The following is a 72,089-nucleotide window of genomic DNA, read 5'->3' as shown; positions in this document are numbered from 1 at the left end:
TTTGGTAAGAAAAAGTAAAGAGAGATAATTTTGTATAAGAAATAATCTTGAGGAGGCCTGCCAGTCTCTGTAGACTCCACCTCTGGGGACAGGGCACAGCTAAACAACAACAACAACAACAAAGCAGCAGAAACCTCTGCAGTCGCAAGGGACTCTGTCTGACAGCTTTGAAGAGAGCAGTGGATCTCCCAACACGGAGGTTGAGATCTGAGAACGGACAGACGGCCTGCTCAAGTGGGTCCCTGACCCCTGAGTAGCCTAACTGGGAGACATCCTCCACTGGGGGCAGACCGACACCCCACACCTCACACGGTGGAGTACCCCCCTGAGAGGAAGCTTCCAAAGCAAGAATCAGACAGGTACACTCGCTGTTCAGCAGTATTCTATCTTCTGCAGCCTCTGCTGCTGACACCCAGGCAAACAGGGTCTGGAGTGGACCTCAAGCAATCTCCAACAGACCGACAGCTGAGGCTCCTAACTGTTAGAAGGAAAACTAACAAACAGGAAGGACACCCACACCAAAACCCCATCAGTACGTCACCATCATCAAAGACCAGAGGCAGATAAAACCACAAAGATGGGGAAAAAGCAGGGCAGAAAAGCTGGAAACTCAAAAAATAAGAGCACATCTCCCCCTCCAAAGGAACACAGCTCATCGCCAGCAACGGATCAAAGCTGGACGGAGAATGATTTTGACGAGATGAGAGAAGAAGGCTTCAGTCCATCAAACTTCTCAGAGCTAAAGGAGGAATTACATACCCAGCGCAAAGAAACTAAAAATCTTGAAAAAAGAGTGGAAGAATTGATAACCAGAATAATTAATGCAGAGAAGGCCATAAACGAATGGACAGAGATGAAAACCATGACACGAGAAATACGTGGCAAATGCACAAGCTTCAGTAACCGACTCGATCAACTGGAAGAAAGAGTATCAGCGATTGAGGATCAAATGAATGAAATGAAGTGAGAAGAGAAATCTAAAGAAAAAAGAAGAAAAAGAAATGAACAAAGCCTGCAAGAAGTATGGGATTATGTAAAAAGACCAAATCTACGTCTGATTGGGGTGCCTGAAAGTGAGAGGGAAAATGGAACCAAGTTGGAAAACACTCTTCAGGATATCATCCAGGAGAACTTCCCCAACCTAGTAGGGCAGGCCAACATTCAAATTCAGGAAATACAGAGAACGCCACAAAGATACTCCTCGAGAAGAGCAACTCCAAGACACATAATTGCCAGATTCACCAAAGTTGAAATGAAGGAAAAAATCTTAAGGGCAGCCAGAGAGCAAGGTCAGGTTACCCACAAAGGGAAGCCCATAAAGACTAACAGCAGATCTCTCGGCAGAAACTCTACAAGCAGGAAGAGAGTGGGGGCCAATATTCAACATTCTTAAAGAAAAGAATTTTAAACCCAGAATTTCATATCCAGCCAAATTAAGTTTCATAAGTGAAGGAGAAATAAAATCCTTTACAGATAAGCAAATGCTTAGAGATTTTGTTACCACCAGGCCTGCCTTACAAGAGACCCTGAAGGAAGCACTAAACATGGAAAGGAACAACCGGTACCAGCCATTGCAAAAACATGCCAAAATGTAAAGACCATCGAGGCTAGGAAGAAACAGCATCAACTAACGAGCAAAATAACCAGTTAATATCATAATGGCAGGATCAAGTTCACACATAACAATCTTAACCTTAAATGTAAATGGACTAAATGCTCCAATTAAAAGACACAGACTGGCAAACTGGATAAAGAGTCAAGACCCATCAGTCTGCTGTATTCAGGAGACCCATCTCACATGCAGAGACATACATAGGCTCAAAATAAAGGGATGGAGGAAGATCTACCAAGCAAATGGAGAACAAAAAAAGCAGGGATTGCAATACTAGTCTCTGATAAAACAGACTTTAAACCATCAAAGATCAAAAGAGACAAAGAAGGCCATTACATAATGGTAAAGGGATCAATTCAGCAGGAAGAGCTAACTATCCTGAATATATATACACCCAATACAGGAACACCCAGATTCATAAAGCAAGTCCTTAGAGACTTACAAAGAGACTTAGACTCCCATACAATAATAATGGGAGACTTCAACACCCCACTGTCAACATTAGACAGATCAACAAGACAGAAAGTTAACAAGGATATCTAGGAATTGAACTCATCTCTGCAGCAAGCAGACCTAATAGACATCTACAGAACTCTCCACCCCAAATCAACAGAATAGACATTCTTCTCAGCACCACATCACACTTATTCCAAAATTGACCACATAATTGGAAGTAAAGCACTCCTCAGCAAATGTAAAAGAACAGAAATTATAACAAACTGTCTCTCAGACCACAGTGCAATCAAACTAGAACTCAGGACTAAGAAACTCAATCAAAACCACTCAACTACATGGAAACTCAATAACTGGCTCCTGAATGACTACTGGGTACATAACAAAATGAAGGCAGAAATAAAGATGGTTCTTTGAAACCAATGAGAACAAAGATACAACATACCAGAATCTCTGGAACACATTTAAAGCAGTGTGTACAAGGAAATTTATAGCACTAAATGCCCACAAGAGAAAGCTGCAAAGATCTAAAATTGACACTCTAACATCACAATTAAAAGAACTAGAGAAGCAAGAACAAACACATTCAAAAGCTAGCAGAAGCAAGAAATAACTAAGATCAGAGCAGAACTGAAGGAGATAGAGACACAAAAAACCCTCCAAAAAATCAATGAATCCAGGAGTTGGTTTTTTGAAAAGATCAACAAAATTGATAGACCGCTAGCAAGACTAATAAAGAAGAAAAGAGAGAAGAATCAAATAGACGCAATAAAAAATGATAAAGGGGATATCACCACCGACCCCACAGAAATACAAACTACCATCAGAGAATACCATAAACACCTCTATGCAAATAAACTAGAAAATCTAGAAGAAATGGATAATTTCCTGGACACTTACACTCTCCCAAGACTAAACCAGGAAGAAGGTGAATCCCTGAATAGACCAATAGCAGGCTCTGAAATTGAGGCAATAATTAATAGCCTACCAACCAAAAAAAGTCCAGGACCAGATGGATTCACAGCTGAATTCTACCAGAGGTACAAGGAGGAGTTGGTACCATTCCTTCTGAAACTATTCCAATCAATAGAAAAAGAGGGAATCCTCCCTAACTCATTTTATGAGGCCAACATCATCCTGATACCAAAGCCTGGCAGAGACACAACAAAAAAAGAGAATTTTAGACCAATATCCCTGATGAACATCGATGCAAAAATCCTCAATAAAATACTGGCAAACCGGATTCAGCAACACATCAAAAAGCTTATCCACCATGATCAAGTGGGCTTCATCCCTGGGATGCAAGGCTGGTTCAACATTCGCAAATCAATAAACATAATCCAGCATATAAACAGAACCAAAGACAAGAACCACATGATTATCTCAATAGATGCAGAAAAGGCTTTTGACAAAATTCAACAGCCCTTCATGCTAAAAACGCTCAATAAATTCGGTATTGATGGAACGTACCTCAAAATAATAAGAGCTATTTATGACAAACCCACAGCCAATATCATACTGAATGGGCAAAAACTGGAAAAATTCCCTTTGAAAACTGGCACAAGACAGGGATGCCCTCTCTCACCACTCCTATTCAACATAGTGTTGGAAGTTCTGGCTAGGGCAATCAGGCAAGAGAAAGAAATCAAGGGTATTCAGTTAGGAAAAGAAGAAGTCAAATTGTCCCTCTTTGCAGATGACATGATTGTATATTTAGAAAACCCCATTGTCTCAGCCCAAAATCTCCTTAAGCTGATAAGCAACTTCAGCGAAGTCTCAGGATACAAAATTAATGTGCAAAAATCACAAGCATTCTTATACACCAGTAACAGACAAACAGAAAGCCAAATCATGAATGAACTTCCATTCACAATTGCTTCAACGAGAATAAAATACCTAGGAATCCAACTTACAATGGATGTAAAGGACCTCTTCAAGGAGAACTACAAACCACTGCTCAGTGAAATAAAAGAGGACACAAACAAATGGAAGAACATACCATGCTCATGGATAGGAAGAATCAATATCGTGAAAATGGCCATACTGCCCAAGGTAATTTATAGATTCAATGCCATCCCCATCAAGCTACCAATGAGTTTCTTCACAGAATTGGAAAAAACTGCTTTAAAGTTCATATGGAACCAAAAAAGAGCCCGCATCTCCAAGACAATCCTAAGTCAAAAGAACAAAGCTGGAGGCATCACGCTACCTGACTTCAAACTATACTACAAGGCTACAGTAACCAAAACAGCATGGTACTGGTACCAAAACAGAGATATAGACCAATGGAACAGAACAGAGTCCTCAGAAATAATACCACACATCTACAGCCATCTGATCTTTGACAAACCTGAGAGAAACAAGAAATGGGGAAAGGATTCCCTATTTAATAAATGGTGCTGGGAAAATTGGCTAGCCATAAGTAGAAAGCTGAAACTGGATCCTTTCCTTACTCCTTATACGAAAATTAATTCAAGATGGATTAGAGACTTAAATGTTAGACCTAAAACCATAAAAACCCTAGAAGAAAACCTAGGTAATACCATTCAGGACATAGGCATGGGCAAGGACTTCATGTCTAAAACACCAAAAGCAACGGCAACAAAAGCCAAAATTGACAAATGGGATCTCATTAAACTAAAGAGCTTCTGCACCGCAAAAAAAAACTACCATCAGAGTGAATAGGCAACCTATAGAATGGGAGAAAATTTTTGCAATCTACTCATCAGATGTTTACTTTCTTGAAAGCTCTCCAGTAGGATTGTAAAGGGGGCTTAAGATCCTGTGGAGCAGATTTTTACTGAACCGAAGAATGATTGCTTTTAGAGCCCATTATCATAGCCCTCTGTTGGTCCAGGGTTGCAACCACATGGAATACTTGGCTTAAAAGATCTGTCTATCTATGTATTCAGTCATGAAGACTAATATGCAAATAGTTTAGCTGGAAAATGTTTGTGAAGAAAATGAATATTGAGTAGACTCTGCAGGTAGGAATGAAGCATGGCTTGATAAAGAGGAAAAACATTTCAAGCAGGGTGTATATCATGTACCATAGCTAAACAATGAAGTAAAAATAAATGTATTATGTATAGGAAATTTTATATTAATAATGTTTAAACATTGCCCCTGAGGCTAAGAGAAGGAAAGAAGTTTATCTGTATGGAAAACCAAAATATGCCACCCAAAATATGCTTCTTTGGCCTATTCAGAGAAGCTGCAGACATACAAATAGCTCCAAACAGCTGTGCTTTCATAGGGAAGATTTGCATCTGTAGAGAAAAGCTACATTAGTGAAGCAAACAACAGATGCAAACGAGCTTTCTCTGAGACTCCCTTATCTGCCTTATCCTGATCTAGAAAAGATTAGCTCATAGGAAAAGGAGACTGAGATCTGATACTTTAAAAGTCTGACAGAGAAACTTTCACCACAGGTTACCAGCTAATCTTTCTGAGAGCAGTTACCTGTGAGGCTTCATCTGCATAAGAAGACAGCCTTTGCTCACCATGCATTTCCTCCCCTGGCCCTCATATAGCCTGTCACCACCACCCGCCAGAAGCTTCAAACCTCTATTCCTTTCTATATGGTGTAAAAACTTCTGACATCTAGCCCATTTTTGAGTCTCATGTTTTGTGTGGCTCCAATGCATACCTGCTTTTTCTCTTGTCGATCTGCCTATTTGTTTTATAGACTCAACTTATCAAAACTTCAGAGGGAAAGTTTGAACTTCCCTACCCCTGCTTACATCTTGATTCTCTAGGAAGCAAGAGCCAAATCCCAGTTTACTTACATATCTAATAAAATATTACATCAAAAATAGTGTATCTTGGAGTAGATCCTCAAAAATTTCCCCCCATTTTTAAAACGATTTGAAGTTTATGTTCCTATCACTTTTGGGTCCCTTTTTTACGTTCCTGGTTTTCTCTCCACTGTCATCAATTCCACTTGCCTATTTTTCTTAGCAAACAGATAATATCCTCATTAATATGTTTGATCAGAACAACTTTGTTTCCCTACCCACTTGGATGTTTGCATTTCAAAGGTGAACTACGGAAGACTCAGAATAATCTAAGGCCAAACATAATCACTTTAGAATGATGCATTTTCAAGTACATAACACAGGTGGAAGTGGGATAATTTTGGTCAAGAGATGGTATGGTTTGGCTGTGTCCACACCCAAATCTCATCTTGAATTCCCCTGTGTTGTGGGTTGGACCCAGTGGGAGGTAACTAAAGCACGGGAGCAGGTCTTTCCTGTGCTGTTCTTGTGATAGTGAAAAAGTCTCATGAGATCTGATGGTTATTATAAAGGGGATTTTTCCTGCACAAACTTTCTTTGCCTGCTGCCATTCATATAAGATGTGACATGCTCCTCCTTGCCTTCCACCATGATTGTGAGGCTTTCCCAGCCACAGGGAACTGTTAAGTTCAGTTAAGCCTCTTTTTTTTTTTTTTTCATAAATTGACCAGTCTTGGTATGTCTTTATCAGCAGCATGAAAACAGACTAATACAAGTGATTACTTTGCTATTGCTAAATTCCTACCACATATACATTTCATCATCTGACTTCATGTAAGGCATTCCCTGGATATAATTTTGTAATAAGAAACAATGGTTCCCTTGGCCATGATAGCCTTGGATTCAGCCTCCTACCATTTACCCTGAGACTGACCAAGACTACTCTGCTTGTACCTGACTTACAGCACAAGCAAACTCAAAACAATAGAAAGTGATAATTCAGTACAAAAATATGAAGAGATTACTATGTCTAACATTTACATATTATAGAATTAGAGTAGATTTTGTTGGGACTCAGAAAATAATATTCCAGGCTGCACATGGTGGCTCATGTCTGTAATCCTAGCACCTTGGGAGGCCATGGCAGGAGGATCATTTGAGCTCAGGAGTTCAAGACCAGCCTAAGAAATAGAGTGGGACTTCATCTATTAAAAAAGAAAGAAAAGAAAAGAAAAAGAAAATGACACACCAAAATGAAGGCCTCAGAAGCAAAAGTTTTTTCTCTGAACCTCCTATTGTGTAGTACCATTCTTTCCCAAGGCCAGCCACAGAAACTAGAATTGCTCTTCCCTAAGGCAGGTCATAGAAACCAGAACCCCTTCTCCCCAAAGCCAGATATAACACCTAAAAATATTATTCCAATTTTCTTTCCAACTTTCTGTGTAAAAACTGGCCATAAAAAAATTATCCAGGCCAGACGCAGTGGCTCACTCCTGTAATCCCAGCACTTTGGGAGGCCAAGGAGGGTGGACCACTGGAGGCCAGGAATTTGAGACCAGCCTGGCCAACATGGCAGAACTCCGTTTCTATTAAAAATATAAAAATTCACCAGGATGGTGGCACATGCCTGTAATCCTAGCTACTTGGGAGACTGAAGCATAAGAATCTCTTGAACCTGGCAGTTGGAGGTTGCAGTGAGCTGAGATCACACCACTGCACTCTAGCCTGGGTGACAGAATGAGACTGTCTCAAAAAAAAAAAAAAAAAATTATCTGACCTGCTTTGTTTGACTAAGGTCATAAGACACCATTCCAGAGAGTGTCCTGCCCATCCCAGAAAGAAGAAATGCTGCTCAGAGGGACCAAGAAGAATGTAGATGGACAGGCCTTGCTGGGTTTCCCCACTCAGTCTATTAGCATTAGATCAGACCATTTTTGTCCAGTCATTTCTACACAGTTCTGCATACTTGGTTGAACCTAAGCATAAAAATGGGTGATTTTGGTCTGGAAAAAATTTTGGTGATTTTGGGTAGCTTATGCCTATAAGTTTAGGACTTTGGGAGGCTGAAGCAGGAGGATTGCTTGAGCCCAGGAGATTGAGGCTGCAGTGAGCTGTGATTATGCCACTGAACTTCAGCAAGGGTGGCAGAATGAGACCCTATCTCAATAAATAAATAAATAATAAATTCTGAAAGCTCTTGTGTATACGTTAACAAATGAGTATGCCTTTTCTCCCATTAATTTGCCTCTTGACAGTGACCTTCAGTAAAAGGCAAAGAGAAAGTTTGCCCTTGACCCCTACAATTTCTACCTTACAAAAATATTCACTTAGGACCTTGTTTACCTCACAAAGTGGTGAAATTAACCAGAGTTACATAAGTTGGCAAATGAAGAATCAAAAGCACTGTACAAATGTGGGAACATATTTTCTAACTGGTGTGGATTTATGTGACTTCCCCTTTTTAATATATGTGTGATTGCTCATATTTACCTTATTTACATTCTCTGCCAGGCCCAAGGATATAGAGGTGGTTTGTGGTTATTTACAGGAGAAAGGCTAAGAGAAACTTCAATTTGACAATAAACATAGCTGCAATGGAATAAATGTCTATGTCCAGTCAAAATTCATGTTGAAATCTTAACCTCCAAAATGATGGTATTAGGAGGTGGAGTTTTGGGGAGGTGATTAGGCCATCAGGAATCCACCCTCAAGATCCCAATCGGTGTCCTTATAAAAGACCTCAAAATATAGCGGACAATAATGTATTATATCGTTTCAAACAACTAGGAGGAGGATACTGTATGTTCCCAACACAAAGAAATGATAAAAATGCTTGAGATGCTGGATGTGCTAATTATTCTGATCTGATCACTATATATTATATGTAGTGGAACATCACTATGTACCCCATGAATATGTACAATTATTATTTGTCAATAAAAAAAGTATTTTTTACAAAGAGAGAACTCAGCTAACTAGCCCCTCCCATCATGTAAGGACACAGTGAAATGACAGTGATCTATGAATCAGGAAGCCGGCCCTCACCAGACACTGCATCTGCCAGCTCTTTGATCTTGGAATTTCCAGATTGCAGAAATATGAAAAATGTACTGTGTAGTTTATAAGCTATCCAGTTTATGGTATTCTGTTACAGCGGCCCAAACTGACTAAGACAATACCTTTTGACAGAATGACAGATGGAACAACAGAAAACTTCAACCAATGAGAACAGGCCATAATATAGAATCCAAGGTAGGTGACACACAGGACTACGGAAATCAGCAATCAACATCCAGCAGATAATCAACCAGAAGGAAAGATTTCAGCTACCAGGGTGTTGTTGGATCAAACTCCAACTCTGGGAGGGGATCTAGGAGAAGCCCAGTAATTACATCTATAAATTTTGGTTGGTGAAAGTTTGACAAGTGAAGAAAAAAACTGGGCCTCAGGATCCAAGCAAGAAAACAATGTTAGAACTGACTGAGGCTAGAAATTGGACCACTTGAATTTAGGGACTGTGTATCTTCTGCTGCAGGGCAGTTTCAGTCATGGGAATGAGGAGAAATGTGTCTGAACAGGATAATCTATCTATTCAAAGAGGCATGTGATATGTTTTGGCTCTGTGTTCCCACCCAAACCTCATTTTGAATTATAATCCCCACATGTAGAGGAGGGACCTGATGGGAGGTGATTGGATCACAGGGGCAGTTTCCCCCATGCTGTTCTCATGATAATAAGAGAGTTCTCATGAGACCTGATAGTTTAAAAGTGGCAGTTTCCCTTATGCGCTCTCTCCCTCCTGCCAACTTGTGAAGAAGGTGCCTGCTTCCCCTTCGCCTTCTGCCATGATTGTAAGTTTCCTGAGGCTTCCCCAGCCATGTGGAACTGTGAGTCAATTAAACCTCTTTTCTTTATAAATTGCCCAGTCTCAGGTATTTCTTTATAGCAGTGTGAGAATGGACTAATATAGCATGCAAAAGCCGGGAATACATTTGGGCCTGACATTTCCTTTGATGTCATAGTATCATTTTGTGCTTTCTTTTGTACTTTCTCCTATTCTATAAATGCTATTTGCTTAAATCCAAACTCTGCTTTCTGGGTTTAAATATGTCATTTACTAGTTTTATGACCTTGGTCAAGTTAATTTACTATTCTATATCTCAGTTTTCTCATCTATAAAAGTATAATAACAATAGTAACAGCTTCACAGTGCAGTCATAAAAATTACAAAGACTTAATATTTGTTACAGCACTTAGAATAGCACCTGGCACACAGCAAGCACTATGCAAATATTTGTGTTGATTGCTTTCTTTATTATTATTATTACTACTTTGAGAAAATCATACTTCCTCCTGATTTGGGTCAACAACAAATTTTACACCTGATTTTATAATCTCAGCTGAAACATTGCACTGCAGAAAATTAACACATTGGAATAATGCTCTAAATCTGTAAATGTAGTGATAATCTGACCAGACTTTTCAAAGGATACTGGGAAATTTCCCGACTGAGTTCTGATTCTATATATCATTTCTCTTTTCTGTACTTAATAAGTTTTTTCAGAATTCAGAAAATTAACCAGTTAGTATGAAGCACCTGAGTTCTAAAATAAAAGATGGCATTTCACATTTGGAGTGTCAGGAAGAGCATATTTTTACTCACCGATGGCTGCCCACTCTGAGAAAATCTAATACGAATTATTTTTCTGGTAGTCTATGGTTTAATCTTTTTGGTTTGTATGTGGATCCAGACATGTGGTGGCTAAAGCATACATATTTGGGGAGATCATCTTTAGAGAAAATAAAAATAAATTCCAATACATGTTAGGTACAAAAATAAATATGTATTTTAAATGAGGGGGGAAATGACAACAAAATGCAATTTAAAAAGCTAAAATAAGCTACAAACATTGCTGAATAAAGATCATCCTCACTAATGCAGGTGAGCATTGTCATCTAATTTGTTGAGAGCCTGAATAGAACAAAAAGGCAGAAGAAGAGTTAGTTTGTTGCTGCTTGAGCTGGCATACCCATCCACCTTCTCCCGCCCTTGGACATCGATGCTCCTGCTTCTTGGCCCTCTGGACTCAGACTGGCACCTACACCAGGCTTCTTTGTTTCTCAAGCCTTCAGGATGGAAATGAATTACAAAGCCAGCTTTTCTGATTCTCCAGCTTATAGACAGCAGATACTGGGACTTCTAGATCTGCATAATCATCATGTAAGCCACTTCATTCATATATATATTTATATATATGAACAGAACCAATATATATACATATTTGGTTCTGTTTCCCTGAGAACTCTGACTAATACGTCTTCCATTACCCACTGTTGAGGAAATACAATTTAAAATAAAATATCCCAGCCCACAAAACCTTTCCACAATGGTAGTAGAGAAATAAAACAATTTTATTATTGAATAAGCAATAAACCAAACTGTGATGCACATCACAAGCAATCTGCTAAAAGAGTTCAGAGACAGGAAAAAAATTTACTCTTTTATATAGTCACGCAGACATAACTCATTACTTACAGGTTTTCCAGATAAAGAATAAGAGGACTTGACAGCACCATCTGTCACACATAGTTCATCCTAGACTCACCTGGTAATTGGGGTGATCATCCATGTTACCTAATTGGCTTTATACAAAGGAAAAATAGACTTATCTTTATGACAGGAAGTAGTTCTACAACCTGAAGCAAGGTACCTCTGAAGTTAGGCTTCTACCTTCCCATAGAAACTAGGAGATAAGGAAACTATCTCCCTTGATGTTTACATTTCCAAGAGACAACTCCTAGGTCCTTGAGAAAGACATTTCTGGGTCATAAAGCTGGCAAAAAACAAAAACAAAAACAAAAACAAAAACAAAACATCTCACTTCTAAAAAGATTTATACACATTTCAAAGAAAGAAAAAAGTTGTAATTATGAATTTCCTAAAGTTAATGTTTTAAGAAGAGAGACAAGGGAGAAGTCTCTATCTTAATTTTTAACAATTAAGCATTTTACTTTTTATTTTTATTTGTCTATAGACCACATACTCCAGCATTTACGAGGACATATTGATATTGCTATATACTTGCTAGTCCTGCTTCTGATCATGATGTCCAGATGAGTCAGCCTGATGAGCTATAAAGGTAGTCCTAAAATCATTCCTAGGGCTGTTTGATTCCCTAATGATGAAGTTCTTCCAGTGGTTACCATGGTTTTCTTTTAGTCCCAGAACATACAAGCACTTCACAGGAGAATAGAAGGAAGATCCGTGGGTCAGGAGAGTGGACAAGCGCAGCCTCACATTGGACCTGGAACATCTCTGTCTCCTCTGAAGTTAAGCCCAGGCTGCTAAACCACACATACTGTATTAGTCTGTTCTTGCACTACTACAAAGAACTATCTGAGACTGTGTAATTTATAAACAAAAGAAGTCTAGTTGGCTCACGGTTCTGCAGGCAGTACAGGGAAGGCCTCAGGAAACTTACAATCATGGCGTAAGGAGAAGAGGAAGGAGGCACATCTTACGTGACCAGAGCAGGAGGAAGAGAGAGATGGGGGAGGTACTACACACACACACACCTTTTTTTTTTTTTTTTTTGGAGATAGAGTCTCGCTCTGTTGCCCAGACTGGAGTGCAGTGGCATGATCTCGGCTCACTGCAACCTCTGCCGCCTGAGTTCAAGTGATTCTCCTGCCTCAGCCTCCCGAGTAGCTGGGACTACAGGTATGCACCACCACGCCCAGCTAATTTTTGTATTTTTAGTAGAGATGGGGCTTCACCACATTTGTCAGGCTGGTCTCAAACTCCTGAGCTCAAGTGATCCATCTGTCTTGGCCTCCCAAAGTGCTGGGATTACAGTCATGAGCCGCCATGCCTGGCCAGTACTACCCACTTTTAAACAACCATATCTCATGAGAACTCACTCACTATCACAAGAACAGCACCAGGGAAGTCCACCCCCATGATTCAGTCACCTCCCACCAGGCCCCTCCTTCAACACTAAGAATTACAATTCAACATGAGATTTGAGTGGGGACACAGATCCAAACCATATCACCTACCTTACCAGATTTCTCACATATGATTTTTCTCTCAGCTTCCAGAGTGCTTCCCTATAAGTCACCTCATTCAGGGACTACCTCAATTTCCAAATATGTTTATAAATGCTCTAATTATGAATGGGCTTTAAGTTATTTTCTGTTGAAACTCCTGGGCCTGAACTACATCAAAATATATGATCTAGCAATTGTATTTAAATATTCAAATATTACAAAATAGGTGAAAGTTAGCTCAATATTATGACAAAAGGATTATCTAATCAAAACGTATAAATGAGTTCAGTAGGATGCTATAATTTTATTCTACACATTAAATAGGATTCTCATTTAAACATGATACCTAATTGAGTATATTTTGGTCATTATTGGGGCTGGCTAGCCCAACAATAGCCCTTATACAAAAGAAAGAATAAGTTAACAAAAACTGAGATCCCCACCTCCAGGAATATAAAATAAAGAGAATAAGATGAAGACAAAGGTAATAGAGTGAAATGTTATAAAAGAAAGAGAAAAGAGACCTCCTCCAAAAAGGAGGTAGTCAGCAGTGTGGACTATTATAGGTTGATAGAAATGAACACAAAAATCCGTTTGATTTTGAAAAACGAGAAGAAAATTTAAGTATGTTCTTAGGCATGTAGATTCAGTAAAATTATGAAATAAGAACCAAATCTCAGGGAACTAAAGATGGTCAAAGAAATAATATAAGAAATACGTAAATTACATACTACCTAAGAAATTTTGCTTTAAAATAAATCCAAGACAGCTTGGATCAGAGTTTTGTTTTATTTGGTTTTTAAGATAGAGAACCATACCTTCTTCAATAGGAAGAGAAAGGGGACAATTTGGTCAGAAGAAGAAAGGTGCAGTTTACAAAAAAAAAAAAAAAAGACAGAATATTTGATTGAGAGTGTTCCAAGAGATGACAACAAAATAATATCAATAACACTAGCAACAAAACTCACACTAATAACTACACACATAACTAGAATATGTGATTCATCTTTAACTTCTGCTATAGGAAACTTCTCTAAGATCACCATCTTCTTCACTTCTCATGTTGCCTTCTTGGTTTTGAACTATCTCGAGTCTCTCCAATTCTGAATAAAACATCTTTTGGGGTCTACACTTTCAAATTTTTATTCTAATATTTTGGAAGAATTCACTAACCAGGTATAACAAAGTAATTCTAATGGACTAACCCTCACACTATAAACACTTTTAAAAACTAGACAAAACATATGAAACAGCTGTTTTCATATATTGAACAACAAGAAGCCAAGGACAGTAATCCCTGAGAGAAGAAAAACAAGTTAGTTGAGCTTAAAGATAACCCAACCTCTCTACCTGGAAGTGTCTATTAGACACTTGTTTGGAAGGAGGGCAAACCCAAGCAGGGCACAGCATTTTCACTATTTGGAAGAGACAGGGTTGAGAATTCAAGGAAGCTGAAGCAGCTGAAATAAAGATAAAAAAGGGGACACCACTACAGATATTAATAGGATAGTAAGGGGACTATTATTAATGATCTAATGCCAATGAATTTGACAATGTAGATAAAGTGAACAAATTCTTTGAAAAGCAAAAATTATGAAAACCGATTCAGGAAGTAAAATAAAATCTTCAGAAAACTTTGTCTATAAAGTTTTGTCTATTAAAAATAGAATTCTCAATTTGAAACTCTCCTACAAAGGATACTCCAGACCCTTAAGTTGTTTTATTCTGATTAATTTGTTCCAAATATTTAAGGAAGGAATAATATAATTCTTACACAAATTCCTGTGGAAAGAAAAGAAGAGGGGTCTGAGAAGAAACACTTCTCAATTCAAGAGAAAGATGATTTCTCAACCAGATAAAGAGCACCTATAGAAACTTTACAGCTAACATGTTTAATAGGCAAAGACTTAACCTATTTCCTAATATTAGAAACAAGGCAAGCATTTCTGCACTCACTACTTCTATTCAACATGGTGTCTTTATTCACTGACATGACCGTATTAATAGAAAATCCTATGAGTAAATTTAACGAGATAGCAGGATAAAAGTCTTATGAAAAATGCTGTGGTTCTATGCTAGCACTAAATATTGACAACATATAGTAGCAACAAAATATTGGAGAATTAAATTTTTTGAAAATGTGATTTACATTAGCATAAAAAATAAAATACTGAAGGATAATTGATAAGGTTTGGCTCTGGGTCCCCACCCAAATCTCATCTCCAACTGTAATCCCCATAATCCCCATATGGCAAGGGGATTGGATCATGAGGGATCCAATGGACCTGGGAAGAGGTAACTGGATCATGGGGGTGGTTTCCCCCATGCTGTTCTGGTGATAGTGAGGGAGGTCTCAAGAGATCTGATGATTTTATAAGTGTTTGGCAGGTCCTCCTGTGCTCTTTCTCTCCTGCCACCTTGTGAAGAAGTTGCCTGCTTCCCCTTTGCCTTCTGCCATGGTTGTAAATTTCCTGAGGCCCCTCCAGCCATTCAGAACTTTGATTCAATTAAACCTCTTTTGTTTATACATTACCCAGTCTTAGGTATTTCTTTATAGCAGTGTGAAAACAGATTAATACAATAATTAACAAAATATTCAAAACTAGGAAACTGTAAAGCATTATTGGGAGAAATTAAAGAAATTAACATCGCAATGTCCCCATGATTGATTCAATAAAAATCCCATTCAAAATTTCAGCAGGTTTCTTTGTAGAAAATGACAAGCCATTTTCAATTTATATGGAAATGCATAGGAACAAAAATGACCAATACAATCCTGAAAAAGAACAAGTTAGAGAATTTACACTATTAATTTCAAGACTTACCAAGACATTGTGGTATTGAAACAAGAATAGATGATCAATGGAAGAAGGGTCTGAAAATATACGCATATACATATAATCAATTTATATTTTATAGAAGCATAAAGTCAATTCAAGAAGAAAAGGGATAATCTTTTACTAAATGGTACTACAACGATTAGTCAATAGAAAAAGTGAACTTCAATCACTACCTCATATCATATAAAAATTTACTCAAAATGGATCATACACTTAAATATCTAAAAGAAAACAGAAGAAAATCTTTGCAATTTTGGAGTATGCAAAGATTTCTTACATGGGATGCAAAAACATAAACCATAAAAACAAAAAATGATAACTTAGATTTAAAAATTAAAAACCTCTGTACATCAAAATATATTACAAAGAAAATCAATAGTAAGCCACTGACTGGGAGAAAATAATTTCCATTTTCATCTTTTATCTGATAAAGGACTTGTATCTACAATAAAGAACTTTCTCTTTTCTCTTTTTTTTTTTTTTTTTTTTAGACGGAGCCTTGCTCTGTCGCCCAGGCTGGAGTGCAGTGGTGTGATCTCAGCTCACTGGAACCTCTGCCTCCCGGGTTCACGCCATTCTCCCGCATCAGCCTCCCGAGTAGCTGGGACTACAGGTACTTGCCACCACACCTGGCTAATTTTTTTATATTTTTAGTAGAGACAGGGTTTCATCATGTTAGCCAGGGTGGTCTCAATCTCCTGACCTCGTGATACACCCGCCTCGGCCTGCCAAAGTGCTGGGATTACAGGCGTGAGCCATGGCGCTTGGCCAAGAACTTTTTTTAAAGAGACAGTCTCGCTCTGTTGCACAGGCTGAAGTGCAGTGGTACAACCACGGCTCACTGCAGCCTCAAACTTCTGGGCTCAAGCAATCCTCCTGCCTCAGCCTCCCAAGTTGCTAGGATGACAGGTGTGCACCACCATACCCAGCTACCTTTTAATATTTTGTAGTGACAATGTCTCACTATGTTGCCCAGGATGGTCTTGAACTCCTGGTCTCAAGCAATCCTCCACCTAAGCCTCCCAAAATGCTAGGATTACAGGTGCAAGCCCTGCCTTAGAATAAAGAAATTGTATGACTAAATAATAAAAAACAAAAATTATCTGATTTTAAATGGGTAAAATATTTAAATTAACTTCACAAAAATGATACAGAAGCTGTTAATAAACATATGAAAATGTGTTCAACATCACTGGTCATCAGGGAAATGCAAATTAAATTAAGAATGAGAAAATCCAACCCCTACTATCATATCTAATTTTTTTAAACTGACAACAGCAAATGTTGGTGAAAATGTGGAACAACTAGAACTCTCACATAGTTGATGCACCTGTGAAATGGTACAACCTCATTGGAAAACAGGTGGGCTGTTTCTCAGGAATTTCACTTTTAGTCATGTACCTAAAGTAAATAAAAATAGACACCCACGAAATATTCCTACATGAGTGTTCACCACAACTTTACGCATAGCAGTAAAATCTAAAACAACCCAAATGCTCATTGACTAGCATATGAATGAATAAGATGTATATATTCATACAATGGAAACTCAGCACTTTTTTTTTTTTTTTTTTGAGACAGAGTCTCACTCTGTTTCCTAGGCTGGAGAGCACTGGCATGATCATGACTCACTGCAGCTTCAACCTCTTGGGCTCAAGCAATCCTCCCACCTTGGCCTCCCAAGTAGCTGAGACTACAGGTACATGCCACCATGCCCAGCTAATTTTTTATTCTTTGTCAAAACTCGGTTTCACCATGTTGCCCAGGCTGGTCTTGAACTTCTGGGCTCAAGTAATCCAACCCCCTAGGCCTCACAAAGAACTGGGATTATAGGCATGAGCCATGGCACCCTGAAACTCAGCACTTTAAAGGAATTAGCTTTTTATACTTAACAATGTGGATGAATCTCAAAAACATTTTGCTAAGTGAAAGCACCCTGACACAAAAGAATACACATACCTTATGATTCCATTTATATAAAAATCACACAATAGGTGACACTAATCTACAGACATAGAAATCAGACAGCAGTTGTTGGGGTGGGAGAGAGAGTACTGAGATAGAACTGCAAATGAGCACGAAATAACTTTCAGAGTGCTAAGAAAATTCTGTATCTTAATTGAAGGGATTACATGTGTGCATACATCTATCAAAACTCTTCAAACTATATACTTAAAAATGAGTGTATTTTATTTCTACTTAAATTATCCTCATTAGAGTTGATTTTCAAGTTACAATTCCAACTCTTACGTTCCTGTTTTGCAGACAGCCTTCTCCAATAATTAGTTATACATGCAATATCCATGAACTCTCTATATGACCCTCAATACTTTAGGCCCCTGTCTTTTCATTTATCCCCATAAGATAGTTCACAAGAAAATTGAATGCAATATCTATTCTGTTCACTCTCACATTTCTGAATACATGGCCATTTTTATATTATTAACGAAACTGACTACCTTTGGTTCAATTCAGTTCATTAAAGCACCCCATTTATTTATTATTTATTAAGATGTCAATAATTTTCCCTCTTGGAGAACTGAGAAATCCAATATCTAAAAACTTATAAAATTAAAAGATTCTCAGACTTTGGTTAATTACCTCAGGAGTGCAGGAATGATTGGTACCAATTAGAATTTAGAAAACTACAAATTCTTCAGCTTGACTTATGAATAAACTTTTAGTGAGAACTTCCCTGTCTCCTGGGACTCTCTGGAGCAAATCCATGGAGATTGATGTCTCACAGGAACCTGTGAAAATGTTCCACGTTAACAAATTGTTATTTTCAGAGAAGGTATCCTGACCTAGCATGAACAGATGAATTAATCACTCTCAATACCATTCTCCTAAATGCTGAAGAAACCTTGCCATGTCATGAAAGCTTTATGAATAGAATTCAGTAATGCATAAGGACACTTGCATTAAAGTCTAGAAAAAGAGATTCATTTTCTATGCAGAAAAAAAGAGAAAACTTTTCTCTTCCAATTGTGCTGCCTTTATAACCCAACTCTCCTTTTCTGTCAGTCTACTGTGGACAAGGACATACCTTGAGGCTGGAAGTGTTTTCCTGGAAATCAGTAGTGCTGTAAGTATTGCTTTGTCACCGAGAAAGAGTACTATTTTGGAAAAAGCTTTGCTTTTCTCTAAAATGAATTGATATGGCTGGACTTGACCCCTTGAAGTCTTAAAGTAAATCCTAATAAATCAATTTTGGTATCATGCAGAAAAGTCATCACAATGACCTGGACTTGGATCTTCCTCAATGAAAAGTAGTCTTTATTCACCACATCTTACCTAGAACCATCAGTCCTTGAAATGAATTTCAAATTGGTTCTTAGCACAAGTCCCCTGAGTGATTAATCTTGGTTTATTTCTCTCTGTGAATCTTATTCTATATGTGCTTAATGTTTCTGTTTTAGAGTTCTAACCACTGGGCATATTCAAATTTATTCCATAATCAAAGTCTTGAAAATTGAAATTGGTCTTCATCAACAATTTTAAAACAAACAAATAAATAAACAAACAAGACTTGGAACATTTTGCTCTTATCCAGGGAAGAAAGTATGTTAATACTTTTCTTCTTTTTGTCTTCTTCTAAAACTATAAAAAGTTTTAGAAAATGTGGGATTCTTTATTGCACCACAAAACTCAGAAGAAAATGACTCAATACAATTTCAAGCTATTGAGCATTAAATGAGTTAAGAAAGTTATCCGTACTCAGGCAGCCTGAAGAAGCTGGGAAAAGAACTAGAACACAGTAAAAACGAAACAAAATACCAGCATATCCCTGATTAGGGAAAGATGGAGCAGAAAGGTTTTCACGCAGCAAAACTCACATCAGAAAAAGCTGGAAGCAGCAGCAAACTTGGAGACAAATTATTTAGCAAACAGTTCCTGTCATGATATGACTTGAGCATCTGAAATACAGGAAACGGTAACATCTATAAACATGGGCATGTGTCAGTTTCCATAAACTTCTAGGTAACTGGGGATAGAGTGTCAACAAGCTATCCATTTATATAATCATTTAGAAAATATATTTTGAGAGCTTATTTTGTGTCAAGCCCTATGCTTTAGCCCTGCAGATACTATTGCTGCCTGTAAATGGCTTAGAGTCTATAGCAGAAGCTAAGCAAACAATGAACACCATTCTACAAAGTATTCAGGTATAGATATGCACAGGGCATTAGGAAAGTGTGTAGGAGGAGCACCTTAACTGGACTAGAGATGGTAAGTTAAGGAAGGCTTCCCATGGAGGTGGCTCCTGAACTTAAATTTAGAATTCAGACAAGACTTAGCCAAATAATGGAGGAAGTCAGGAAGAGTACTTCTGGTGAAGAGAACAGCGTGGGCAATGACTGGGAGGCAAGAAAGAAGAAGGCATAATTGGGGAACTAGAGCTGGAGTCAGCCAGCTGCTTCTGTAAAGGGCCAGAGAGTAAACATTTTAGACTTTGGGGGTCATATGGTCACTGTCACAATTATTAAACTTCACCATTATAGCACAAAAGCAGCCACAGGCAATAGGTAAACAGATGAGTGTGGCTATGTATTAGTGAAACTTTACAAAAATAGGGCTGTAGTTTGCTAACCTCTAAACCTGAGTAATTCAGTAAGTGTGGAGCATAGAAGAAGGAAGGCAGAAGGAAAAATGGTAAATGGCAGAAAATCATGCTGGAAAGGTAGGTAAGACAAGATCATCAGTGGTCTTAAATGTCATGCTGAGGAGTCTGGGATGTTAACTTCAAGGTTCTGAGGAGTGGCATAGTCAGAATTAGAATGGTCCCCCTTGCTACAGTTTGAACCATGGGTAGGAAAGAGCACAGCAAGTCAGGAGACAGGGAGTCCTGTTAGGAGGCTGTGTTCGAATCCTGACAGGAGATGACAGCATGATTTACCGAAGCCAAGGAGAGACGGAAAGAAGGACACACGCTAGAGAGTGAGTAAGAAGTAAAGTTAACAGGAGCTGGTGACTTGGACCCTGGTGGATATGCACAAATCCATTTGACCCTATACATTGTGGCTTTTTTAAAGGAAAAAAAAAAAAAAAGTCTAGAGTGTAGGATTGAAATGTAATAGGCATATAAACGGCAGTGTTTAATCCAGTATCTTAGCTCTATAACTTTACGTTCCTGGCGCTGCTTTCCCGTGTTTCTCTGAATATTGCTTTTACCTGCTAACTTGAGACATCCCCACTTCCCTCCACATCTCACAAAACTTCACATGTGCTCAAAACCCAGTCTATGCAGCTGTCAGGACAGCTACTGCCTGATTCCTCATTCCTGCCACTTCTACCTTCTCAGCATTCCTTCTGCTGAGGACCACTCCCCTTGCCAGGCACTGCCACTTCTGGTATCATTTCTGCTGCCACTGCTGCTGCTATTCCCGGACCCTCATGCTACCAAACCAAGCCATGTTCCTGAGAAAAGCAGAGAGAGTACGTCTGTCCCCTGTATGTGCCCCACGTGGTCACCTGGATGCCACAGCAGTGCTGTCTGTGACCAGAATCTCAAAAGAGGTCATGCAGATACCACCTGCAGCCCCTTCCTCCATAAAGCTTAGATCCACATGTACATGTGTTACAGAGAATAGCTGACACCATACTTCACACACACACACACACACACACACTTGCAAACTCCCTGACTCAAGATTTTTTGCTCCAAAAGCTTCATGAATCTCTCATGTAAACTGTCCTAACTGTTAATTTATCATAAGTACCAGGACAAGTCTGACTCCCAGCTCCAGCTCAAGTGAAATTCTCTGCTCTGGTTCTGTTTCACAAAAACTGAATCCTTGTTTGGAATGCATTCCCCCTCTCTCCTTACTTTCTTTTCCTATTGAACTCTAGGACTCAGCTTAGTCCTCTCCTTGTTTAGAAAAACTTCCTTAACCCCTGCTAAAGATGGGTGAAAAGTCCCTTCTAAGTGTTTTTAAAACAATCTGTGCACAACTCTATACTTTCCCTCACTGAGTCATGTTGTAATTATTATACTATATGTAGTATCTAACTATCTATCTCTATCTAATCTATCTTATCTATCTATCTATCTATCTATCTATCTATCTATCTATCTATCTATCTATCTATCTATTTGCCTATCTATCTATCTGATAAGCTCTTTAATTGCCTAGCAGGACTTGAAGCATAGTAAGCTCTCAACAAATGCTTGTGGAATTCATAAGTCTAATTCTCCAAATGGTAGAATGTGTAGCCCTTGGAAATATGATATTGAGCTATAGAGATTGCCACTCTTCTCTGCATGGGGAATGAAGATAATTCCATACCTATCCTATAGAAAGAGACCAGGTTCGCAGCCAGTTATATTGGCCATTAGTGCAAATTCAAATACTTCTCTGTCTCTCATCGTTTTGTGGAAAGGCACTAGAGCTTGCGACATTGTAGACAAAGAATCTTTTCCTTGTCTAGAAAAGAGGTGGGAGAAAATGGAAGTGTTTTTCTTCCCTAAGCAAGCCCTCAGAGAATTACAGTTATCTCACATGAGGGAAGAATGAAACAACCTACCAATGACCTGTAAGTTGCCTCTTTCATGCTAAGTTTCTCACGCACTTTGAAAATTGTGAAATTCATTTCACGGTAATTTATCTTACCCATTTCAAAGGAAACCCATATGGAAGACTAGCCTCAATAAGAAAGGAAGTAGTTTTACTATTTTCTGCTGAATTTTAGTAGAACAGAAAGGATGTTCTCAGCCTATGAATTTACATATACAAATAGAAATACTTTACTTTGTATAAAAAGATATTTAGTCACAAAAAAAGTTTTGACAAAAATGTACTTTTCAGAGTTCCCATGTTGTTATCCTTAGCATTTGCTAACCTTTCACTTTTGAAGATTAGAGTCTGCAGATCTTTATCCCATATACATTTATTAGGTGCTTCCATATAACAGGCTTTGACTCAGCTCGTTCTGAGATTTTGAATTTGAGTTGAATATATCTCTCTACTTCCTAAACAGTTTTATTCATTTAGTTTTAAATGTTATTTTTGATTCCTTTAACAAAGGAGTCTGAACTAGAATATGGAAGTGGATTTTTAGAAAAACACCTGTTCTGTTATCTAACTTGTATCTCACCACTAATATAACAGCAATGATTTGAGGCTATTTCAATAAACACACTCACACCCACACACAATAATGGCTTCCTTAAATGTATCTGTAATATAATCAGTAACTCTTTTTCAGACTCTGAGAGCAGGGATTAATTTCTTATGAACTCACAGCCATGTGTATGTACATATGTTGTTATACACACTATGCATTTAAAATAGTCATATGAATAATTGACAACAAGCAACCACATTTAACATGATTATTCTCATAGTTGTATAAGGGTGAAAAAATACTTTGCATTCATCAATACATTCAAAATCTATTAGAAGCTGGTTTTGCTGACAAAAGAACCAGCCAAGTCATCAGTAAAGAAGGATTGGCCAGTGTGTATTTATATGTGGATGAGGGAGGACTTGACATAGTCAGAATCCTCCTTATTTTTTGTCCCAACTATAATCAACTGTGCTCTAAGATTCTCAGGAGCTTTCTTGCTTGTCTTTCTAGGATATCAAGGGACATGAGAAATGGGACGGTAATCACAGAATTCATCCTCCTAGGCTTTCCTGTTATCCAAGGCCTACAAACACCTCTCTTTATAGCAATACTTTTCATCTACATATTAACCCTTACAGGCAATGGGCTTATTATTGCCATTGTGCGGGCTGTGCCCAGGCTACAAATTCCAATGTACTTCTTCCTTTGTAATTTGTCTTTCCTAGAGATCTGGTACACCACCACAGTCATCCCCAAACTGCTAGAAACCTTTGTAGTGGCAAGAACGGTAATCTGCATTTCCTGCTGCCTGCTGCAGGCCTTCTTCCACTTCTTCCTGGGCACCACCGAGTTCTTGATCCTCACTATCATGTCTTTTGACCGCTACCTGGCCATCTGCAAGCCCCTTCGCTACCCCACCATCATGACCAGCAAACTCTGCCTGCAGCTGGCCCTGAGCTCCTGGGTGATGGGCTTCACCACTGTCTTTTGTCAGATGATGCTGCTCATCCAGTTGCCGTTCTGTGGCAATAATGTTATCAATCATTTCTACTGTGATGTTGGACCCATTTTGAAAGCCGCCTGCATAGACACCAGCATTTTGGAACTCCTGGGTGTCCTGGCAACTGTCCTTGTGATCCCAGGGTCACTCCTCTTTAATATGATTTCTTATATCTACATTCTGTTCACAATCCTACGGATTCCTTCAGCCACGGGCCGCCAGAAGGCCTTCTCTACCTGTGCCTCGCACCTGACTGTTGTCTCCCTGCTCTATGGGGCTGTTCTGTTCATGTACCTAAGACCCACAGCACACTCCTCCTTTAAGATTAATAAGGTGGTGTCTGTGTTAAATACTATCCTCACCCCGCTTCTGAATCCCTTTATTTATACCATTAGAAACAAGGAGGTGAAGGGAGCCTTAAGAAAGGCAATGACTTGCCCAAAGACTGGTCATGCAAAGTAAAACATGCAACACATCAAAATGAGATTAATGCAGATAAAAACAATTAAAGTTGAGAGAGGATTTTGGAGAAGTTTGGTAAAACAGGCTCCCCCTAAATCCCAGAAGTTCTGATTAAATGTTATTTGTAAGATAAAGATGCAAAAGCAAACCATCATGGTTAGGGTCTCCTATGAGAACTTGTTACATGTAAATGAACTAGGAGTTTTTCTTGAGAAGAAACAATGTAATTCTTCAACAAGGAAATCTCAGGATATCCTCAGATGCATGAAGTAGAACTCTGGACTTGTCAGTGGTAAACTGAAAGTAGAAACCACTAAGGTCAGAGACAAATGTCAACAACTTTAAAAATGTACCAGGAATCCTGTCTCCCTCTTTGTTTATGACCACCATCTTTTTTATGACCACCCTCTTTGCCTCATCTTCTTGTCAAAAATATAAAACATTCCACATCTCATTTTCTTAGTTCCTATCATCTTCATCATAAGAGAAGCACGCCTCAGACTTCTAATAATTCTAAAGGTCCTTCCAACATGTTTGAAATGAATCAGCTTTGTGTTTGATAATATCTCAATAAGGGGACTTCCATCTTGAAATAATACAAATTTTTAGATAAACTTAGAGGTGTTCATCCTCAGATAACACCAAAACTTGAGAACATCTTATAAAAAGTTTCCATTTACAGTTCATGGATTACAGCAGTTCCTGGGCTCCAATATAAGTAGACCAAGTGCCTAGGAAGCTAGGAAAAGTCTCAGAGCCAATATATCTAGAAACGCTTTCCTACTGGAAAATGCAGCCCCAAGGTTACATGAAGCTCAGGGTTCACATGTAGGTTGTCACTGAAACCCCCAGGGTTTAGTCAGGTCCTGGTGCTTGCTGCACAGAACATCGATCACCGAGTCACTGAGCATTGCCAGGGAAGAAGGCTTTAACTGAATGCTGCAGCCAAGAAAAATGGGAGGTAAAGTCTCAAATCCATCTCCCCAAACGCCTAAAATTGGGAGGTTTTATATATAGTGGAAGGGAGGGAGAATAGGAATTAGAGAGGGGTAAGGAAGAAGAGTTGGTAAGGTGAGAAAACAGGAATTATGGAGGGTAAGAAAGCCATCATGATGAATGAGGGGCCAGGCATCTTGTTGTCTGGATTGGTAATCTAGTGGGCTTCATTCAGTCTTTTGCCCAAGAGTCAGTTTCCTGAGGAACTCAGTTAAGACAAATGTAAGTTTCAGGTTTTAAGACAGGGTGTCAATTTCTGTGTTCATTTAAAAATCCATAAATATCTTTTGTGTGGGACAATTGGGCTGGTTTCAGGGTTAGTGAGCAAAGTCCCTCAAAGTAGGCTACAAACCTACTGATCAGACCTTGTCTTTAGGTAAGATATCTTTTTAGGCAATGATAATGCAGGTGATTCAGTTTGTGATAATGAGTATTAGATATGTCCCTTCCCAACAGTAAAGAAAAACTAGCATTAAAAGACCATTAAACTATGGCCAAAAAAAAAAAAGATAACTGCTGTAAACAAAAAATAAAATTCTAAGGGTCCCTCAATCATCTGAATGTACTCCTCCTCTTGGCCAGGGCACTCCAAAGTTAACCTGAAAGACTGGTTCAGATCATGACAGGAAGAAGGGGTCAGACACGCCTCATTATGCCCTCCTCCCTTTTGGAATTCAGGAAAAGCTGACCAGCATTTAACATCAACACAGACCTTAAGTCTGATAAGAAACATTTACAAATGTACAATCTATTCTCTCTGAAGCTTACTACCTGGAAGCTGCATTTGCATGATAAAACTGGTCTCCACAACCCCTTATCATAACCCAGACATTCCTTTCTATTGATAATAACTCTTTCAACCAATTGCCAATCAGAAAATTTTTAAATCTACCTATAACCTGGAAGCCCCCCGCCCCCTACTTCAAGTTATCCTGCTTTTCTGGATAGAAACAATGTATATCTTAAATGTATCTGACTGATGTCTCATGTCTCTCTAAAGTGTATAAATCCAAGCTGTGGCCCAACCACCTTGGGCACATGTTCTCAGGATCTCCTGAGGGCTGTGCCACAGGCCATGTTCACTTGTATTGGGGTCAGAATAAATCTCTTCCAATATTTTACAGTTTGACTCCTTTCATCAACACTGCACATTCCTTCTAATATTGAATTGAAAATTCAAAACAAAATGTAATGAGAAAAAATATTATTATCTCAACTGCTGTACCTGATTTTCTCTTAGAGAGGGAACTGTCTTGGAGCTGTGCAGGAGAAATAGATCATTTGGAAGTAAAGGAAGGGAGAGAACCTAAGGACATCAATATTATCATGAGCTCTATCATCAAAGAATGGTTTAGAGTGCCCTGAATGAGAAAAAAAAAAGATAAGATTTAATATTTTCCAAAAAAGAAATGACAGAGAAAGGAAGAAAAAAGGAACCCAAAATGGAGCAAAGCAGAGGAGTCTGTGGGAAGAAGTCAGTGGAAATTCCTCAGAGTCAGAGCACCTAAAAAGCAATTTAAGAATGGAGATGCCTAATGCTCGGTTTGAAGTCACATTTCTACAATGTTGATCTGTCTTGCCCTCAAACCTTCAGTAAAGTCTCCTATATTACCAAATGCATGTATGAACAGAACATGCATGTCACATGCATTCATGTATGTGTGTGTGTTGTATGTGAGTCAAGGAGGAATAAAGTTTCATGTCTGGAATTATATAGTTTGGATTAGAAACAGCCCACAGAGAATATCACAGAGATGGCCACAGAATATGCAGAAATTTTAGGAAGCACTTCACATTTGCAGGGGCTTGGGCAAGTACTCAAGGTAACCTAAATCTAGAGGTATTGGAACATCTGGGCTATATTATTGCTTTTAAAAAGTTTTTAAAAATTTGCCTTCGAATCTCATAAATATTAGTTTTTCTGGGCCTAGCTTATGACCCTAAGGGTTTCATGTCTAATGGCAGACAAAGGGTAGGATAAAAACATTTTGGCAGATCCAAGAAAAGGGGGAAGGAGGGAAGAACAGGTGTGAGAATACCACGAGGCTTTAATTCATAAAACTTAAAATAGACAACATTTATTCATGCATGTTTATGTCTTACTGATATATTGATATCATATACCAAGCTATGTTCCTGGTACTGATTCTACCGGGGAAAAACGTGTGTGTGCACGTGTGTGTAGGGGGGTATTACAGTAGTCTGCAGGGGTATTAGTTCTAGGAGTTGGAAATGCTAGAGTTACAGAAGTCTATCCAACGGTGAAGCCTCCTGAACATCAAGAATGATATGAATTACAAGAAGACTTCCAGGGAACCATGCCTAAGATCTGACTTTCCCTCACCTACAAGGGAGGCAAAGACATGAAGGAGATTGTGGGCGGCCTCCAGTGTCCAGAGAAGATAGAGTGCTGTTTTCAAGAAAAGGAGCCCTGGCCACAGAGACAAGACAGAACTTGAGACCTCACATTGAACCCTACTGTTTCTCAGGTCTCTAAAGCCAAAATGTCTTTCCTACTCTACTTTTCTCCAGCAGAGTAAGGAATTACAAAAAGATCCATTCAAACAATATCACGAACAACCTACCCAGATCCCTGGATATTATTTTTCTAGTATCAATAACTTTAATGACAAAGTTGAGTGCCTGGATAGACCTGAAACAAATCTTTAACAATTAACTTTAGAGATAATTTGTTTTATGAAAATACACACACTTAAGTAAAGCAGTGTTTTCATGATGCCACAGGATATTCATAAACAGGACTCAGAATTCAAACTGGGTGGGGGGAATGCAGGGTTAGAAAAGGTTAAGTAGGTTCCTTCATTATTGAACTTCTGAGAATCCATAACACTAAGTTAGAGAACATAATTTCCAAATCTCAAACATATGTGTATAAAAGTACCTCCTATATGATCTTGAACCCAACATAGCTTTATTCATCCCATCTTGGAATTCATTAAGACTTATGCCCATACAGAAACAGACACAGAGACCAATGGAACCGGTTAGAAAATCCAGAAATAAAGCACACACCTACAACCATCTGATCTTCAACAAAGTTGACAAAAACAAGCAATGGGGAAAGGACTCCCTATTCAATAAATGATGCTGGGACAATTGGCTAGCCATATGCGCAAGTTTAAAACTGGATCCCTTTCTTTCACTATGCACAAAAATCAACTCAAGATGGAGTAAAGACTTAAATATAAAACCTAAAACTATAGAAACCCTAGAAGAAAACATAGGAAATACCATACTGGACATAGGTCCTGGTAAAGATTTCATGATGAAGACTCCAAAGGCAACTGCAGCAAAATAAAAATTGACAAGTGGGACCTAATTAAACTAAGGAGCTTCTGCACAGCAAAAGAAACTATCAACAGAGTAAACAGCCAATCTACAGAACGGGAGAAAATATAAGCAACTTAAACAATTCAACAAGCAAAAAACAAACAATTCCATTTAAAAATGGGCAAATGACATGAACAGACACTTCTCAAAAGAAGACATACACGTGACCAACAAATTCAAGGGAAAAAATGCCCAACATCACTAATCATTAAGGAAATACAAATCAAAACTACAGTGGGATATCATCTCATATCAGTCAGAATGCCTATTATTAAAAAGTAAAAGAAATAACAGATGCTGGCAAGGTTGCAGAGAAAGGGGAATGCATACACACTGCTGGTGGGAATGTAAATTAGTTCAGCTACTGTGGAAAGCAATTTGGAGACTTCTTGAATGTAAAACAGAATTGCTATTTGACCCAGCAATCCCATTACTGGGTATAAACGCAAAGGAATATAAATCATTCAACCATAAAGACACATGTACACATATGTTCACTGCAGCACTATTCCACAATAGCAAAGACATGGAATCAACCTAAATACCCATCAATGATGGACTGGATAAAGAAAATGTGGTACAGATATACCATGGAATACTATGTGGCCACAAAAAAGAATGACATCCTGTCTTCTGCAGCAAAATAGATGGAGCTGGAGGCCATTATCGTAAGCAAATTAACACAGGAACAGAAAACAAGATACCACATGTTCTCGCTTATAAGTAGGAGCTAAACATTGAGTACACATGGACACCAAGGAGCCAACAGACACTGGGGCCTACTTGAGGGTGGAGGGAGGGAGAAGAGTGAGAATCAAAAAACTACCTATTGGATACTGTGCTCACTACCTGGGTGATGGGATCATTTGTGCATCAAACCTCAGTGACAAGCAATTTACCCCTATAACAAACCTGCACATGTACTCCCTCGACCCAAAACAAAAGTTGGAAGAAAAAAAAAACACCTGTCCCATAATTATTGAAAACCAGAGCAATTGCCATTCCAAAATAATACTTTACAATCCTCTACTTAACCAATGATAGTCTTCAAGATCCTGCCTTATTGGAGCAAAACTTCCAGTTCTTATCCTAGATTTCATCTTTCCTCTTTTAACTCAGAAAGACTCACTCCCATCACATTGAATGATATGGCTCTCCCTTACATGTCAACTAATAAACTCAGCTTTGTTTTTCATTTCTACGAATCTTCGCATGCATTATAAATTTCCAAGAAGAGGATGGAGTATATGGTCTTTTCCAAGCTTATCCAGCTACAGACCATTTTTCTCAACGTGTCTCAGACTAGATTTCCTGCTGTCTTCCTTAAGGTATATCTCTAAAGCCACCTCTGTTTTTATCAGGACCTTATCACTCCATGGTATTCACAAATGACCAACTAACTTGGGGATCAGAGTGTAAAAATCAAATATGAGAAAATATAAAGCATAATACAGACACATTTGAATGCAGATAATTATATATTTACCAAGGTACATAATCTAGTGCCTGACCAAGTGGCTCACCACCAGGTCACTTTGAATTACAGATTCTTCATGCAAGTCTAAATGACTCTAATTATAAAAATGCCATGTACACACAGCTCTTCCAGAACCATTCACTTTCTATACCTGGTGTTCAGTCAGACTTGGATTGAACAACTAGGAGAGTGGAACTCCTATGCAAACTTTCAGCTGGGCTCACTTCACTATCACTACCCCTGCCATTTCTTCAACTTTTGCAAAATAACCTCTCCCTATCCTATTTTCTAACAATTTTTCCTTTTTTTTTTTTTTTTTTTTTTTGAGACGGAGTCTCGCTCTGTCTCCCAGGCTGGAGCACAGTGGCCGGATCTCAGCTCACTGCAAGCTCCGCCTCCTGGGTTTACACCATTCTCCTGCCTCAGCCTCCCGAGTAGCTGGGACTACAGGCGCCCGCCACCTCGCCCAGCTAGTTCTTTGTATTTTGTAGTAGAGACGGGGTTTCACTGTGTTAGCCAGGATGGTCTCCATCTCCTTGACCTCGTGATCCGCCCGTCTCCGCCTCCCAAAGTGCTGGGATTACAGGCTTGAGCCACCGCGCCCGGCCTCTAACAATTTTTCTAACAATAACCATCTTTCTAACAATTAGTTCTTTGCTCTGCATCAAATAGTTTTAAAGAAATAACCCAATGCCCTCCATATCTACTATTATTGCTTTAGTCCAAGTACCTAATCTACAGTAATAGCTTCCTAAGTTATCTCTCCTCATCCACTCATGGTCCCCTCCATTCTCCTCGGTGACCAGAAAGACCTTACAAAGGTCCATATCTAATCATGTTGCTCAATTAATAAAAAAAACTCCAATGGCTTTCCGTTAATTTTATTTTATTTATTTATTTATTTATTTATTTATTTATGTTTTGGAGATAGCGTCTCACTCTGCTGCCCAGGCTGGAGTGCAGTGGCGTGATCTTGGCTCACTGCAACCTCCACCTCCTAGGTTCAAGTGATCCTCCCACCTCAGCCTTCCGAGTAGCTGGGACCACAGATGCATGCCACCATGCCTAGCTAAGTGTGTGCATGTGTGTGTGTGTGTGTATTTTTTTGTAGAGACAGGGTTTCACCATATTTCCTAGGCTGGTCTCGAACTCCTAAGCTCAGGTGTTCCACCAGCCTCAACCTCCCAAAGTGCTGGGATTACAGGTGTGAGCCACCATACCCGACCAGCTTCTCATTAATTTTAGCAGTGAATTTGACCTATAAGACCATTAGTCTATTAGGTCTGATCTCTGTCCACAGTATCAGGTCTCACAAATTCCGCTATTGCTCTCAGACCACAGCCACACCAGTCTCCTCTCAGTTTCTCCAGTACACCAAGCTCCTTCCCATTTCAGAGCTCTGGTATACACAATTTCCCATTACTTCAAGTATTCTTTTTTACTGACCTCAGTGAAAGGAAGACAAAATCTTGGGACCCCAAACTCACTGTGCCAAAGGTAAAAGCTATGCTTGGGAACTGAATCATGCAAAAACTGCCTTCCTTTTGTTTTGTTTCTAAACACATACTTTTTGTTTCTAAACATGTTTGTTTCTGAAATTCCTTTTGTTTCTAGACACGTTTACTTTACTTCACGTTTACTATACCTTATAGAAAATGCAGATCTATGCATAACTGACTTTGTCCCCACTACTTGTTTTTCAGATGTCAAACGTGGATTGCTGAGCACTGATCAGAGCTTCACAAGAATGGGACTTCTTGCTAGCTGCCTACCCTCCCCTTTTCTTTCTTTCCTCCTTCCTTTCCTGCCTGCTCTTTCTCCTTTAAATATTGAAGTCCTCAAAACGCTCTTTGGAAAAAGCACAGGCCACAGATGCTACTGTAACTTGTGTCTACTTTTCCATGGTGCGTCCTCAACCTTGGCAAAATAAACCTCTAAATCAATGGAGATATGTCTCAGACACTTTTTGGTTTATACCCCATCTCCCAACCTCACCTCCAGCCTCAGCTTGCCCAGGCATTCCACAGACTCAGTTCAAATGTCACTATTCAAGAAAGCTTTCCCTAACTACCTCTCTACCAGCACCACCGCCAGGATTAGGACCTCCAGTTACAAGTTCTCATAGCACTCTGTATTTCTCCTTTGGAGAACTTACAACAATTATAATTAATTTAATTAATCATAATTAAATAACCACAGTTAGTGAATAGAGTCAGTTATTTAAACTGTTTTCTTCTTCCCCAACTCCTTCATATCATACACACACACAACCCGTGAAAGTTAGATCAACAAGAACAGATATTACATCTTTCTTATTCTCCATTCTGTTCCATATACCTACCACAGCGTCTTGTAAGAGCAGTAACTCAAACAATCATTGACAAATGAAGGACCAGATAACTGCACTGACAGAATTCAGATCGCATCACATATGGATTATATCTTTTGTATGTAAATATATCCTCTATTATGTAAATATCTCATACTCCATGTTTTCAAAGTAGAAATTGATTACCACTGATATTAGATTAGAATCCCCAGTTTATATCATTCACAAAAATAAATTCCAAACCTAATCATAAAAAGGAGAAGCAAAAAGTAGTAGAAGAAAATACAGGAGAAGCCTTTATGACTTTGGTGCAGAAAAGATATTCTCAAATAAAACACCTAATTTGAAGCCACTGGAGGAAAGAGTGTAACAGATTTGAAACTTTAACACTACAAAGTTAAACAATAATCTATAAAGGTAAGGAAAACATTAATATTCATATTTAAAAATATTCAAGGAGATTATAGAGAAAAATATCTTGTACACAGTACGTTTTCATGAATTTAGTCAAGTTGACACATAAAATTAATATATCTCTTGCAACATATATGTAAAATGATTAGGATCTAGGATACATAGAGAACATCTAACAACCAATTTAAAAAAACAAAAAGTCCAATAGAAAAATAAAACTCATAGGAAAACTACAAATTACCAACAAATGTATGGAAGAAAGTTCAGTCTCACCATTAATGATGGAAAGGCAAAGTAAAACAATTAGATATTGTGTTTGCCCATTAAACTGTCTGAGATTTACAATCTGGCAACATGATGTAAGGGCATGGATATGGGGGGAAATATCTCATACGCTGCTGTTAAGAGTGTAAACAGGTGCATTCATTTGGGAGGAAAACTTGACAGTATTCATTAAATGTGTACAACCTTTAACCCAGCAATACTCTTTCTCAGTGTCCGTCTTTGTGCATGTATGCACAAAGAGGGTGATCATTATAGCATTGTTTGTAACCCCAACAATTATAAAAACATATGTTTTCAATAGGCAAATTGCTATTTACACTATGGAATGTTATACAGAAAGTAGAAGGAATAAGGGAAATTTTTATTTACTGCTATCAACAGATCTCCAAGGCCCACTGCTAAGAGAAAACAAATTGAAGAATTCAACATGAACACACGGGCATACACATATGTACACAGAAAATAATACTATTTACTTTCTGTAGATACATATGTACACAGCACATGAAAATAAAGAAAAAGATCTGGAAGATAAACACACTCGGGTCATAAGAACAGCTAACTTCTGGAGAGAGAGGAGGAAGCCAGGGTTGGTAAAAATGTCATTAGTGGCCGGGCGCGGTGGCTCACGCCTGTAATCCCAGCACTTCGAGAGGCTGAGGCCGCCGGATCATGAGGTCAAGAGATTGAGACCATCCTAGCCAACACTGTGAAACTTGTCTCTACTAAAAATACAAAAATTAGCTGGGCTTGGTGGTGCATGCCCGTAGTCCCAGCTACTCAGGAGGCTGAAGCAGGAGAATCACTTGAACCCGGGAGGCTGAGGTTGCAGTGAGCCGAGATGGTGCCACTGCACTCCAGCCTGGCGGCAGAGCAAGACTCCATCTCAAAAAAAAAAAAAAAAAAAAAAAAGTCATTAGGGTTATCCATTCACAAAATCTCTTTTCTTCGCCAAACTTGTCAGGCTTCTGAAACTCCTCCTAGGGCTATTGGTGTACTTCCTTGTAAGATCTAATGTTAGCAAAGAACTCTAAGTTCTTTAGCAGGAACTCCCCCATCCTTGGTATCTGACTATCTTTAATACCTGGTCAGGGTCCTCATCCTCCACCATCCCACAGGTGATATCTGATCACTCTGACCTGTCTTCAGCAAGAATCCCTTAGGTCAATTAGGTTGACTTAGCCAGAATCCCCCTTATGCCTGATGGCTCCCCTTAGTAATTTTCAATCCATTGACGTCCCAAACTCTAAAAAAATTTCCTTGACTATAAATTCCCACTTGCCCATTCCGTATTTAGAGTTGAGCCCAATCTCTTGTCCCTACAGCAAGACTTCATTGCAGTGGTTTACCTTTCCTGGTCCTGAATAAGGTCTCCCTTACCATGCTTTAACAAGTATCACTGAGTAATTTTTTCTTTAACACTGTAATGCAGCAAATGTTTAGAAGAACATGTTTATGTATTATTTATGCACTTAATACTAATATTTTTAAATATTCAATGAGATTTACAGAGAAAAACATTTGGTACCCAGTAGGCTTTCATGAAATGTATATTTCTCTTTGTATTGGGTAATTTTATGTGTCAACTTGACTAGCTAAGGGATGCCCAGATAACAGGTAAAACATTATTAGTAGGTGTGTCTGTGAGGGTGTTTCTGGCCAATATGGTGAAACCCGGTCTCCACTAAAAATACACATACAAAAAAAAAAAATTGCCGGGCGTGATGGCGCATGCCTTGTAATCCCAGCTATTAGGGAGGCTGAGGCAGGAGAACTGGGAGGCGGAGGTTGCACAAGACTGTCTAAAAAAAAAAAGAGAGATTACATTTGAATCAGTAGACTAAGAAAATCACTCTCACCAATATGCGTAGGCACCATCCAATCCATTGAGGGCCCAAACAGAATAAAAAGGCAGAGGAAGAGTAAATTCACCTCTCTCTTCTTGAGTTGGGATATCATCTCCTCCTGCTTTCTGGCCTTCAGACACCAGCACCTCAATCTCTTTCCGGTTCTCAGGCCTTCAGCTTCAGACTGAATTATACCACCAGCTTCCTTGGTTCTCCAGCTTGCAGTTAGCAGATGTCGGGACCTTTCAACGACCATAATCATGTGAGCCAATTCCTTATAATAAATCTCCTTTTATATGTTTATACATACCCTGTGTGAAAGGAAAATATCTTGGGCCCCCAAAATCACTAAACTAAAGAGAAAATTCAAGCCAGGAACTGCCTAGGGCAAACCTGCTTCCCCTTCTATTCAAAGTCACCCCTCTGCTCATTGAGATAAATGCATATCTGACAGCCTCCTTTGGAAGGGCTAATCAGAAACTCAAAAGAATGCAACTATTTGTCTCGTATCTACTTATGATCTGGAAGCCCCCCTCCCCGCTTGGAGTTGTCCTGCCTTCTGGGTTCACACCTATTAGTTCTGTTTCGCTAATACACTCCCACTTCACAAAAAGTAACTAATCCTTTGGTTCAAACCCAGTAAACAGATCCCAGCAACGTGTCCCATGAAAACGAGGTGGCACATGGCACGTGGAGAGTGGTGACTTACAGGGTAAAAGGGACGAGAGCAAAGGAAAATGTCAGGTATGGGCAGAAAGGTCCCCAAAAGACAAAAACGAACAAGTGAGATCAGGGAAGACAGCCTGAAAGTAAAGAAATACGAAGCAACACTCAAAGGGAAAGAAAGAGCAGTGATACCGTAACTATTCTCTTTCTGAGCTTCTGATGTTCCATTCAGTTCATGGGCAATGTATCATTTAGTCCTCAGAGTAAACGGTATTATTATGCCCATTTTCTATGATGCACAATAGGGTTCAAAGATGGAGTGATTCGGCCGAGGCCCTGCTGCTGATGGTGAATGCAAGAGCCAGTATTCAAACCTAACGCTGCCCTTTTCTACCATGCTGCAGCGGACAATGCAAAGAAAAAAAATATCAAGAAAAACACGTAGAGGTATCCAAATGAAAACAAACACACAAAAGATTAAAAACAGAAAAGAAAAAAGAAAACCCTTGCAGAAGGTATGCGTGTAAATGAAAGGCCCAAGATGTTAATTCATTCGCTGCAGAGTGGAGTTGGGGGCCGCGGACGGAAGCTGTGGGGTCCGAGGCTTCTTCGCACTGGGTGCTCTGGGAGCACGGAGCCGCAGCCCGCGGAGGGCGCATAGAGAGGACCAAACCTCCCACAGCCTAGAAAGGCTCCAGCGCGGCAAGAAGGCGGGGCGAGCGATCGCTTCCGGTTCCGGACGCAAAGGCCCCACGTGTTCCGACCCGCTAGGCCCCGCGCGGCTCGGATCCGGCGGCGCTATTTCGGTCGGGAGTGGGTGGGAGAGAAGCCGGGGCAGGGGAGGAGCCGCTGGAGCTGTCGGAGCCGTGAGTCCTGAGTGGGCTGGGCCGGGCCGGGCTGGACCGGGCCGGACCAGATCGGGCAGAGCCGGGCAGGGCGGGGAGGAGGGGGAGGGACCGGAGACCCCGCCCCCCAGAGCTTGGGGAAATCGCCGTGTCCTGGGGAAGGGGTGGCGGCGGTGTACTGAGGGGGCCGAGACGTTGTGGTCTCTGTGTTTCCTGGTGGCCGGAGCCAGTGTCTCCGAGGACATGGATGGCGCTCCTGGCTTCCTTTCCTTTCCAGCCACCGCCCTCTGCCCCCTCCTGGGGCCTGCAGAAATGTAGTTAGTCCGTACCTCGTACCTCCTAACGCTTCCGCGCCAACTGTCCCCCCGGAACCGCGGGAGGAGTGGTCTAGGCCCCTTTATTTTCCGCAGCCTTTTCTCACCCCTCGTCATATTGCTTAAGATCGTCTCCGCGCGCTCCTTGCCCCGGCGAGCCCCATCTCCTTACACCACTAAGCCCCTCTCAGCCCCCAGCACACACTCAGATACATTCAACCATGATCTTATCACCTGTGATGATAGTAGTCCTTGGCGTCCATTTGGCCAGTGGCTTTTCAGCTGCCACTGTGACAGACCCTGAGCTTCCCCTCAAGCCAGTAACTGCTGTCTCCTCTTGCAACTTTCCTCTCCTCCCACTCCTAACAGCCAGTTTTGGCACCTCTTCTCAGCACCAGCGTTACTTTTAGCAGGGGTATACCTACTTCTTGAGTGTCTTGACTAAAAGTTTGTTAGTTTGTGTGCCATGGATAGGCTGCGTGCCTTCAAAAAGGTGTCAGTCTAATTTTTATTTTTCTAAACAATGAATGTTCTCATCTAGGCCCTTTGATAATCCTGTCTGCCTTGGGATCTGTACTGACCTCCCCAGAGGGAGACTCTTAGACCCAGCCTTTCTTAGACAACCTTGGTCCTGGGGAGCAGTGCCACATCCCAGGCTCTCACTTAGAGACTGGGCTTAGAACTGTTGCTTTTTCTCTATCCACGCTCTGCAGGTGACACCCAGGGCAGCTACACTCAGAAGTCACAAGGAATGCTAGTGGAGCCCCTCATCCCTCCCAGCTTCTCTTCCAAGCTGCCCGGTGGGGCTTGATCCAGGAAGCTACTTCAGAAAGGTTGTGGGATAGCCATGGGAGGTTTGTTGGTGGGAAGCGTGTGAATGCGGAGCAGTCTTGGATAACTTTTTGCTGTTACTATCTAGCATAAGAGGGTGGGCAGGGTTGGAGAGAGGACAGGAATTATTCCTCCTGGGACCAGACACCTGGGATTCATAATCTTTCACCCTTTCTCCTCCAGCTATACCCTTTTTGTACTCTGTGTATATACTATATTGCAGTAGACAATCATTCCAAGGGTACAACAAGGTTTACTACAATGTGAGGGACTCAGCCATTGCAAATTGTACAGATGAGGTAAGTTAAAGGTTTACATTTTTTTCCCCAGTAAATTTGGCACAGATTTAAAAAGTGAAACAGTTCTAGACCCCTTGCTTTTCTTGTTCTCTCACCAGCAAACCCTTTAATTTGGCCAGCAATGGCTTTCTGCATGAACGCCAGATTCACTTCATTTGCTAGGTGGTGGTTCTCAAACTTACTATAAGCACCTGAAGGGCTTGTTAAACACATATTGCTGGGACCCAGCCCTAGAGTTTCTGGTAATAGGTCTGTGCTAGGGCTTGAGAATTTGCACTTCCAACAAGGCTCAGGTACTGATGCTGCAGATCTGGGTTCTTCACTTTGAGAACAACTACCTTTTGGCCAAATGTGATACATATTGCAGTAGGTTGGGGTTCAGAATACCTTTGAGTACTTCTGTGTTAGAAACTAGTAATCCGATCTTTTGTGGATAATCACTTAGGTCTGAATATTTTGTTCGCAAAATTAAGAAAGCGTACCTAAACAAATGCTATATGCCAACTTTGAGGTGAAGTATTGATGAGTTCTTCCCCTTGATTTTCTTAATTCTCTTGATAGGGACCTCACATTTTGATCGTATATATTACATCGGGATTCTGGGCTGTTGCTGTGAATTCCTAGTATTGCTAAAATCCTGCTATTTCTTAACTACCTCTTAAGTTCCTCAAGGTCGGAGCTTCTGCTTTTTTTAATCTTTCTCTGCCCAGTACCTTGAATAGTGTGGGACACATAATTGACGCTCAGTAGATATTTCTGTATTGAACTCCATCCCTTGTCCTCCTCCCTTCTTGATGTTTTTCTCCACTGACCTTATGCTACACAGTAAAGCAGGGCATGATTATGCCACCTGATTACCCCCAAGAGATTGGAATCAATGCTAATGCCAAATTCCTATAGCTATCCCTGTGAATGGTTTATTACCCCGGAGCCCTGACACCTGCTGATTTCTGAATTTTCAGTGCTTCTGTAATATGTACAAGTTGGGGGAGGAAAAATAGAAAGCGTAATAAAACTCAACATGCAGTTATTGAACACCTTTTCTACCAAGGGCTTGACAAAGTGGTAGGCGCTGGGAATATAAAAATGACTAAGGAGACCCTTGCTCTCAAGGCCAGGGCTCACAATGGGAGACAGACATTAAGCCATGCTCACGCAAGAATGGCTTCTGGGATTCCTCCTTTGGATCATGATTTAGTCTTCAGTGGAAACCTGGTGCTCCTCAGCTTCTCTGGTTCAACAGGCAGGGATCACATCCCTTATCGTCTCCTCAAAGTTAACGGAGCCTTGAGGAAAGCCAGAAGGAAGTCATCTAGACGTAGAACAGGGGATATCCACACAGGGTGTGTTAATGACAAAGCTAAAAACATAGTAAATGACTTTTGAATTTACTGCCGTTATGAATTATCTATAGCAACACCTCAGGTCAGCTCTGTTGTATATGTTATTTCCAATTAAATGATGGTTACTCTGACTATCTGATTGGCATTGATCATGTTCATTGTAGGAATTGCATACATCTAGTTTAACTCTGGCTGTCAAATGAGAGCACTTGCTCTCATGAGGATTGGTGTCAGGTTTGATGTCCCCTCCTTTTCCTGCTTCAGGTTAATTTGTGATGTTCTGTTTTAAACTGAGGCATGTAGCGTGACCTGCTTTATTTAGGCCAGTAACTGCTTTGGGGTAGTTTTCCTGAAGGTTAAAAAGCCTAGCTTCATGATGGAGGTTAACCAACATGACCATGATGGACAGGTATATAAATCTGACCTCCTAAAAGTCTGTATTTGAGGCTGAGTGCAGTGGCTCATACCTGTAATCCTAACACTTTGGGAGGCCAAAGCCGGCAGATCACTTGAGCCCAGGTATTTGAGACCAGCCTGGACAACATGGCAAGACCCTGTCTCTACAAAAAATTTAAAAATTAGCTGGGTGTGGCAGCATGTGCTGTAGTCCCAGATGCTCAGGAGGCTGGGGTGGGAGGATGGCCTGAACCTGGGAGGCAGAGATTGCAGTGAGTTGTGATCTTGCCACTGCACTCCAGTCGTAGCAACAGAATAAAACCCTATCTCAAAACTTTAAAATCTTTATTTGGCCCCTAGCTGTCTTCAACTCTTGAATAAATCTCTCTCAGTGTCCTAGGCTGATACATTATGGCCCAGATATTCAACAGAGATAGTGTATATCCTTGTTCCTCTCAAAACTCCTCCTCATCAGCATCAAAAAGCTGGTTCAGTTTTCTACCTTTAGATAAAGAATCAAACCAAGATTCAACATGAGCTGCTGTGACTTGTCCAAAATGACACCTCTTTACAACGAAGAGCAGGGGACAGAACACAGGTTACCCTCCCCCGAAGGCAGCTATCTACTGTCTAACATTGCCTCCTAGGCCTGCCATATATAAACATCAAAAACATTTTAGTTAAGAATAAAGTGAATTGTACAATTTTTATTTTTCATTTTTGTGTTTACATTTACTGTCAATGACATGTTTATTCCCACCTAATATCTTGAGGCTAACCACAAAATCTGCAGCATTTCCAGGCAGAAGATACTTGTGTCTTAGCGTCCGCTGACTTCCCTGTACCACCTACTACATACTTGACCTCTTTTTCTTTCTTCCTGTCTTCCCTTTCTCTATACCTTATTCTCTTTCTTTGGAACCTATTGTAACAAGTTTTGAGCCATTTCTCCCCTCGCTACTCAAATATCACTTTTATGAAGGGGGAAAAAAAAACTTAGGTGGCAAAAATATATTACAAAAACAGTTTTAAACATGGTCTGAAGCATACTGGTCATGTGTTAGAAGGCCAAAAGCCAGGGAATTCACTCCCTTTCATTCATTGTGCCATCTAGGTTAAGTTTTCATAGGTCTTCTTGGTACACTGAGTTTGCCTCAGATTGTCTCCTGCCAGTTACAGGGAGTGGAGAGGGTTTTGTTATATTGGTAATTAGAAGCATTGCTGATATGGTCTTTGGTGGGAGAATGTGTGTTTAAAGTTCCTTCTCATCTGTATTCCAACACTTTCATTTAATCCTACTTCATAAAGTGCCTCCAAAGCAAGGATTGTTTTTTTGGTTTAGCGTGGTTTCTTTGATATAACAATAGACAGATCAAGATTTTCCTTATGCCATCTATTTTTTTGTAATTATGATGAAGTAAAGAACTGTTTACTTGTTTATCATTTAAATCTTGCCTTCTTCCCAGAAGGATTTCAAATAGCTTGAAGGAAAATGAATAAAATATATTGAGCACCTACCCTATGCCAGACTCTATGCTGAAGGATTTCTATAGGTTATTTCATTTACTCCTTAAAACAACCACATGAGATAGGTAGTATTAGTCGCATTTTTGGAGCTAAGACTGAGGCTTAGGGAAATTGTGTTACAAGGCTAATGAGCGAGGTCAGGGATTCAAACCCAGTGTTCCAAGGTCCTTAACCGTTACGTGGAAAGCTCAGATAAGCGCTTGTGTATAGGACAATTAAGAATAAAAGAATATCTCCATTAGAAGGATTGTACTGGGCTAATCTTTTGTTTTAAAGAATAGCAGCAGCATTGGAAAAGAGCGGTTAACAGTTTTTATTAGTCAATGTCTATTCTAGAACACTGAGAGGAGCGGTTGACAGGCCCTGGTTAGCCCCAGCAAGTAGCCATATTAAAATTCCCACATTATAGGCCTGCATTAAGGTGTAAAATAAGAATGGGGACTGGAAGGGATATAAATATCTGCTAAATATAATAATTTCAGTTCTAATCACTGTTTTCTTCTGAAGATTATTTTCCAGTAAATAGGAAGATCACTGTCTCTCCTTTAGGTTGACAGTATGTGACTACAGACTTTGTCATTTAAGGTCCAGAAAGATCACCCTAGCTAGTAGCATTTTAAGGTACAGAACTCGATATTTCATTGCCTGTGGTTTTCTGTTCTCGTAAGAGAATTGACCGTGGGTCTTCACTGCCACGTGATACCTTCAGATAAGGGGCAGAGACAGCTGGCCTGAGGAGTGTATGAAGGTCTTACCTTCATAGCTCCTCTCCAATCTTGTGCATCCTAGGAACACTCAAGACACTAGGTTGTATCTTTGCAGATATTGTTTCAGTGTCTTCTGGAACCAAGTCTCTTAATCCTGGCCTGGTTTCATATTCTCTCTATTCTTGTTATAGTTTTTATCTTACTCTGGAACTCTTCCAAGGACAGAAATTGAAGAAAGGTATTAGAATAGCAAAGGCAACAAATTGCAAGGTATACTTGTGGCATAGCACATCCCATTAATTATAGAATAAAAACGCAACATCTGTTTTCTGCCTCTAATATTAATACTTGACATTTGCACAACACATTTTAGTTCATGAAGCTCACATCTCAGATAATCACTGAGTTAGGAGACTGGTTATCTGCAGAGGGCTTTATCCTTTACAAGGGCTCTTGTGTATGTTACTTCATGAAACCCTCAGGGAAGCTCCAGCTTCTTGAGGATCAGGGGCTGGGATGTACATCTTTGGATACCCCAGTTTGGTGCTGTGCACAGCACTGCTGTATCTCCTTCATTTCCCATCTCTTACCCCACCAAGACTCCTTCCTTCATTCCTTCGATTGCTGATCTGTTTTCCTTCGTCTTCCTAGGCTGCCAAAGTAAATGCAAAACAAGCAACAGAAATCTCAGCTTGTGATTTCTGAAGGGCGGTTTTAAATGGCCAGTTTGGTGTGGCACTGTTATATATTCTTTTTTCTTCGGAGAGCAACGCCCTCTGAGAGAGCAGGAACTCTTCTGTCAATGCATACGTTGTAGGATCCATACTGTGGAATCTCTTGTACCTTGTGCTGCATGAAAACAATGAGGATTCCAAGTCTACTTCACTGGACATCGGTTCTCAAATTTTTAAGATACTAGAAGTCCTTTCATTAAGCCAAAAGACCCTAGGTATTAATTCTGTCTTCCAGGGATAGGAGTTGGGGTGAGGGTTGGAAAGCTTTATCTGGATAAATAATCAGTATTGTAGTTCCATTTATTTCATGTCTGATTTTGTGCTTATTAAAATTGATTTGAATCCTCAATGGAAAATGATTTTTTTTTCAAATGCCCAGTGTTGTGTGACTTGCATTTGGATTATTCCTGGTGCAACCTGAAGATTTCTTGTGATGAGTTGTGGTTCTATCACCTTGGGAACCACTAAGAGAATTCTTACAATCCAAACAATAAATGTTTTTTTCCCTGTGTATGCCTTTATCCAGCACACAGTTTGCTAGACTTGTGGATGAATATGGGTTAATATGACATGGTATCTATCCTTCTGGAAACAGACTTTTAAAACCTTACTAAGCATTCTCTGCATTCATCAAATATGAAGTGAGGGCCTGGTGCATGCCAAGCATCGAGCTGGGCACAGCATGTCCCTGCCCTCAGAGCTTTACAGTCCAGTGAGTTCAACAGAAGATGAAAAATTTTGATGACACAAAAAATAAACACATGTGCATGCTATGATGGGGGAGATACAAGTTCCTGTGGAAGCATCATCTGGGAGGACCAGGGAAGGCATCTTGGAAAAACTGAGATCTGAAAGATGGGTAGAGTTAACCACATGAAGAGAGTGGAGAAGGGTACTTCAGACAGGGTGAACAGCATCAGGAAAGCCCAGGGAGGGTATAGAAAAGAAAGAACAGTAATTCAAGCAGTGGCTTTCAATGGGAGTGGCAGTCATGGAAGGAAAGAGAGGTAGCAGGGACCAGGTTTTGAAGGGCTTTGAGTATCACATTTTAAGAAGTTTAAATTTTAACCTAAGGTCACTGGGAAGCCATTGGCAGATTTTGTATGTTAGGAAGTTCACCACTTACCTACTTGGAGTATTGCAGGTGAAGCTAATGTGGATGGGCCTCCTGCCCATTATTAAATCCTGTTCCTGTCTGCCCCTGCTGTCTCTCCCTCTCTCTCTCTGTCTCACAAAAGCTAAAGGAAAGCATATAGGTTCCAGAAGGAAAAAGAAATAACCACTAGAAGAATAAGTATAAGCTGACTTCACTAAGGCCCAGTGAGATTCCAAACCAAAATAAGGTTTCTAGGGTTTGAGCTTTTAATACTGGTACTGCAACAGGGAGACAGGACTTGGGGAGCTGACGCTGTGTGAAAGTTACAGAACTGAGCAGCCTGCAAACCTGGACCTTTGAACATCTTCCCACTGACCCAGGAAAAGCACAAGGAAGTAGGTTCTCCAGAGCCTTGGGTAGGCCAAACATTACTTGAAGGCATCGGTCTAAATAATACACAAAAACGTTATTCAGGAACACTCTGGGAAATTAACATAAAAACTGATTTGGCCAGGCACCGTGGCTCAGCCTGTGGTAACAGTGCTTTGGGAGGCCAAGGTTGGAAAATCACTTGAGGCCAGGAGTTCCAGGCTGTAGTGAGCTATGATTGCACTGCTGCCCTCCAGCCTGGGCAACAGAGGGAGAGTCTTTAAAAAGCAAATTGTCCAAGATCATTGAAACCATTAACACTTAGGAAAAAACAAATGAAATTACATTCAAAGGGCTCACATTTAAATCCAGGGCTCTCAGGACTCCGAAAGTAAAAAGATGGGCATAAAATAAAAAATTACAAGCCACTTGAGAAAAAAGTAAATCACCATAAGGTAGAGACAGCAGAGGAAAAATTGCACATGAAAATCAAGGAATTAGGGAGCTATCCAAAATAGACTATGAAAGTATGTTGCAAGTGATTGAGGATAATGAAACAAAAAAGTCATAAGAGTATGAATTAAAAGGGTTTTGAGAAAGAATGAAGATAATATGGTCATTGACTATAAACTCATTTGATGGGCAACAACAGATGAGACACAGCTGTTAAGAGTGGATCAATAACCTTGAATGTGGATGTGAGGCAATTGTAGTACAGCACAAAAAAGATTGAGAAATGAAGGAGCCCTTAAACTGCTTGTGGACACTGGTCTGGAGGGGGACAGGATGAAGAAAACCAGTCATGGAGGTTGAACTAAGTCATTTCTCCAATGTGTCAGTGCCTGTTATGAGCCAGTGCTGTTGAGGAGCAGAGGATATTGTAATTTTTTTTAAAGTTCCTATTAATACCTTCTAGTAGGTCATAATGGCTCAACCGGGGGAATGGCAGTAAAGATGAAGAGATGGATTCAAAAGACATTCTTTAGAAGGTGGAATTAACAGGATATGGTGAATAATAATAAGATAGTAAAAGCATAATGGAGGAAACAATGGTTCTTCCTGTTACAATAGGAAGAGCTTTGGAGTAGAGTTTTATTCATTTTACATGCATTTATTGTGCACTTTATTATAGGTATTGGAGATTGATGGAAAATGCTTCCTGACTTCAAAGAGTTTCACAGGAAAGATAAGCAAGCGATGGCTATGTAATATGACCGATACTGGGATAGAGAGGTGCCCAGGTCACTATGGGAGGACTTAGGTGATTTCTAACCATGTCTAAGAGTAGGGGAAATGGGATCAAAGAAAGCATCTCAGAAGACATGAAGCCTGAGCTTATGTCTTGAAAAATTTAAAGTTTAACCTAAGCAAGGATAAAGAATCAGAAGAAACAGCATGTTCAAAAGCTAAAGAACATGGGACTCGTGTGCTTTGCATGTACATACGTGTATGTGTGATGTCTGAAAGGATTGGAGAGGAGGGCGAAGAGAATAACAAGATGAACATCAACTTAATGTAGAATGCTTTGAAGTTTGTGTTTCACTTAACAAGACAGCAGGGAGTGATGGAAGGATCTTAGATAGGAAAGGGACATGAGCACATTTGCCAGTAGCGCTCGTACTGGTCATAGTGGGAATGTGAAGGTGACAAATCTGGAGGCAGGTAGCTCACATTTGGAGGCAGTTGCAGTCATCCAGATGAGAAGTGAGAGGGACCCAAGCTGTAAATCATGGGAATAAAGAAGACAAGACCCGTTAAAAAGAAAGAACACACCATGTAGCGTGGAAAGGGGAAGGGTGGAGGGTAGTCTGTGCAGAAGGAACAACCTTCAAAAAGACATGGAGGGCTGAAAAGTCACCCTGTTGTAGGAAGATCAGCAATACATTTTTTATAACCAGATAACCAGGCAATACAGGGAAAAGGTAGGATCTGAAGTTTGAAAAATAGCTTGGGGGCTAATTGTAAAGAGCTTCGTGTCATTCCCAGGATTTTGGAACTGATTTTACTAACATTAAAAAGGTTTTGTTTTAAAATATTGAGTAATATAGTTGGAACCATAATTTAGGAAGATAACCGCTGGTGCCATCACTCTTCTAAGCAAAGGTAGTAATACATTTAATCCTTATAGTAAATTTATTAGATGAAAACCATTATTATCTCCCTTGTATAGACAGAGAAACCAGCATAAGGAGAATGAGAACTTGCCTATGGTCTCACTCTGGAAATACCTAGTAAGCGATAGAGCCAGGATTCAAACACAGGTAGCTTGACTCCAGAACTTTCGCTCATAACCTTACACACCTCCCTCATGGTTGGTGTTTCTCAACCATGGATACACTTTCGAACTGCATGTAGCATCTCTAAACATACAGTTACCTGGATTGACTGAATCAGAGTGTGTGAAAAATGTGTGATACTGTGTTTTGCAAAACCTCCACAGGTAATTCTGTTGCACTTTGCTCATAGTTGAGTACTGCAGGGATCTCAGGAAGTTAGAGCAGTAGTCCAGGCAGCAGATGATGAAGGCTGAAACTAAAGCGGTCTGTAGGCAGGAAGAGGAGGGAGCCGATTTGGAGTCTTGAGAGATGGAATTGGCAGTGCTCATGAAGTGGAAATGCAGTATTTTCTCTTGGAGTATGAACCTTGCCTAGGAAGGGGGATAGAGGACCACACCTTTAGTCGTGGATTGTCCTCTCCCAACTGGATGTGTTGATTTATGGTTATGGAAGTTGGGGAAAAGAGGATTTAACCATTTGAAGAAGTTTGTATAGGGGATTATGATTGAACTCAGACTGTTGTCCTTGTGTATAGTTTCATGCTTATACTCTTGTTTGTCTTTACTTCTCTATCCAGGGCCCTTGGCAGAAAATCCTCACTGTGTCCAGGCTGAGGCTGGGGTCTAATGACAGTGTGAGCTCTAGATGGTGTGAGACCACCCCAAAGCCAAGAAATGGCTACAGCCGTGGAACCAGAGGACCAGGATCTTTGGGAAGAAGAGGGAATTCTGATGGTGAAACTGGAAGATGATTTCACCTGTAGGCCAGAGTCTGTCTTACAGAGGGATGACCCAGTGCTGGAGACCTCCCACCAGAACTTCCGGCGCTTCCGCTATCAGGAAGCCGCAAGCCCTAGAGAAGCTCTCATCAGACTCCGAGAACTTTGTCACCAGTGGCTGAGACCAGAGAGGCGGACAAAGGAGCAGATTCTAGAGCTGCTTGTACTGGAACAATTTCTTACCGTCCTGCCCGGAGAACTACAGAGCTGGGTGCGGGGCCAACGGCCAGAAAGTGGCGAGGAGGCGGTGACGCTGGTGGAGGGTTTGCAGAAACAACCCAGGAGACCAAGGCGGTGGGTGAGGAGGGGGAGTCCTGATCTGTGTGATGTGGAGGGGGACTATTTGCTGGAAGGCTGGATTTGGGGGAGGGCTTGCAGGATCCCCATAAATTATTAGTGGGCTCTGCCCTCGGGTTGCTCATAGATCCATGAGCCCCACGGATTAGGGGGATGTGTGTGTATGAATGTGACTTTCTGGATTTTGGAACACCTGTGGAGGGACCGTCTGAGGGGTCTCAGCCACTAAAGGGTCATGGCTTTGGTTTTCCCTTCTTTGAATGTTGAGCCTTGGGTTCCTGGAGAGAAGAATTTTGTGACTTCCTCAAAGGTTCTCATAGATCCCCAGTCACAGATCCCCCTTCCTGGCTGGTCAGCTAGGGAAGCAGGCAGCAAGGAGAGCTACAGGTGGGACAGGTGGAGATGGGAAGGAGCCTTGGGTGACGGGTTCCGAAGCTGGGGGTGGTGAGAGAGCATTGCAGGCCTGCGCATCCCGTGCCTCGTTCTGGGGAGGATAAGCTTCAGCTCCTCCTTGCCTGCTGCGTTGGGACTGGAGTTTCCCCTCCTTGTCTGGGTCCCTCTGGGAGTGTTTTCTCTAGACATCTTCTCCTAAAATAAGCTCCCATGACAACCAAGAACTTCCTCCTGACTCCATGGTGACTGGAAGTTGGAATTATTCCCAGGTGACTGTCCATGTTCACGGCCAGGAAGTCCTGTCAGAGGAGACGGTGCATTTAGAAGCGGAGCCTGAGTCACCTAGTGAGCCACAGGATCCTGTGCAAAGCTCGACCCCCCGGCAGTCTCCTGAGGAAACCACACAGAGCCCAGATCGGGGGGCACCGGCAGAGCAGCGTCCACAGCAGGAAGAGGAGCTCCAGTCCCTGCAGGAGAGCGGTGGGAAGCCTCAGCAGAAAGGGGGGATTGTGGCTTCTGCACAGGCAGGCAAGGAGGGGGATGTTTCTCCTGTACCAGGAGAGCTGGGTAGACTGCATGGAAAGAAATCACAGAATCCAGGATGTCAAGAGGAGACAGAACCACCAGCTAGAGTCCCCTAAAAACACGGCCAAGCTTAGATAGCAGATTGTTGCTTGTTCTCTTGGCATTCTGATGGTCTTATAGGTGATGGGTGTGGGATATGGGAGCTACCCTTAGGCCTGTGTCTTGGTTCCCATAATAAGAAGGATAGGGCCACCTTCTTACCAAAGATGGTGGGGGATGCCTAGATTTTTGTCCATTATTGGGGCACGCTGCATATTACTGATCTTCGCCGCCTTTTCTTCGTAGAGGTCCCAGTGCCCCAGGAGCCAGACCTTCCCGCAGAGAGGAGCTCTGGAGACTCAGAGATGGTTGCTCTTCTTACTGCTCTATCACAGGTGTGCCCTGATTACCTCTGTGCCACAGAGAGTTTGTTTGAAGAACCACTGGGCATTAGCCATACTAAACAGGCGAAGCAGGATACACATTTACACTCTTGCCAGTTTTAAGCTCACAGTTCTGCAGATGCCTGGAAGGGGAGGAGAAAGGGGAGGAGATAATGAGATAAATTATCATACCCTCTATTGGATCCATAGGCGCCAACGCCTGTTTATTTGCCATTGACTAGAAAAGCTAACAAAATGAGATTATTTTGTAACACTCCAGTACAGCTTCGAAGTTGTCAAATGAGGGTTTTTTAGTTTTTTGTAAGTATGACAGACTGTACTGCTGAGACATTTAGCAAGTATTCACCATGATCAAAGCCCTGAAACTAAGCCGTGTGGCTGGAGGAAAAGAAATAGAATTCATGTATGGTTTTAGATTGTAATCTAACTGAGGAAAAAAGTCTTGTTTTGGCTATAGAGTGTAGAAACTATTGAAAGTGATTAGAGTCGTTGAGGAAAATTGACTAGAAAAGATACATTTTGCAGAAATGTATGTAGCATTAAAGTGTCAAGTAGGGATGATGATTTTTAAGACCGTTCCTAAATTTTAAACAGCACCTTAAAGAAGAAGAACATAAGCTGGTCCTCAGGGAAAGTGATGGCGTTGGAGGGGGCAGGGCCAGTGCAGAACGCTAGGGGACACATAGCTCCCCTGAGAATGAGTTTAAGCAGCCCGCCACTTGAGCTCCTTTCATCTCCTAGATGGAGTCTTCCTATTGTGTGACTTTCAACAGGTACAAAATGCGAGGCTACCTGTAGCGTCACATTTTGATGAAATCCTTATGTGGTTTCAGGGACTGGTAACGTTCAAGGATGTGGCCGTATGCTTTTCCCAGGACCAGTGGAGTGATCTGGACCCAACACAGAAAGAGTTCTATGGAGAATATGTCTTGGAAGAAGATTGTGGAATTGTAGTCTCTCTGTGTAAGGAATTTCAAGTATTCTAGAGTATTCTAAGCCCAGAGATCTTTTTCCTGCTGGAAATTTTGGGGGATCTTAGACCTTAGATTGTATGCAGTGAACTTCTCTTATGCCCTCCCCACCAATAAAATTGAGGGATTAGGTGCAAAATATGGTGTCCTTTCAAGTAAAAGATAAATGTTTGGAAATGGAAACCTCTAATAGGGAAACAAACTTGTAATATTACAGCTTTAGTGCAGAAATATTTGAAGTAAGCACATGAGTGTTAAAACAAGAGTTGGAGATAATCTTTCTCGAGTATGGGAAAAGAGGATAAGGTGTACAACGGTGTAATTATTGAGTTGCAGGTGAAAACCACAAGAAAGACAAGAGATATGCAGTCCTTGGTTAAAAGTACACAAACTAAAGAGATGAAAGTTTTCATGACCTGAGCTGGCTATGTATTTGCTCCACAACCTACCAAATAGAAAAGGTCCACTCTTAACACAGGGAATTGTTGAGCCAATCGTGATATCCTATTTTCCCTCTCTTGAGCAGCATTTCCAATCCCCAGACCTGATGAGATCTCCCAGGTTAGAGAGGAAGAGCCTTGGGTCCCAGATATCCAAGAGCCTCAAGAGACTCAAGAGCCAGAAATCCTGAGTTTTACCTACACAGGTGAGGAATGACAAAAAGGGTCTTACCCACCCTGAGCCGGCAGTTCCTCTAGGCAGTGCTTCTCTCTCTCTGTAGGGCCCCGCTCTCATCAGTTCTTCTAACATGTCAGCCAGTACTGCTTTCTCCTTCTGATAGCCATTTCTTCTGTCATTTCCCTCCTCTTTTCTCCTCCCATCATATGTCTGATAGCAATGTAATACAAAAGGGTGAAAGAGAAATGCTAACTTTTGGAATTGCAAATAAACCATTTACTGTACAATTCCCTTAAACCCTCAATTCTCAGTCTCTGCATTTACAAAATGAAGATTATATTTCTGCATACCAAGGTTTGTTGATAGCATAACAATATGAGAAAGTGCTTGGCACAGGACAGGCATTCCATTGAGTCTTGCTGTCTCAAACCCCTTTTTAAAAATGTCCCCGGGCCGGGCGCGGTGGCTCAAGCCTGTAATCCCAGCACTTTGGGAGGCCGAGACAGGCGGATCACGAGGTCAGGAGATCGAGACCATCCTGGCTAACACGGTGAAACCCCGTCTGTACTAAAAAATACAAAAAAATTAGCCGGGCGAGGTGGCGGGCGCCTGTAGTCCCAGCTACTCGGGAGGCTGAGGCAGGAGAATGGCATGAACCCGGGAGGCGGAGCTTGCAGTGAGCTGAGATCCGGCCACTGCACTCCAGCCTGGGCGGCAGAGCTAGACTTCGTCTCAAAAAAAAAAAAAAAAAAAATGTCCCCGTTGTGTAGAAGGCATTGTTGCCACTACAATGACCCCTTTTTTCCTCTCACCCTTTCTACAGGAGATAGGAGTAAAGATGAGGAAGAGTGTCCGGAGCAGGAAGATCTGAGTTTGGAGGATATACACAGGCCTATTTTGGGAGAACCAGAAATTCACCAGACTCCAGATTGGGAAATAGTCTTCGAGGACAATCTAGGTGGACTTAATGAAAGACGATTTGGTACAAATATTTCTCAAGTGAATAGTTTTGTGAACCTTCGGGAAACTACGCCCATCCAGCCCCTGTTAGGGAGGCATCATGACTGTTCTGTGTGTGGAAAGAGCTTCACTTGTAACTCCCATCTTGTTAGACACCTGAGGACTCACACGGGAGAGAAACCCTATAAATGCATGGAGTGTGGAAAAAGTTACACACGAAGCTCACATCTTGCCAGGCACCAAAAGGTTCATAAGATGAACGCGCCTTATAAATACCCCCTAAACCGGAAGAATTTGGAAGAGACCTCCCCTTTGACCCAGGCCGAGAGAACTCCATCTGTGGAGAAGCCCTATAGATGTGATGATTGTGGAAAGCACTTCCGCTGGACTTCAGACCTTGTCAGGCATCAGAGGACACATACAGGAGAAAAACCCTTCTTTTGTACTATTTGTGGCAAAAGCTTCAGCCAGAAATCTGTGTTAACAACACACCAAAGAATCCACCTGGGAGGCAAACCCTACTTGTGTGGAGAGTGTGGCGAGGACTTCAGTGAACACAGGCGGTACCTGGCGCACCGGAAGACGCACGCTGCCGAAGAGCTCTACCTCTGCAGCGAGTGCGGGCGCTGCTTCACCCACAGCGCAGCGTTCGCCAAGCACTTGAGAGGACATGCCTCAGTGAGGCCCTGCCGATGCAACGAATGTGGGAAGAGCTTCAGTCGCAGGGACCACCTCGTCAGGCATCAGAGAACACACACTGGGGAGAAACCATTCACGTGCCCTACCTGTGGAAAAAGCTTCAGCAGAGGATATCACTTAATTAGACATCAGAGGACCCACTCAGAAAAGACCTCCTAGCTAGGTCCCCATGTGAGGAGATCTGCTTTCAGCCCTCATCTAAGGGAGGTGAGGAATAGGAAAAGCCCTCTTGTCAGCCTGGGAAGACCTTTTCGAGGGAGTCTCCCTGACCTGCCCAGATCTGACATCACCTCTTCCTGCAACTAAATACAGGCCTGGGCAGAACCTCTCCGTCGTCTTCTACACCTTGAGGGGATGTTTCATCCAAAGTACAACCTGAATTGAGGCTTCTCCTTCACTGGAGTGCGCCTGCCTCTACCTCATGGGTATAAAGTAGGAGAATTAAGAGACTTAAGAGGTTGTGGTTACTGTATCGTCCAAAAAATAGGCTGTTACATATCCTAAAGACTGCTCAACAGCTTCAGGTTGAAAGTGGCCAAGGACAGCCCCTTAGGTTTGGGAAGGGACCAGCCTGAAGGATTCTGTCTTTAGTGGGGTCAAATCTTAAAGCACACAGCTCTGAACTCAAGACAGGAGATTTGCGTCCTGATGGCTTTGCCACATGTTCACAGGATAACTGTATAAATCCCTCGCTGTCTGATTCACTTCTTACCATGCACTTTCCTTTGATGCTGAGGAGAAATGGAAGTGGGCGAAAAATCTCAAGGCTGCTTCATGTGGACCTTGTCAAGCTGCTCCCTCCCCCAATGTCAAATTTTGTTATCAGGTGCCAAACTGCTAGAAAGGAGGGCCTAGTCAGAAGCCTCTTTCCATACGAGTTCTGGTTTTGTTTTTAATATTTTTTTCTATTAAAATACTCATGCATTTAACCTTCCCATTATTCAGCCAGTCTCTTGGTTTCGTCCCTAGCACTTCTACTGCAAGTGAGGTGGTAGCGTTTGAGTACTTATTGAGTAAAGCATATTCAGTCGTAATGAAATCATTCACATTTCCTCATATGCACAAGCCCACCAACCCCTTCACACCCCCATCACGGGGCAGTGTGAGTAAGGGGATTTGGGAACAGTGTCAAGTTACAAAGGCACTGTAACAATTACAGAATCATGATTGCCATGGGCCACTTTATTTACATGAAGACAACTGGAAAACGGCTAAGACCAAATTATGGAAAATAAGAAAAAGCTGTTGCTGGCAAGACCATCAAAACTATTCTCCTGACACCCTGTTCCCATCATCCCTGACTGAGTACTCTGACATCACGGAAAGTGTTGAACCTGGGACCCCGAGGAATTCACCAGGAGTAAATGGCTTTCGTGTATTTGTGTTGTTTGCTTTTTCTTCCGTGATTTTATGTTCCTATAACTAAGAACTAAAAAGTAGCATCTCATAATGGCCCAAGGATCTCTGTTGCGGTTAAAGGTTCCTTGGAGATGAGGCTGAATAATTGTGAACCTCACCTGCTCTGATTGTGGGAGTGGCAAGAACTGGGGAGACATCCTGCTTAAGTGGAGCACAGGGTGTGGGGTTAAAGCATGAGAGGGAGAGTCTTCTGTGCCTGGTTTCTTCTCCTCTATCTCATAATGCATTATGGGCCAGAGGAATAGGGGAGGGTTAATAAGACTCCAATCCTAATGGCCCAACAGGGAAATTCTCATTTTGGTCAATGATTCTGATGGACTGGTTTGGTTTTAATACCAGGCAACCGTTGTCCTTCTGGAAATATATATATGAAATAAATAAAGGTAACACTTGCAGCCAAGTTCCCTGGTTTCTGGGACTTCCCATCTTACCTGTTCCTTTTTCCAGGGCTTCAGTGTCCTGACACTTCTGAGGGTGATTCATACTCAAATCTGGGAGTACAGAGTATTTTTCCATGAGGAAAGGAAGGCTTGGGATGATTAGCAGAGCCCAGGGAAATAGATGCACTCTGAGTTAAGAACCAAGCCTGGAGTTTGCAGAAGATACTGTCCTAATATGCAGGCATTTCTAAACTATGTATCTAAGCCTAAGCATAGCTTATCCTGGGTGAAATGTCACAGCCACAAAAGATAATTTCTCCTGGCTCATACTTAACCATTTATAAAGGTTGATAAAATACTGGCAGTGACAGAACAAATTGACTTTTTAATTTTCTTTTTTATCTGCATTATTCCAATAAATGAGAATCTGTCAGAGTTCTACACGAGGGAAAGCTTGAGAGCCTGGTCCAGTTTGTTGGAACGTCAAATAGTCCTATTGCTGATCTCCCTGCAGAGTTTCATAGGCTGACACAAAATCTCTGGTCCCTTCTGTAAATTACTGAGTTTTTTGAGGTTCTTGGAGGGACATGTTGTCTCCCAAATCGGAACAATCAGAACCACAGTTTGCAGCAGCAGGAAAGAAGCAGTGCAGCTGAGCCTGAGCAGGGAGGTTGGAGCACAGGGTGTGTATTCAGAGGGGTCCTCTCTAGTATCTTGTGAGCAGTAGAATTCTAGCATCCTTGAATACTATACTAAGTAAGTTTCTGAGGGAGAAAACGGTGGGATTTTTAAGATATTATTTGGAGGAAGTTAATAAGCTACTTAGTTAATGGAATTGCCAGGTTGTTGGAAATGTGCTAATGAAGTATGACATTAAAAATGATAATATAAGGATACTTGACCAGATAATTTAGGAATAACCAAGAAATATTTAACCTCTTCACCACAGTCCCAACAGAAATAAATGCCCAAGAGATAAAGTCAAAATACATTTTTATTATCTGGGACTTGAGCCTCATATTCCACAGCAGAATCTGGTAACCTCAGATGAACTCCATGGAGAATTTCATAAATCAGATTAATATCAAGGTACTAAAATCAGAACCCACTGAGAAACCTGTTGCCCTCTTCAAAGCACAACTGAAGTAATGGATCTAATAGAAGATACATTGTTTCCACGGAGCAGTGGAGTAGAAGAGGAAGAAAAGCCCAGAGATGGCAGAGACAAGTTGTTCCAGTCCCTTTCAGTCAAGGCAGCAGCCTCTGGACCACCCTGCCACATGCGAAAAATGGGATAATATTTAATACATGAATAACTTGAAAATTTTTTTGATTCACCAGAACTGGCTGGAAGGACAGTAATCCAAATGAGAGTTAACAGTTCCATGGTAGTTTCTAGAATGAAAGCTGAACTGAGAAACAGTAACTGATGGCATGTTGGGCAGGTTAATAATTTGGTACCCTTCCACACCAGTATTTGTTTGTTTGTTTGTTGTGAGACAGTTTCGCTCTGTTGCCCAGGCTGGAGTGCGGTGGCACGATCTTGGCTCACTGCAAGCTCCGTCTCCTGGGTTCATGCCATTCTCCTGCCTCAGCCTCCCGAGTAAGCTGGGACTACAGGCACCCAGCACCATGCCCAGTTCATTTCTTGTTATTTTGGTAGAGACGGGATTTCACCATGTTAGCCAGGATGGTCTCGATCTCCTGACCTTGTGATCCGCCCGCCTCGGCCTCCCAAAGTGCTGGGATTACAGGCGTGAGCCACCGTGCCTGGCCCCACACCAGTATTTTTAAAATAGTTTGTTTTACCTCTAGCATCTTCCCTCAGCTGACCTAAATAGTCCAGCCACAATAGGTGAGAGAAATATACCTACGTTTATTTCCATCTCCTTATATTTCTAGTGATGTTGGCTGACTGGCCCACTAATCTAGATTATGGGAGAGGGAAAGACAAAGAGCCAAAAAGGGGATACCCAACCCACGTGATCACTAACCTTTATTGTGGTAAAGTAACTGATACAATGTTTCAAATGTAAGCACATCTCCTTGGAAGTGGAATAACTTGATTCATCCTTGGGGAAGTCCTGAGGATCAAGCAAGGAGGAGCCCAGCTTGCTCTAGACACCACCTTTGTTATCTTTAATAACAAAAAGGAGCGAAGTGATTGTCAGACCAGCAAAAGTAGAGATACCTCTTAATGTGCAATTTCTATTCTCTTTAGTGTGTGTGAGTGCACGCATGCACGTGTACACCGAGGTTTCAGGTAGAAGGAGGAATGCAATTCAAATTCTAAAATAGGAATCAGCATAAACTAATTTATTTGATAATCCATAAAGATAGGGACTCTTCAGATGAGGTTGAGAGCATTGTAGGCTTATGTAAAGACTTCCGGAAGCTGTAGTAGCAGGTAGCTAAAGCAAGAAGATTCAACCATCTACAATGCCATGAAGGAACATAGTCAAATCTACATTTAAATAGAGAATAAATCTTAGTAATGGTCTCTGCAGAATATAACAACGCTGCAAAAAAGGCCATGTCACAGGAATATAATCAAAACTGCAGATTCTCAGGGTTTCCCGTAAGACAACTTCTCTGCTCTTCTGTTTGTGGTTTCTTCATCAGTTGTACATCTCTCCTAGACAAGTCCAAGGACTATTAACGAGAAGATTTCAGGAAGAGGCCTACAGCAATTGCTTGGTGCTTGGGTTCGTTTGCTGAACCTCGGCAACAGGTCTACAGAGAAGCAGTTCCACAAGAGTTGTGGGGCAGTTGAATAATCCATCCAAACAATGAGGAGTAAACCCTGAGTAAGAAACCAGCAAAAAGCCGAAGACTGGGTCAGCAAATAAAGGGAGAAGATCCCTGCCTCCTACAGTTCCCCCAGTGTGACATTCTGAAAGGCCCTCCACTAAAATACGACGACAGTTTTAATACATTACTGAAATAGAGAATAGAGATAGTATGTAAGTTGGGATCGGGTGATCCGAATTTCAGTGTTTTAACATTCATGAACTGTTCAGGACAAAAGCTGTAAGATATTGGTTAACCTCAGCATTGTTAAATTAAGTGTGCACTGCAGTATCAAAGATACTCGTCATCAGAATGGAGAGAGTAGTTTTCTAAATAGTGGAGGGATAATAGGAATTAAGAATTTTTTCAAAAGTGGGACCAAGATTGTCTAAAGAAAAGCAAAAAAAAAAAAAAAAAAGCATAAAAAGATGAAAAAGTAGAACTATAAAGGTGGCAGCCCAAATGTATGAATAAAATAGAATAAATAGTAACTATCATTTAAGATAGAGGTTGTTAGAGTGGGTAAATAAAAAGTAAATTATAACAAGATATGTACAACAGATATACAAAAATAGTGATTTTTTTTTTTTTTTTTTTTTTGAGATGGAATCTCACTCTGTCACCCAGGCTGGAGTGCAGTGGCATGATCTTGGCTCACTGCAACCTCCACCTCCTGGGTTCAGGCGATTCTCCTGCCTCCGCCTCCTGAGTAGCTGGGATTACAGGCGCCTGCCACCGTGCCTGGCTAATTTTTTTATTTTTTTATTTTTTTTATTTTTTTATTTTTTTTATTTTTTTAGTAGAGACAGGGTTTCACCATATTGGTCAGGCTGGTCTTGAACTCCTGACCTCGTGATCCACTCACCTCGGCCTCCCAAAGTGTTGGGATTACAGGCATGAACCACCGGGCCTGGCCAGAATAGTGAAAATTTTTAAAAAGTGAGGATATTACCAGGAAAATACTGTTCAAAGAAAGCTAAAGGAGTTATTTTAATATTGAATAAAAAATGTTTTAAGCCAAAGCATTAAGAGAAGGCCTCTACATAATTAAAAGTTTAATCTACCAGGAATATATAATATGTCTAAATTTCTATGTGCTTCTGGTTTTGTAATAAAAATCAGTAGAATTACAGGAAAAAATGATAAATTCATCACTTTAGTGAGCAATTTAAATGCACCTCTCTTAGTTATTGATAGATCAAACAGATAAAAAAAGGATAAATATTTATACAATAAATTAAAAGAATACAGAAAGGAGATAATTGCAGAAAGTAATGATAAAATATATATAATATGTTTAAGTAAGCTGGTTCTTTGAAAAGACTACAAAAACTTCTGGCAAAATTGATTATGAAATATAGAAATACACTAAGTAATAAGCTATGGAAATGGTAAATATGTTGATAAATATAAATCAATATTGATTGTATAAAGTCAATATGTCTTATGAAAATATATGACAGCAATAACACATAAGATGAAGAGAGTGGATGGAGTTTAAACGTCTGAAGGTTCTAGCATTATTGAAAAAGCGGAAGAGGGCTATTTTGTTTTTTAGACAGTAATAACAAAAAATGTATGTTGTGATTTCTAAAGTAACCAGCAAAACAATAGTAGGCAAATGTATAACTGACAAGTTAACTGAGGGAAAATAATGTACTAAAAAATTAATGCAAATGAAGCTAAGAGAAAAAGGAATATAAAACAAGTGAATCAAGTAGATAACAAATAGTAAAATGGTAACTAAAATTCAAATATATATAAATAATAACATTAAATAGATTGAATAATTTAACTAAAGATCAAGTTAACATTTTATATGCACACACACACACACAGCCATGTGGCACACAACAACATTTTCATCGGTGACAAACCACATATACAACAGTGGTCCTGTAGGATTATAATGGAGCTGAAAAATTCCTACAGCCTACTCATGTCATAGCAATGCATTACTCATGTTCATGATGCTGCTGCTGGAAACCTACTGTGCTGCCAGTCATGGAAAATTCTAGCACACATAATTATGTACAGTATATAATACTTGATAAGCAATGACTGTTATTGGTTTAGGTACTTACATTTTCATTCTTATTTTAGAGTGTACTCTTACTTATTTAAAAAATAAAAAAGTTAACTACAAGACAGCCTCAGGAAGATCCTTCAGGAAGGATTCCAGAAGAAGGCATTGTTATTATAGGAGATGACAGTTCCATGGGTGCTGTTGCCCCTGAAAGATCGTCCAGTGCGACAAAATGTAGAGGTGGAAGACGGTGATACTGATGGTCCTGACCCTGAGTAGGCCGAGGTTAATGTGTGTTTGTGTCTTGGTTTAAAACAAGGAAGTTTAAAAAGTAAAATAATTTTAAAAAATTTTTTAAATAGAAAAAAGCTTAAAGAATAAGGATAAAAAGAAAATATTTTGGTACAGCTGTACAGAGTGTGTTTTAATCTAAGTGTTAGTGCAAAAGAGTCCAAAAGTTACAAAAGCTAAAAGTTTATAAAGCAAAAAAGTTACGCTATGCTTAGGTTAATTTATTATCGAAGAAGGAAAGATATTTGTAAAAATTTCGTGTAGCCTAAGTATACCATGTTGATAAAGTCTACAGTCCTGTACGGTAATGTTCTAGACCTTCACATTCACTTACCCTCACTCACTGACTCACCTGGAGCAACTTCCAGTCCTGCAAGCTCCATTCATGGTGAGTGCCCTACAGGTGGAGCATTTTTTATCTTTCCCATGGTATTTTTACTGTACCTTTTCTATGTTTAGATATGCTTAGATAGACAAATACTTACCATTGTGTTACAATCATCTGCTGTATTCAGTACAGTAAAATGCTATATAGGTTGGTAGCCTAGGAGCAATAGGCTGTACCATATAGCCTAGGTGTGAAGTAGGCTGTAGCATCTGTGTTTGTGTACATACACTCTATGGTCACACAATGACGAAATCATCTAATGACACACTTCCCATAACATATCCCACTGTTAAGTGATGCATGACTGTGTAGGCACACACACACACACATACACACACACACAGGAGACATACCTCAAAGAAGGCAGCCAAACATAAAAAGCACTCCTTAAAATGAATTGTCCCTGGAGAATGGATGTAGCCAACAGCCATTAAAGGAATAAGAAATATCATCTTTACGACAGTGCTGGAGGCAGAGAGAACACACTACGGTAAAACTGCCTGAGCCTAAGAAGAACAAATTTGGGGGAAAGGAATGGAATTTTGTATGAGGAGAGTGCAGAACGAACAAGGAACCGCTGCTTTTGCTCAGTTTGTGATCCCTTCTGGTCAGTTACACTCAGTTCTGGAGTGTAGGCTGATTATTGTATGCTGGTTGCTTAATGTAGTTTATTGAGTCATCGCAGGTATTTTTTTCTTACTTCACAGATTAAGAAACCAAGGCTCAAAGGAGAAAAGTAGCATATTCAAGCCTCCTAGTCATTCACAGAATGAGTTCAAAGTCACAACTTTCTGACCCTAAAGCCAATTATTTTCACAATAGCAGATTGCTCCGAAGAGAACTGAGGAGAAGGGATGCAGAATGCCAAGAGTCGGAATAAGGGGCCCAGTGCCTGTAATCCCAGCACTTTGGGAGGCTGAGGCGGGTGGATCACCTGAGGTCAGGAGTTCGAGACCAGCCTGGCCAACATGATGAAACCCTATCTCTACTAAAAATACAAAAAATTAGCTGGGCATGGTGGCACATGCCTGTAATCCCAGCTACTCAGGAGGCTGAGGCAGGAGAATCGCTTGAACCCCGGAGGTGGAGGTTGCAGTGAGCTGAGATCACGCCACTGCACACCAGCTGGAGCAACAAGAAACTCTGTCAAAAAAAAAAAAAAAAAAAAAAGTCTGTTGTTATTTATAGTATTCAAATACTGCTACACAATGACACAAAATTTTGGTGGTGGTTTACAATGACAAGCATTTATTGGGCGCATACAGTTTGCAGATTCACTAGAGTTTCAGAAACTGATCTTGGCTGGGTTACTCTGGGGTGGCTTTGCTTCTCCCTGATGGTCTATGGGTCAGCTGGGGTAGCTGTGCTCTACACATCTCCCGTTCTTCTCCTAAGCTTAGTGAGGTGAGCCATGTATGTTACTCTCATGGTGATCAAAAGGTACAAGAAAGCAAACCCAACCACCAAGTGCATGTCAAGCCTCATGCCTCCAGTCCGCTAACATCCGTTAGTAAAAACAACATGGCAGAGCCCAAAGTCAAAGCATGAGAATTTTTACCAATGCCTTTAGTGGGAGGGACTGATGGATTATATGGCAAAGGGTTTGTGTATTAGGAAGGGTCAAGAATGGGAGTCAAAAATTCACTGTGCCAGTCCCCAAGCAGGAGTCACAGTTCATTCTTTCAGCACTTTACATTCATGTTGACTCGGAAGATGCTCATTTTTATAAAAGTCTTCTAAGATTAGTCATCCTGTCTATACAAGGCATAAAACATGTTTGTTTCTCCTTTCTCCTGCAAGCTGATAATAGAGAATAGGATCAAGTACTTTCTTAGCAATGATCAACTGGGTGATTTACAATGTCCTATGTAACTTTATGGAAAAATCAAGAGCACCCTTGATTGCTTATAGATTTATTCCTCTGAAAGGGTTTTATTTATGCACTCATTCAACAAATAGCTTTTGAGTGTCTTCTGTGTACTGGAAACTATAATGGGCTTGAATGAGCCAGAAGCTAGGGGATGAGGTGGAGGATGCAAAGATGAATAAGACACAACATGCACAGAGGACTGTGGGGATCTGGGTGACAAGTGACATTATTATTCAATTCAGAAACATAGGAAGAGGAAAAATGCATAAGAGAAAGATATTGAGCTCAATTTTGGTTATATAGGATGTAATGCAATGCTAGAATGTCCAGTAAATAGAAGTAGCTCTGTTGTTAGAAAAAATCTGGAAAGAAGATACAGATTTGGGAGCAATCTGCAGTATAGGCGACAGTTCAGAGAATGGGTGTGGAAGGGAACATTTTAAGGAAGGAAGGTGAATAGAGATTGAAAAGAAAATTGCTAGGGACAGAAACCTGGGCTTCACCAACATTTAAGGAACCATTGATGGAGGAAGAGCAGTACCCACCAAAGAACATTGAAGAACAGCAGAGAGTAAAGGGGAATCAGAGGGAAATGTTGAAAAAAGTCAAGAATTTTTTTAACAAAATGGAAAGGAGGAACTGGTTAGTGTTGTCAAATGCCATAAAACGGTCGAGTTAAATAAAAACCCAAAAGAGAGTATTTGATTAAATAATTCAATCAATTATATAATGTGATACAAAACTTAGATGAGCAAGTAAGAGTAGAGAAATTGGGAATAGAGAATGCTTTTGTAAGAATCTTGGGAAGGACCTGGTGTGGTGGCTCACACCTGATATCCCAACACTTTGGGAGGCTGAGGTGGGCGGATCGCCTGAGGCCAGGAGTTTGAGACCAGCCTGGTCAATATGGTGAAACCCTGTCTCTACTAAAAGTACAAAAATTAGCTGGGCATGGTGGTGTATGCCTGTAATCCCAGCTACCGGAGAGGCTGAGGCAGGAGAATCACTTGAACTCGGGAGACGGAGGTTGCAGTGAGCCAAGATCACACCATTGCACTCCAGCCTGGGCGACAGAGCGAGACTCTGTCTGAAAAAATAAAATAAAATTAAATTAAATTAAAAAAAATTGGGAAGGAAAAGGAGTGTAGCAGTTTGGTTCGGTGGGAAGGAAAAGGAGTGTGGCAGTTTGGGGAGGTGCAGTGTCAAGAATGGATGGTTTTTCTCAGGCTAAGGGACACTTGAAGCTTTAGGGGAGTCAAACTACCATTTACTGAGCACCTGCTGTTTTCCGGACATGGTGCGAGGAGGTGTATTTACACATATTGTCAAATTATTTAAGCTGAGGAGAAGGAACAAGAGGAGACTGAGACACTTAAAAAGGCAGAGGAGATAATTGAGGAAGGAAATTTAAGAGGATACAATCAAAAGTACAGGTGAAGGGCTTAGCATTGAAAAATATTTCCTTCTGAGACAAAAGAAAAAGATGTTCAGGTGAACACAAAATGTTCAGCTCATAGAAGGGGAAGGAAAGGAAAATTAAGGCAATCTGTGACTGATGGTTTCTCTTTTCTCCTGTGGTAAATGCTGTGTTCGCCATCTGAAAATGAGGGATGTAGAATAAAGAAATGGGCTCAGGAAGAGAAGAGTTGGACTTAGGAATTGAGAGAAGGGGATGGTTAATAATAACTAGGGAGGAGTTCTGGGAGGATTTGAGGGTTCAAGTAAAGCGTTATTAGGGAAGGTAGAATGGTCGGCTTTAACTGTGCAGCAAGCTTGAGATTGACTAGACGCCACCTCTGGCTCAATGGCCCTTCTCAAACCTCCTACAACCGCTTTAACCCCTTATGGCTTTGACTTAAGCACTAATTTGTTTTGTTAGGCTGGACTGTGTTAGGCTGATTAATAAAGTGAACTGACAACACCCTCACATCCCCTTAGATATTCACGTTTATTTCCTGGTATGTTTTTGTTTTTTGTTTCTTGTTTTTGAAGAGTGGTTTGGGAGTTTCAACTAGTCAACTTTTTGATTTTTTTGAGCGGACATGGTGGAGGAGTAATCGTTTTCTGTGATCAGAACTACCATAAAGAATACAGCGAAAGTTCAATCTAAATAAAAATACTGCTCCATCCATTATTCTCATATTGGAAGACTGTTACATGATCCGGGAAAGTGATTGCACGTAATTGCTAAGTGTAGGAAACTTTGTTGCTAAACTGGCCAACAAAAAGTTACAAATAATTATTGCTCTCTATACATACTTATTGTGATGAATTTTCTTAATAAAAATCTGCCTGTAGTTTAATAGGGGGCATATCAACTAGCGGGCCCTAGAGTCAGGGAATCATAGACTTAAGACAGGGGAAAATGTATAGAGCACACCTAATACAATCATTCAGAACATACAGTTCCTGTACTGTGGGATGAGTCTCTTCGTCTTTCTTTCATGCATCCAGAAAGTATGTAATAAATACCTACTCTTGGAGGCGTTAGGGAAGTAGCAGTAAACAAAAGAGACAAATATCCCCACACTCATGGAGCTTACAGTATGGTGAGGAAAGACAGTCAACAAAGTAAAGCATTATTTAAATTATATCACATATTAAAAGGAACAAAAAACTGCCAAGAAGAAAAATTAATCAGGGAAAGTGGAAGAGAAGTTCCACGGATGGGTGAAGGGATAATCCAGGAAGGCTTCACTGAGAAGGTGACATTTAAACAAAGATGTGAAAGAGTTGGAGGAGCAATTTATGCAAATATTCATGGAAGAGCATTCCAGAGAGTGAATAGCTAGTGTAAAGTCCCTGAGACAGAAGTGTGCTTGGTGAGCCTAGAACCCAGGGAGAGAGGGGAGAGTAATAGGAGATGCTCTTAGAGGGGCAATGAGGAGCCAGACACATGGGCTTGGAACGATTATGTCTTTGATTCTGAATAAGATGGGGAACCACTAGAGGGTATTGTTCAAAGAACTCACATATTATCTCACAACAACTGTAAATATGCTGATAGCTGAGAATAGATTCTTGGCAGTTCAAGACGAGACCACTAAGATACCACTTGACAGGCTGATACAGTAATCTAAGTGAAACACATGCACAGTCTGGATGAGGAGCAGAGCAGTGGAAATGATGAGAAAAGGTAGAGTTCAAATCATATAATTAAAGTAGAATTAACAAGATTTGCTAGTAAATGTGAGATTTGTCGGGAGGGAAGAGGAGTTAAAGAGAACTGTATGATTTTGGACTGAGTAAATGGAAAAAGACAGATGCCATTGATTAAGATGGAAAGATGGTAGGTGGAATACATCTCTTTAGCATCATCAGGAGTGTAGTTTGGACGTGGGATGTTTGAGATGTCTATTAGACATTCTAGTGGAGATGTTATGTAGATAGCTAAATATAAGAGTCTGCAGAGAAAACTGAAAGTGGACCCCTTCCTTACACCTTATACAAAAATTAACTCAAGATGGATTAAAGACTTAAACATAAGACCTAACACTGTAAAAACTCTAGAAGAAAACCTAGGCAATACCTCAGGACATAGGCATGGGCAAAGACTTCATGACTAAAACACCAAAAGCAATGGCAACAAAAGCCAAAATTGACAAACGGGATCTAATTAAACTAAAGAGCTTCAGCACAGCAAAAGAAACTATCATCAGAGTGAACAGATAACCTACAGAATGGGAGAAAAATTTTGCAATCTATCCATCTGACAAAGGGCAATAATCCAGAATCTACAGGGAACATAAGCACATTTACAAGAAAAAAAACAAACAACCCCATCAAAAAGCGGGCGATGGATATGAACAGACACGTCTCAAAAGAAGACATTTATGCAGTCAACAGACACATGAAAAAATGCTCATCAGCACTGGTCATTAGAGAAATGCAAATCAAAACCACAATGAGATACCATCTCATTCCAGTTGGAATGGCGATCATTAAAAACTGAGGAAATAACAGATGCTGGAGAGGATGTGGAGAAATAGGAACACTTTTACACTGTTGGTGGGAGTGTAAATTAGTTTAACCATTGTGGAAGACAGTGCGGCGATTCCTCAAGGATCTAGAACCAGAAATACCATTTGACCCAGCAATCCCATTACTGGGTGTATATCCAAAGAATTATAAATCATTCTGCTATAAAGAGACATGCACATGTATGTTTACTGCAGCACAATTCACGATAGCAAGGACTTGGAACCAACCCAAATGCCCATTAATGATAGATCGGATAAAGAAAGTGCAGCACATATACACCATGGAATACTATGCAGCCCATAAAAGGGATGAGTTCATGTCCTTTGCAGGGACATGGATGAAGCTTGTAACCATCATTCTCAGCAAACTAACACAGGAACAGAAAACCAAACACCGCATGTTCTCACTCATAAGTGGGAATTGAACGATGAGATCACATGGGCACAGGGAGGGGAACATCACACACTGGGGCCTGTCAGGGGGTTGGGGGCAAGTAGAGGGAGAGCATTAGGAGAAATACCTAATGTAGATGACGAGTTGATGGGTGCAGCAAACCATTATGGCACGTGTATGCCTATGTAACAAACCTGCACGTTCTGCACATGTATCCCAGAACTTAAAGTATAATAAAAATAAAAATAAAATAAAAAGAGTCTACAGAGTAGAATTATAATATCTGCTCATTCATTAAACATTCATTGTGTACTTACTAAGAGCTCTGCTTCCAGGGAATTCATGAAGTGGTGGGAAAAACTGGTCTCTAATGTATGAGATGTGCTACAGTAGATATATTAGAGAGCCTATAAAAGGGATGGTCAAGGCCAGGCGCAGTGTCCCACGTCTGTAATCCCAGCACTTTGCGAGGCTGAGACAGGTGGATCCCTTGAGCTCAGGAGTTCAAGACCAGCCCGGCCAAGATGGCAAAACCCTGTCTCTACCAAAAATACAAAAATTAGCCAGGTATGGTGGCACATGCCTCTAGTCCAAGCTACTGAGGAGGCTGAGATGCAAGGATTGCTTGAACCTGGGAGGAGGTTGCAGTGAGCCGAGATCAGGCCACAGCGGCACTTCAGCCTCAGTGACAGAGTGAGAACTTGAAGAAAAAAAAGAGAAAGAAAAAGAAAGAAAGAGAGAGAGGGAGGGGGAGGGGGGAGAGAGAGAGAGGAAAGAAAGAAAGAGAGAGAGAGAAAGAAAGAAAGAAAGAAAGAAAGAAAGAAAGAAAGAAAGAAAGAAAGAAAGAAAGAAAGAAAGAAAGAAAGGAAGAGAAAAGAAAAGAAAAGAAAGAAAAGGGTTGGTCAACTTTGCCTAAAGAGATGATTTAAGTAACACCAGAGGGAGAACAGGGTAGTGGTTAAGAGCGTAGGTTCTGGATTAATAAACCTATGGACCAGGATTTGAATCCTACTTTCATCATTTACTAGCTGTAATGACCTTGGGCATGTGAGTTACTTCCTATCTCTAAGGCCTCTCATAAGTAAAACTGAGATATTAATGGATCTCTTAGAAGCCAATTTTTTTTCATTGTAACCAAAACCTGAACTCAGCTGTCCTGGTTCTGGCAAATTAAGCCAAATCACCAAGGTCAGGACTTGCAGTTTAAAGAATTACCACTAGAGGTCGACTCCCAGTGCTGAAAGCTTGCTCAGTCCACAGGGACTCTTAATTCTGCAAAACGGTGGAAATGGGGAAATGTCTGGAATTATAAATTTTTTAAAGCTTTTTACTGCTAACCAGTGAGGTTTTTGGACCCAAACCCCTCATAGGCAACTAAGCTGTGAGGCAGTGTATACACCTTAAGGCACTCTGACATGAGCAATCTAAACAAGTAAGTAAAAGTGATCAGGATGCCTGAGGTGCTGAAAAATACAGCACCTTACTCAATTTCTTGACCTTTTGTTGTTGTTTTATTTGAGGTGGAGTCTTATTCTGTCATCTGGGCTGGAGTGCAGGGGTATAATCATGGCTCACTGCAACCTCCACCTCCTGGGTTCAAGCGATCCTCCCACCTTAGCCTCCTGAATAGCTGGGACTACAGGCATGTGCCACCACACTTAGCTAATTTTTTGTATTATTTGTAGAGACAGGGTTTCACCATGTTGCCCAGGCTAGTCTCGAACTCATGGGCTCAAGCGATCTGCCTGCCTCAGCCTCCCAAAGTGCTGTAATTACAGGCATGAGCCACCACGCCTGGCCAACTTGTCTTCTTATTACACCAAAATCCCATTCATCCTTTCTGGAAGTGAATATAAATTGGAGTGGGCAGGGGGAAGGGATTAGTGCCCTCACTAAAGCTGGTATTCCAGAATCTATTCTTCTTCCTGAAAGTGACTGGCCACCATTGACCTAAATCAGAAACCTGTGATTTGTCCCAGATTTTTCTTTTTCCCTTGCTCTTCATACCTATCAGTGATACTAATTCTAAACTATCCTTAATGAACCACATCTGTGCCCCTTCTCATCTCTCATCCCTCACTTTCACGGCATTGACTGAGGGTTCACCATGTGAATTATTACCATGGCATGCTAACAGATTTATTGTTTCCAATAGTACCATGCCATAATTCATCCTTCATATGGTTGCCAATAAATTTTTAAAATATGTATTTGTATCTGTTACTTCTTGGGTTAAAATGGCTCCCCAGCATGTTGAAGATGGAATGCAAACAGCTCTGCACACACACCCTTTGCTCATGCAGCTCCTACCATCCATCCCCTACTCTTACCCACTCTTGCCGGATAATTCCTTTTTATTCTTAAGACTTCATCCAAGAAGCAAGCTCTTATATTTCCTTCCTATACTTCTATCATAGCCCTTTACATATGTTAATCATCTGTTACCTTTTCTCTTGGAAGGCAAACACTGTCTTTCATTTTTGTTTGCCAACATCTAGCAGAATGTTTGGTTTATATTAGGAAATAAATAAATGTTTGTTGCATTGTAACATCAGAAGAAGTGTAGGAGAAAGTGTAAAAGTTGGGTGATGGCCAGGTGTGGTGGCTCATGCCTGTAATCCCAGCACTTTGGGAGGCCAAGGCAGGTGGATCATGAGGTCAGATCAAGACCATCCTGGCCAACATGGTGAAACCCCGTCTCTACTAAAAATACAAAAATTAGTTGGGCGTGGTGGCACGTTCCTGTTAATCCCAGCTACTTGGGAGGCTGAGGCAGGAGAATCACTTGAACCAGGGAGGCGGAGGTTGCAGTGAGCCCAGATTGCGCCACTGCACTCCAGCCTGGCGAGAGAGCAAGACCGTCTCAAAAAAAAAAAAAAAAAGTTGGGTGATGAGGTCGTAGACACTTTTTATGAACTGCTGTGAAGAAATGCAGAATACATCTGCTCACAAGAAGCATCAGAGGTGCAGTGGCTCATCCAAGTAATCCCAGCATTTTGGGAGGCCAAGGCAGGAGGATCGTTTGAGCCCAGGAGTTCCAGACCAGCCTGGACAACATAGTGGGACCCCTGTTTCTAAGAAATAATTTTTTAAATTAGCTGGATGTGGTGGCACACACCTGTGGCTCCAGCTACTAAGGAAGCTGAGATGGGAGGATTGCTTGAGCCTGGGAGGTTGAGGCTGCAATGAGCCATGATAGTGTCACTGTACCCCAGCATGGGTGATAAAGAGAGACCCTGTCTCAAAAAAAAAAAAAAAGTGTAAGAGGAAAGGTGTGGTATCATATTTCCCAGTGCTTAAAATATTGCCAGCCTAAGACACCCACTACTGGCCTTTGTCAGAAGGGTATCACCACCCCAGCCTATGTTCTCTAACAATGTGTCAGTGACTGGGAGGTCACACCCATGTGAGCTCTAGCCTGTAACCTGGACAGAGACTTTACCCATGGGCACTACAAAATTTCTAAACCTGATCAAGCCAGGTGCGGTGGCTCACACTCAAGTCAGGCGCAGTGGCTCACACTCAAGCCAGGCGCAGTGGCTCACACTCAAGCCAGGCACAGTGGCTCACACTCAAGCCAGGTGCAGTGGCTCACATCTATAATCCAAGCACTTTGAGAGGTTGAGGTGGGAGGAGCACTAGAGCTCAGGAGTTCCAGACCAGTCTAGGCAACATGGTGACACCCCATATCTACAAAATAATTTTGTTTTAATCAGCTGGGCATGGTGGCACATGCCTATAGTCCTAGCTACTGAGGAGGCTGAGGTAGGAGGATTGCTTGAGCCTGGGGTTGAGGCCACAGTGAGTTGTGATCACGCCACTGCAGTCCAGCCTGGGTGACAGAGCAAGACCCTGTCTCAAAAAGCAAACAAATAAACCTGATCCATCCATTGTTACCATTTGTCTTGGTGGTGCATTGAGGAGCAGTGAGTAGAGGGAAGAAAGAGTTGTGAAGAGCAGTCGCCACCTCCTCCCCACCTCAGTAACACATTTATGGAAAGGTATTTTCAACTAGGGCCATCTTGTTCTATGTGTAACCCTAATAGAAGCTGGGGTCTCACATGGCCCACTGTCTACAGCAGCTTATACTCAAAGGAAAACATACCTAACTTCCAAATCTTTGAAAAATTATATATATATATTTTTTTACTATAGGTTTTCTTAGAGCAGTCACACTTCAGGACACACACATTTGGGTTTATAGTACCTGTGACAATGTCTGGTACAGAATAAATGCTGAATAATATATGTTGAACGATGAGTGAGTGAATGAATGAACAGATACCTATTTTAAGGCATTTATTATAATACTCCAGGCTGATTTTTTTTGTTTCTTCCTTACTAGCCTATGAGCACCTCATGTCTCTTGAATAAACTTCAGGACTAGAATATAGTAAGTACTGATTAACTGTTTTACCTATGAATACAGCACCCAACTCTTGAAAATGTGAACAATTACTAAAGAATTTAGTAAATTGTTTAGTAAAGAATTTAGTCATTGTGGAACTTTTCCTGTTCCACAAGTTTGCACTTTAAATTGAGTTTTTAAAAATGAAAGTACATACAGAAAATATTTTTAAAATCAAGTATGCAGAGGCAATTTGCAATCTATACATATGTTTTAAATCGTACATAAGAGAAAGCTCACGTGGAAAGCCTAATGAATTATCCAGCCAGCTGGCTTTGCATCCTCCACATCTCATTCGCTGCAGACACCAGATGGCGACATTTTGCCACGATCTGCTGAGTCCTAGACATTTGATAATGTATTCAACAAATGTATAACATGAGTCTTTGTTAGGCAGTAAGAATTCATAAATGAGTGACACATAGACCTTGCATATCAAAGAGCTTATAGTCTACTGGGAGAATAGATAGCTATACAGATAACTTAAAAGCACAATTAGTATGATACAAAATAATAGCTAACATTTTTGAGGTGTGAGGGACCTGAATAGACACTTCACAAGTAAGAATATCAAAATGGACAACAAGCACAAGAAAAAGTGATCAACATTATTAGTCATCAGGAACATGCAAATTGAAAGCTCAATGAGGCACTACTCTATTGCCGTTAGAATGACTAAAATGAAAAGAACTCAGAAAACCCAGTGATGGTGAAGCAGCTGAGCAACCGGAAACCTTACACACTGCTGGGAGGAATGTAAACTGTTACAAGCACTTGCACTGCTTGTACTGCCAAGAACTGCGTGGTAGGATCCACTAAAGTTAACCTCACAAATATTCTATGCCCTAGCAATTTCACTTCTGGGTATATATAAATGGAAATGAGTGCTTACATACACCAAAGACATGCGTAAGTAGCGCACTGAAAATTATTTTTTAACAGCAAAAAAATGGAAGCAACTCAAATGTCCATAAATAGAACAGTATTTAAATAAATTATGGTATACAATAAGTGGAATGTTATACAGCAATGAAGACCAAAATGTTATTGCTACTTGCAGCAACATGAATGAATCTCACTAAAAATATAGTGTTGATTGAGAGAAGCCAGACTCTAAAGATCACAAAATGTATGACTATATTCATGTGAAGTGGCCAGGTGTGGTGGCTCATGCCTGTAATGAGCCTTTAGGAGGCGGAGGTGGGCCGATCACTTGACATCAGGAGTTCAAGACCAGCCTGGCCAACATGGCAAAACCCCATCTCTACTAAAAATACAAAAATGAGCCGGGTGTGGTGGCACGTGCCTGCGGTCTCAGCTACTCAGGAGGCTGAGGTATGAGAATCATTTGAACCCGGGGGGTGGTGGTTGCAGTGAGCCAAGATCGTACCACTATACTCCAGCCTGGGTGACTGAGTGAGACTCTGTCTCAAAAATAAATAGAGATTAGAGAGAGAGAGAGAGAGAGAGAGAGACGTGAATGAGAACAAGAAAAACAAATCTATGGTGATACAGGTCAGAAAATTGGTTACTTTGGTGGGAGTTGGATATTGACTGAAAGGGAGTAAAAGTGAGCTTTCTGTTGTGCTAGAAAAGTTTTGTATCTTGTTCTAGGGGTTGTTACATAGTTATATATATATAGATGGAAAGATCTATTGAGGTGTATAAAATGTGGACACTTCACCACATATAAATTATTTCAACAAACAAGTAGATAAAAAGAAAGCAATAGTTTAACGTCGCTGAATTTTTTTAGAGGCAAGGCATTTTGTCTATACATAAATTATCTCAGTCATTCTAATAACTCTGTGAGGGATGTTCAGTTACTAACCCTAGTTTACAAACTGGGAAACTGACACTTAGGGTGCTAAGTACCTTGTTCAGGTGTCCAGAATATGCATGCGGCCGAAGAAGAAGATAGGTCCGTCTGGTTCCAAAGCCCCAGCAATAGCCATTATTCAGATGTTTTCCCATTTTCACAAGTCCCAATGGGAGTGATGAATTCTGGCATATGGAAAAGTTGATTAACAAGGACTTCAAAGAAGAAGATGATTCATTTATACCAAACAAGAAACTGAAATGTTTTGTTTCCTTGCTTCCTACTAGAACTGTAGAATCGTGGATTTGGAAGATGT

General features: G+C 40.7%; 2 protein-coding genes across 4 annotated transcripts; both read left to right on the top strand.

The window, feature by feature from the left end:
- Nucleotides 1–23,262: 23,262 nt before the first annotated feature.
- Nucleotides 23,263–24,308, top strand: LOC112607342 (olfactory receptor 6X1). Its single transcript, XM_025358464.1, has one exon. The coding sequence runs from the start codon at nucleotides 23,284–23,286 to the stop codon at nucleotides 24,220–24,222; it is 939 nt and encodes a 312-aa protein (XP_025214249.1). The 5' UTR covers nucleotides 23,263–23,283; the 3' UTR covers nucleotides 24,223–24,308.
- Nucleotides 24,309–36,318: 12,010 nt separating this feature from the next.
- ZNF202 (zinc finger protein 202) lies at nucleotides 36,319–53,827 on the top strand. 3 transcript variants are annotated; one of them, XM_025358374.1, is made up of 9 exons: nucleotides 36,319–36,453; nucleotides 37,460–37,579; nucleotides 37,801–37,876; nucleotides 46,902–47,400; nucleotides 48,062–48,272; nucleotides 48,663–48,751; nucleotides 49,594–49,723; nucleotides 50,258–50,377; nucleotides 51,173–53,827. In XM_025358374.1, the coding sequence occupies exons 4-9, from the start codon at nucleotides 46,999–47,001 to the stop codon at nucleotides 52,165–52,167; spliced, it is 1,947 nt and encodes a 648-aa protein (XP_025214159.1). In that variant the 5' UTR covers nucleotides 36,319–36,453; nucleotides 37,460–37,579; nucleotides 37,801–37,876; nucleotides 46,902–46,998; the 3' UTR covers nucleotides 52,168–53,827. The 3 variants fall into 3 exon arrangements, with proteins under 3 accessions (XP_025214159.1, XP_025214158.1, XP_025214157.1); XM_025358372.1 differs by having other exon boundaries at nucleotides 36,328–36,453; nucleotides 37,761–37,876; XM_025358373.1 differs by lacking the exons at nucleotides 37,460–37,579; nucleotides 37,801–37,876.
- Nucleotides 53,828–72,089: the final 18,262 nt, after the last annotated feature.

This window comes from Theropithecus gelada, chromosome 14 (genome assembly GCF_003255815.1).
Source record: "Theropithecus gelada isolate Dixy chromosome 14, Tgel_1.0, whole genome shotgun sequence".
NCBI classification, from domain to species: domain Eukaryota; kingdom Metazoa; phylum Chordata; class Mammalia; order Primates; family Cercopithecidae; genus Theropithecus; species Theropithecus gelada.
This window is presented reverse-complemented; position numbering and strand designations above follow the sequence as displayed.

Bases quoted from the DNA above. Each gene is read 5' to 3' on its own strand.
- ZNF202 (XM_025358373.1), top strand. From the start codon at position 46,999: ATGGCTACAGCCGTGGAACCAGAGGACCAGGATCTTTGGGAAGAAGAG. The intron at 49,724-50,257 runs GTAAGGAATTTC...TCTCTTGAGCAG, and splicing joins TGGAATTGTAGTCTCTCTGT to CATTTCCAATCCCCAGACCT. The intron at 50,378-51,172 runs GTGAGGAATGAC...CCCTTTCTACAG, and splicing joins CCTGAGTTTTACCTACACAG to GAGATAGGAGTAAAGATGAG.
- LOC112607342 (XM_025358464.1), top strand. From the start codon at position 23,284: ATGAGAAATGGGACGGTAATCACAGAATTCATCCTCCTAGGCTTTCCT.